The sequence below is a fragment of the Phodopus roborovskii genome, unplaced genomic scaffold, assembly GCF_943737965.1.
Source record: "Phodopus roborovskii unplaced genomic scaffold, PHOROB, whole genome shotgun sequence".
Taxonomy (NCBI): domain Eukaryota; kingdom Metazoa; phylum Chordata; class Mammalia; order Rodentia; family Cricetidae; genus Phodopus; species Phodopus roborovskii.
The window spans coordinates 59397-131485 of NW_026125291.1; the positions used below are offsets into that span (position 1 = coordinate 59397).

At 39.3% G+C, this 72089-nt stretch overlaps 2 protein-coding genes and 1 non-coding gene across 3 annotated transcripts; all 3 read right to left on the reverse strand.

The window, feature by feature from the left end:
• Positions 1 to 10166: 10166 nt before the first annotated feature.
• Positions 10167 to 10248, reverse strand: Trnas-gcu (transfer RNA serine (anticodon GCU)). The gene has a single exon. It is a non-coding gene; the product is annotated as a tRNA-Ser (tRNA).
• Positions 10249 to 24740: 14492 nt separating this feature from the next.
• LOC127234160 (zinc finger protein with KRAB and SCAN domains 8) lies at positions 24741 to 50926 on the reverse strand. The gene is made up of 8 exons (XM_051200965.1): positions 50640 to 50926; positions 46356 to 46854; positions 45045 to 45213; positions 42133 to 42224; positions 41707 to 41830; positions 39863 to 40821; positions 26768 to 26993; positions 24741 to 25704 (listed from the first exon to the last, which is right to left on the reverse strand). The coding sequence occupies exons 2-8, from the start codon at positions 46770 to 46772 to the stop codon at positions 24755 to 24757; spliced, it is 2937 nt and encodes a 978-aa protein (XP_051056922.1). The 5' UTR covers positions 46773 to 46854; positions 50640 to 50926; the 3' UTR covers positions 24741 to 24754.
• LOC127234168 (putative olfactory receptor 1F12P) lies at positions 50838 to 58162 on the reverse strand. Its single transcript, XM_051200977.1, has 4 exons — positions 57215 to 58162; positions 56527 to 56621; positions 52307 to 52435; positions 50838 to 50925 (listed from the first exon to the last, which is right to left on the reverse strand). The coding sequence occupies exons 1-4, from the start codon at positions 58133 to 58135 to the stop codon at positions 50838 to 50840; spliced, it is 1233 nt and encodes a 410-aa protein (XP_051056934.1). The 5' UTR covers positions 58136 to 58162.
• Positions 58163 to 72089: the final 13927 nt, after the last annotated feature.

Sequence of the window (72089 nt, forward strand, 5' to 3'; positions counted from 1 at the left end):
GAAGTGGTGGGAGGCAGGATCCAGGGTCAGGGTCCAGATGAGTTTCTCTCAGGTAGTTTGGCCTGGAGAGGGAGAGAAGGGAGCAGCAGAAAGAGGGCAGGACAGGGCCATCTATAGTCTCCAGATAAGCGAGTGTCCTGCTTCTTTTGTGGTTTCTAAGAGATACTAAATTTCCTACCATGTCCCACCTTTGCACTCTGCAAAGTCTACTTCCCAGCTGAAATTTTGTGTCAGCATTGTGACAACTAGGAAGACAAGCTTGACATCAGAAAGAATCAAAGACCCCTGGTCACTTACTTCCTGGACTTAAACATCCACACCTTTATGACCCTGGAGCCATAATCCTTTCCCAACAATCCTCCCTTGAGTGGAGGTACTAATAGCTTCACTAATGAGTTAATTCGGACAGAATCACTGAGAAGAGCATCCTAGAGAGCCCAGGAAGTGGCTTGGGTTCCCACAACATTTCCTGTGCTTCAGCCAGCCTGTGGATGCAGTTTATTTGCCCCGGGGCATTCATTGGGAATATTTATTGTGGGGTTAGGGTGAGGTGCAGAGGAGGACTCGACAAGGGCAAGCATTGTTGGAGATATCTGTGCAGCTGTGTCTCTGGGAACCAGGGCAGGAGAAGGGTCCATCTTTAGAGAATCCTTTTAGGGTTGGCGCAAAATGGCTAGAGCTGGGAGCAAGCGCATCCTTAAACTCTCGATCTGCAGAAGCGGGCACTGGGCTTCTGGTGGTGAAGGTGAAACAGGAAGAGGCTTCTCCTTTGGAAGAGGAGGCCAGTTGGCTTGGCAGCCCTGGGCGCGACCTCTCGGGACAGCATTTCCTTGCCTTCTGCTACCCAGAGGCGGCCAGCCCAGGCAGGCACTGAGCCAGCTCCGAGAGCTCTGCAGGTAGTGGCTGTGGCCAGATATGCACAGCAAGGAGTAGATCCTGGAGCTGCTGGTGCTGGAACAGTTCCTGACCATCCTGCCAGGGGAGCTGCAGGCCTGGGTGCGCGAGCAGTACCCCGATAGCTGGGAGGAGGTGGTGGCGCTGCTGGAGTACTTGGAGAGGCAGCTGGATGAGACACCTCCACAGGCAGAAGGAACGGGTTTAGGGTCTGAGACCTCAAGCAAGATCCAAGGGAAGCATTGCTTAGAGCCCGCGAAGTCTCAGTCTGAACTGGGAACCTGAGGCAACCAGCGAAGTGACCTGGATCCCTCAGAATAGTTAAAAACACAAAGGAAAGTACAAGGCTTGGGAAGAACTCAGTCTTAGTGAAATCGGGTAGAATGTGCTAAGCAGAGTGGTGGAAGGTTAGATATGGACTTCTTAACTCGTGTGCTGAGTAAGACCCAAGGACAGGTTTGAGCACAGCGGCAGTAGGCACAAACTATATGTGACATCTTCAGTTCTGTGTTGCTTATGCCACCTTGCTTTGGTGTTCTCATTGACAATGGAGAGAGATTCTACAGTTTTCTTAGAATCTAGAAAGGTTTTTTTTTTTTTTTTTTTTTTTTTTTTTCCTATCTAAATTCACGAACCCCTTGTTTGATCGTCTGGTAGGAAATGGGCTGGTTTTAACTTTCATCTTCTGGCCTTAAAAACAATACATCTGTGTATGTGTGTTGGGGGAGGGCAACTGTATACATATCAACAATGTGTCTCCATTATATTTGGCACCCACTCCCCCCTCCAATTTTCCCCAGCCAGCTTTTTCCCTTTCATACAACTACCAGTTTTGTAGCTTACTAAGTCCAGTTAGTGCCACTGGCTGGACTGCTGACTGATCATGTTGTCCCTGAGTTAATAACCATATTTTTTCAGCAGGTAGCATTTCGCAATACTCTTCTCCATCCCAGGTTTTTAATGCTCTTTTCTACCTATTTTCCACGAGGTTCCCGGAACCCTGGGAGGTAGGGATTGATGTAGAGGTCCTGTCAAGGATGAACATTCAATAGTCATGTATTCTCAGTTCTTTGACCAGTTATGAGTCTCCTCATGAGTCACTGCCCACTGTATAGGGAAGCATCTCTGGCTAAGGTTGAGGGCAGCACCAATATACACATATAAGCACATTTTGACCTGTTTTAGGAGATTGCCTCTCTGCAGCCTCCAGCATCTTTGTGTCAGAGGACACGTGATTAGAACCTTCTAACTAGTGATCAGGAGGCTAAGGTTCTGGACCTGGAGTTGCTGTCTTGTGCTCTGTTACAGTGAAAAGTCAGTTCAAGTCTTAGAACTTTATTCTCTGTAAAATGTAGGAAATTTTGAGCATCATTTTACTGTCAATGTTTACAAGGAAACTAAACTTTAATGAGGATGCACCACCTATTATGCTGTGTGTTAAGCTGGTTTTACATACATAATGCAACCAAATTTGTTAGTTTCTTAAGAATGCTGTTGGGTGGAAATGACTATGTTTATTTTTCAGACGAGGTGTTGATACTTTTATAGATTTCCCCATCAGCTGCATAATGGTAGAGAGACAGAGCAAGGGAGCAAAATAATGATTAACCCATAGGCTCTGCAGCTGATCTGCTTGAGCTCCCATTGTAGCATCACTGATTAGGTGCTGAATGACATGAACAAGTTGCTTAAACTGGGCCTCAGTTTCGAGTTACAAAATTCCAAACAATTCCCGTATTTCATGGAGGTGTGTTATACGTGAAGCAAACCATGAGAAGAGACAAGAATGAAAACCCAGTGCAGATTGATTTCATCAACCTGGATCAGACTTTGAGGAGTTTTACAACAGGCTGTTTATTTTCAATGTATTTAAGGCCAGTATAGTTTGGAAAAGTTTCCTGGTATAATAAAACCTCCATTATACAAGGAAGCATAATTACACTGAAACTCAACTCGGCATATGCCAATTCTTTCAAGACGATGGGTTCTAGAGATAGTCGTCTTGTTCTCAATTAAGGGCCTAAGGGTCTGGCCTGGTCTCAGTAATACAAATAACATAGAGATCATTTGGGATATTAGTCATTGTGGGAACTTGGGGGAACCTCTGGCTATAAGGGTCATTTAGATTGCTAGCCACCTTCAGTTTTGGTTGTAAGAGCTTGAGATGGTCTGGCCCAACAAATAACACTGATCACCAGGCAGTTAATTATTTCCAATTCTCAGATTTTTGGATGGAAGGACAGGTTTTTTTTTTTTCTTTCCCATTGGAAAGACAATCCTGTATGCTTAACATTCCTGGTTTCTCTGGAGATCTGTGGGTGCAAGGATCTTTATGCTATGCTCCCATAATTTCAAAGGGCTGTCTGTATTTAAATGAGTTAATATTTTGAAGATCTTAGAATCAGTGCCTGATAATAGAAAGTCATTACACCTTACTCAAAGTGTGATGGAAAAGTTTGATTGAATAAATAAAAGTAAATGAATGACTTTTAGGTCCCCACTGGTGAATGTAGTCCAGAATTTCTCTGCTGCAAAGTTGCATTGTTGATATTATCCCAGAACTCACAAAGTAGCCACTCCCAGCCAATGAAGTGTCTGCTCAAGCATGAGTCTCAGGAATCTTTGGAATGTTTGCCCTTACAAGCAAGAGGTGTGTGTGTGTATGTGTGTGTGTGTGTGTGTGTGTGTGTGTGTGTGTGTGTGTGTGTGTATGATGGGAGGGATCTCCATTACTCAGAGCAACAGCAAGATATCCAAGAGGAGTCTCAGTGGAGGTCTATTGATGATGATCATGTCTTCTTCTTCCTCCTCCTTCTTCTTTTCTTTTCTTTTGAGACAGGGTTTCCCTGTGTAGCTTAGGAGCTTATCCTGGAACCAGCGCTGGTAGATCAGACTGGTCTCAAACTCATAGAGACCCACCTGTCTCTGCCTCCTGAGTTCTGGGATTAAAGGCATGAGCCACCACCCCCCAGTGTGAATGGTGTTTTCAAAGGTGAGGAAATGAAAACAAAACTCAAGCAATGGCCTCAAATCTTAGCAAAGGTCAGGATCCCAGACTCTGTTGAAGCTCAATGCCATCCTAGAATTCCTACTGCTGACATCTATAGGAGAGGATGGGGTATTGGGGACAGGATTCTGAGAACCATTGAATAGAATGCATGTTTTCAGTCAGACCTGTTATTCCAAGCATGTGAGTTTACATGATTCTGAGTTTGTTTGACTTTGTTTGTTTGAAATTATGTAGTTCATTGTAGGCTGCAATGCACAGCATAGTCCAGGCTGGCTCAAATTCAAGCAAAACCTCCTGTTTTTGACACAAGGTACAGGCACCAGGGAAGAGGGAACCTCAATTGAAGGACTGTAAGAGTACGGTTTTTCTGCCTCCCGCTTGGTCTTGTCCTGCCACCAAGCCAGCCCCAAATAACACACTGAGACTCTGTATTTGATACAATGCTGTTGGCCCGGTTACTTGTTTCTTATCGGCTAGCTCTGTCTTAAGTATTAACCCATTTCTGCTGATCTATGTATTTCTCTTACCGGGGAGCTGGCGGCATACTGCTTTCTCCAGACTCTCCATCTTGGCTCCTCCTTACTACTTCCTATTTCCTCCTTGTCTCCTAGTCCCTCCTATCTTCCTTTCCTATTGGCCAACAGTGCTTTATTATTAACCAGTATGAGAAACATACAGAATGACCTCTCCCATCATCTCCTCTTTTCTGTCTAAATAAAAAGAAGGGTTTTAACCTTAACATAGCAAAATATATCACATAACAGTTATCAAATAAGAATCACAGTTAACACTATTTAGTCCATTAACATTTATCAAGATTTAAGAAACTATTTCATTATCTATTTTATTTTTGTGAGTCTAAATTTATATATGTAACTTATCTTTAATCCTGACTAAGGAAAACTATAACCATAACTATCTGTCTTCAACTCCATCAAAGACCACAGAAGGATAGTATATAAACTCTAGAAATGACAGAAACAACTCACTGTCTGGTTACCTGAAGTTCTTTTGTAATCTTCCATCTTCAGCCCATAGGCCATAATGTGTCTAGCTGACTCTTCAGCAAAGCAGGAAACTTTAAACTGTCTTTTTGTATTGGCAGTTTGACAGTCACTTTTCTCTGTGTCCTGCATACTGTCTCGCAGACTCTTCCATGAAGCAGGAACTCTGTAGCAATGTCCATCTTGAATCAGCAGTCACTTTTCTGTGGGTCCTGCATGTCCAGTTTATACAGCATAAAGTCAAACAGTCCAGACAAGAGCAGTATCTTGTCCAAATGGCTAGTCTTGCCATATTGGAAGTAAACTCCATAATGAGTTTCTTCAATGTCCATCTTCATCTTCCTTTCTGACGCAGGTGGTGTTGCCAGGAACAATTATGTCTCATTGTCAAGAAAAACCCTAAACCATTTTAAATGCCATATTCTGTAGGTCTTTGAAAGATTTGAAGAATATCTATCTATCTCAAATACATCTGCATATCTAGAAAACCTAACTCACCTAGCTATGTTTTGACTATTATAGGTAACTATCTAAAATCTGTACTAAATTATACATTACATTTTTAAATGAGCTATATAAACACAATACATAAACAAGAAGAGAAATATACATATACAACATTGACCTTAAATTGTATCAGTAAATGAAAATCCATTCCAAAACAAAGTATTCATATCTATACCATAATTCCCTTTTTACCTTTAAAAAGAATTGGCTATGATCATTAACCATTTATAACCAAGTCCATTTAAATGAAAACAAACATTTATAAACAATATTTGGGAATTTGGGCATCGTTCTTTCCAAACTACTTCCTGCTGACAGGGGGCGCTGTCATGGGGGATCCTGAGAAGATGTAGAAATCCTGGCTGTAGTCTGCAAGACTGCCTTGTCCAAGCTGTTTTGAATGTTGGATCACCAGCGACTCTGTTTTAGGGGGTCTGGCTTGCTCAAACCACATTAGTCTGGAAGGAATCCATAGCTTTTTATTTTCTGTGGAAACAAAAATAGAAATCCTTTTCCCCAGTAACTTGTCCTTGAACTTAAATTTTGGAGTCAAAGCATTTTCAAAATATATACATTGAATTAATTCAGCAGCATTTGTTTTAACAGTTGTTATTTCCTCAGCAGTCAAACAATACAAAGACAATATAATACCGTACAGTATACAAATTTTCTCCATCTGTGGCTTTTTATTATTCTGTTTCTTTTCTATTTTTTGAGACAGGGTTTTTCCTTGTAACTCTTATCTGTCCTGGAATTTACTCTGTAATACCAGGTTTACTTTGCAAATCACAGAGATCTGCTTGCCTCTGTCTCCTGAGTGCTGGGATTAAAGGCGTGTGCTACAACACCCAGTTCCTCTTTGTCTCTTTAAAACCATTTTTTTTTTCATGTCTACGTATATTTTAAAACACACTGTAAACCTTTAGAGGTTTTTCTTAATATGAATCTGTCTTTACTGTAAATCTTTATCTTCGTCTGGCCACAAGTCTTATCTGGTAAACAACAACATTGCTAAAATGAAAGTCATAGCTGTGTCAGCCGCGGTTATCAAAGATGGTGGCGGGTACTTTTACCGCCAGCACGGAAAGCTGTGCTCACCGCCTTGGTCTGCGCTGCCACCCAGAAAGCATGCTGCCAGCTTGGAGATGTGGCCACTGCCATTGCCATCTCTCATACACAGCAATAAATTGTTAGCAGAGTTTTTTTTTAAAAGCCCTGTGCTTTTTCCTCCTTGTCTCCTAGTCCCTCCTATCTTCCTTTCCTATTGGCCAACAGTGCTTTATTATTAACCAGTATGAGAAACATACAGAATGACCTCTCCCATCAAAGGACTGCCTCCACCAGGTTGTTATAGGCAAATCTGCAATGCATTTTCTTGATTAATGACTGATGGGGCCCAGCTCACTGTGGGTGGTAGCACCCAGATTGGCCTGGGCTGTATAAGAAAGCAATCTGTCTGAGCAAGCCATAAGGATTAAGCCATGGCTTCTGCATCGGTTCTTGCCTTCTTTTCCTGCCACAACATTCCTAGATGCTGGATTACAGTGTAGATTAAATAATTCACTTCTTCCCCAAGTTACTTTTGGTCTTGGTGTTTCCTCACAGCAATCAAAGCAAGCTAGAATCCTCACCATTAAATCTTGACTATTTAACCTGCTTGGTTTATACAGAGACTGTGGTTATCCAGTACGTCTATATATAAGTCAGCTACCATTATAATAAGAACTCGGAATCTTTCATCACTTCCCTTGTGATGGTTGCTCTGTTTTCATTTAGATGATCTATAGCAATGTTAGATTCCTCCTATAAAGGTTTCAAAATCAAGTATTGTCTGATCTCTTCTCTGAAAGTTTAAGTCTGCAAGTCTCCCAGGGAGAAAATGTGATAGCACCTTACAAATAAATAGATAGAAGATGCAGTGATACTCTCTTAGATATTGTACACACACAGCATGGTATATCCAAAATTATATATAGACACTGCTCTAGTTTGATCTCTGTTGCTGTGATAAACATCTTGGAATGGAAAGGTTTTATTTGACTTATACTTTTAGTCAGAACCCAACATTGAAGGAAGTCAGGGCAGGAGCTGGAATCACAACCCACAGAAGAATGCTACTTACTGGTTCCCTAGTTTGGCCCTTCTTAAAACCCAGGCCCACTTGCATAGAATTGATATGCCCACAGTAGGCTGGATCATCCTGTAGCAACTGACAGTCAAGAAAATACTGCCAGGCATGTCCAAGTGCTGTAGAAATCTATTACAGTCACTATATCTAGGGCAAACATTAGAATGCATAGTTGTTTTCTAGCACTTTGACCCTGAAGAAATCATTGTGGAAAACCGTGGTTGTTTTCTGTGATTTATAGAATTGTTTTTCAGAGGGAGCCTTACAGCCTTTGCACAACTGGCCACAAGACACTCCTGGCACACCTGAAGCTCTTGGATTATTGGTACTGCAAATGTTACACAATAAAGACTAAAGTGGGGATGTGTGTATGTGATGTTTTTTTCTTCAGAAAAACATATAGATTAGATCAGGGACTTTGGTTTGAAGAACTTGTTTGCCCCCAAATAAACTTTGTGTAACAGTTAAATAAATATGCCTTTGAATGGCTGTTGGACATTTAGTCTACCAGAGGTTGGACCTTCCTGCTGCCACTTAGATCTAAAAAATTAATCTTGCAACACAGAACAGCTGACACCCAAGACCAATTTGATGCAGGAAATCCTTGAATGATATTTCCTCAGATAACTCTGGGTCAACTTGACAGATGAATCTAATTAGAAGGAGAGATATAGTTACCATTCTTTGAAAATAGCAAACCCAAACCAAAAAAAAAAAAAAAAAAAAAAGAAACAAAACAAAAATAATAAATGCTTTGGAACTTAATTTCCTATCATTTGCACACTTTATTTTAAGAAAAATACAGGAAGTCTAGTAACAGTATCTGGTATGAAGGATGAGAATTTTTGCTGTGTAGATGTTTCTATTTTCTGAATTGTGTGAATGCAGTCCTGATCTGATGGGAGATGTAATTCTGTAAACATGTTTCTCTTATTGGTTAATGAATAAAGCACTGCTGGCCAATAGGAAAGGAAGATAGGCAGGACTAGGAGACAAGAAGGTTTCAGTGAGAGGTAGGAGATTCAACATGTAGGACCAAGAGAACAGAAGTCCTGATCCTTTCTCTGGTAAGATAAGACCACATGGCAATACTTATATTGATAGAAATGGTTAATATTAATATTTAAGACAGAGCTAGCCAATGATAAATGCTAGTAATAGACCAACAGCTTTATATCTAATACAGTGTCTCTCTGTGTTATTTGGGGCTGGCAGGGATATGGGACAAGGTGGTCAGGAAACCTACTCATAACACTGGCCCAAAATAGAAGTAATAAAATAAAAATGTGAGGAAATATGTTATTTGTTTTCTCTTTTGAAGACCAGCTAAGAGTAAGTCATAAGTAGAAACTGTGCAGTGCTGATATTCTTTGATTTTTTTTTCCTCAGGAAGAAGTCTTCAGTATCAATAGGGACTGTTATATAGAATGAGCTTTTCTGTTTGTGAGATTTCTAAGAGAAGCACACATGTTCTTGTCAAAGGCAGGGCCTGTGTACAATGATGGTAGCTTTAAATGTCAGTAAAGTGCCAGGTTTGATGACTTGAGTCTCTTCCCAGATACTCAGGGTTGAGGAAAATCCCGTAAGCCAGGAGTTCAAAGCTAGCCTGTGCAACATTGTGAGACTCTATGAAAAAAGAAATAAGTAGAAAATTACTATAAAACAGAATTATCAAAAGGTGTAGCGATAAGATTGGCCTGATTTTTGTATACATTCTCCCATAGTTTCTGTTCTCATTTGTGTTTGAGACTGAGTCTTTATGTTTCCAAGGCTGACATGTAAGTCACTAGATAGCCTCAGTCTGGCCTTGAACTTGTGGCAATCTTCCTGGTCTTGGATCCTTTGCATTAAGGGTTTTTGCCAACATGCACAACTGAGACACACATCTTCCTGAGTGTAACTCTACATATGATTTTCAGCTTGTTTAGGTTGTTATGCAATGTTTTTCTATGATCTTCAATTTATTTGATTTTTTTCTTAGTGGGAAATGAAAATTTGGTGGAGCTGTGAGACATAAATCAAGTAAATCACCTGGCAAAACTGATAACAGCAGGCATAAAGAGCAAGTGTGGTAACATAGAATGGAAAGATTGGAGGGAATTACTTAACTGGGTGATGAACAAATGTAAGGAGTATGGTTTTTCACCTGCTGCCTGGTCTGGTCCTGCAGTCGCTTCAGCCCCAAATAAACACACAGAGACTCTGTATTCGATACAATGCTGTTGGCCCAGTTACTTGTTTCTTATCGGCTAGCTCTGTCTTAAGTATTAACCCATTTCTGCTGATCTATATATTTCTCCTACTGGGGAGCCGGCCGGCATACTGCTTTCTCCATCTTGGCTCCCCCTCCTGACTTCTCCTTACTACTTCCTCTTTCCTCCTTGTCTCCTAGTCCCGCCTATCTTGCTTTCCTATTGGCCAACAGTGCTTTATTCATGAACCAGTATGAGAAACAAATATACATAATGACATCTCCCATCAAACAAAGAATAAACTTATCAAAAAAGAATATACATTATCTAAGAATACCTCTAAAATTCAAAACAAATTTAAACCCCAAAATAAAAATAAAACCCTCAACATTTGGCAGTTAGGACTGATACAAAACCATAGGACAGTCCATCGATGAGGATGGGATTCGAACCCATGCGTGCAGAGCACAATGGATTAGCAGTCCATCGCCTTAACCACTCGGCCACCTCATCCTGTTAAGAAATTGCTCTTTATAATTTCTTCTCCCGTGAAGGATTCCCAGAAACCTTCCTTTTGTATGATGATTTTAATAGCCTTTCCCTAGCCAAATATCCAAAATTGTCTGAGTCAGATGTCATAAAAGAAGATTTCAAAACCACAACAGAAAGAGAAGTGAGCTTAGTTGGCACACACTTGATAGGTTGAACCTGTGCCTGGCACACAGGACTGCACAGGCAAGGCAGTGGTTTTGGCTTGGCTCCATACAGTCCTGGCTGCAGTTTGCAATCAAGGGAAGGACTGTTGAAGCCTTTCATACGGATCTTCACCCAGTTCCCTGTTCCTGGGTTTTTACTAATTTAGACCTTTGCTTCCTTTTTATTTGTTTCTCCCCACTGTTACATCTCCCCACTCTATGTTCCCTGGAATTGGCATTGATCACCTTATGGTGTGAACTTTGTTTGAAAAAAGTGGTGAGCCGAAAGCTGTCTTGGCTTTGGTAAAGGCAGTGAAAGGCAATGTTGTATCTAAGGCAAGAGTGGTCCAACTGGGAACTTGATGCAGTTAGCTAAAGAACCTCCAGGTGCAGGGTAGAGAATATATTTGTGTTCATCATCTTGGTCGTTGGTTATTTCATTGTCCAAGTAAGCAAGAAAACAAAACAACAGCAAAATACTAAAACAAAACTCCACCCTCTCTGTTGAATTATTGAAGCAATCTAAAGTAAATCCAAAATCTAATCTCTACAATAAAGGTGAACAGATATTTTCTTTTTTTTTATGCATATAGAGTATTTTTTATTTAATTTTATATAACAAAGTCCAATTAAATGAAAACAAACATTTATACACAATATTTGGGAATTTGGGCGTCGTTCTTTCCAAACTACTTCCTGCTGGTAAGGGGCGCTGTCTTGGGGGGATTCGAAGAAGATTCAGATATCCTAGCTGTAGTCTGTAGGGCTGTTTTGTCCAGCTGTTTGGAATGTAGGATCAGCTTGTACTCTGTTTCAGGCGGTCTGGTGTGATCAAACCACATTAGTCTGGAAGGAATCCACATCTTTTCATTTTCTGTGGAAACAAAAATAGAAATACTTTTCCCCCAGTAACTTGTTCTTCAACTTAAATTTTGGAGTCAAAGCGTTTTTTTTTTTTTTTTTTTTTTTTTTTTATTATTATTTTACATGTCGATCCCAGTTCCCTCTCCCTCCCTCCCTCCCTCCCCCCAAGCCCTCCTTCCCTCCTTCCCTCCCTTTTGCCCTCTCTACCCTCTCCCATGCACTCTAAACACCCTCCCTCCCAACCCCCCCACCACAATACAATATGTAGGGGAATGCCATCCAGTTGGGGTCATGTAGATCTGACAGGTCATGTGAAGTAGGGACTAGGGCTTCTCTCCTATCTCTAGAATAAGGCAGTTATCCCTCCATGGGGGATATGTTTGCAAAGTCCTTTTGTGCACCAGGGATACATCCTGGCTCCACTGTCTGAGGTCTCTTAGGCTGCTCAGACCTTCTGGCTGAGACCCATATTCAGGGGGTCCGAGTCAGACCCCTGTTGGCTTCCCAGCTATCAGTCTAGTGGCCCTTAGCTCCTCCTTGTTCAGGTAAGCTGTCTCTATGTACTTCTACCGCATGGTCTTGTCCTCTCCATCTGCTTCTGGGTTCTAGTTTGACTCAGTGTTTATGTATGGGTGTTTGCTCCTGTTTTCAACAGGCATTAGTTGAGGACTCCATGGAGAAGTTAGTTGTTGATCTCACTCTCCGGGAAGGGCATTTATGATAGCCTTTCCACGGAAGCTGAGATTGTTAGTTGGGAGCAGTCTTGTAGTTCTATAGAACTTTCTTTGTGTTCAACTTTATCTTCAAACCAATATTGGCTCCCTCTTTTATGTTCTCTCTCTCTGTCTCTTGAACAGATATTTTCAACTAGTTAAGCCTTTTCAGTTAATAATGTTTTCTGAAGAAAAAAAGAAATACAGTCTAGGTGTGGTGTCTCACATTTATAACCTGAATGATTGGGAAGCTGAGGCAGGAAGATTGCCATGACTGTGAGGCTAGTCTGCTACATGTGAATTATTATCTTAAAAAGTCATGAAATTAGTGGGGCAGTGGTGCTGCATGCTTTTAATCCTAGCACTCAGGAGGCAGAGACAGGCAGATCTCTGGGATTGAGGCCAGCCTGGTCTACAGAGCTGAGTAACAGGACAGTTACAGATGTTACTCAGAGAAATCCTGTCTCCAACTCCCCCAAAAGTCATAAAATTGTGATAAATATTATATGTGTTATCAGCAAAAGTTCTTAGAAATTTGGTATTGGGGTTGTTGTTTATTGCCTAAACAGATATAAAATACTAATCAATTACTTGCAATTACATCTACTAAGAAGAGAAAATCTAATAGAGAAAAGCTTCCCCTGTCACTAAATGTTTAGTCCTCTTTTAAAAGTATTATTTGTTCTTCCCTGGTCAGACCACAAGATCTGTCATATTTATGCCTCAACTCCCACCTTCACTAAGTGAAACAACAAAACTGATCCACGAAGTCGTAGAAGCAGGTCAAGAACTCATGTGCTAACCGCAGTCCACTAGCAAGGTGGGGTCAGCAATGCATCCACACACTGGCTAACCCTCCTGAGACAGAGGTATCAGCTGGTGGTGTTACCGAGGGTAGGGGGGCAGGAGAACAGACAAGAGCAATTCCACATGAACATCTGTATCTTCTAGAAGGCCCTGAAACTTAGTACTTGCCACAGTCCACAATTCCTTTAACTTTACCTTGGAAAGAAATCAGAGGGCAGGGCAGGTCCTCATAATTCCAGATCAGAAGTTTAAGGCCTGATGGTAATACCTCCTTAGCTTTGGACTGTGCTGAGCTCCCTTCTTCAATTCGGGGAATCCCAGAGCCATCACTATGAGTTACCACCTCTTGTTTTCTGCTTGCCCAGGATCTCAGCAACTGCAGCTTTTAACAAGAGCAGTCTGTGTCTGCTCAGCCCTCATTCTCACTGAATCTTGGGTCTCGATAAACACTAAAATATCAGATACTATAATTTGAAATGCACCCCCTGCCAAAGTTCAAGGAGGACATAAGCAGGTTAGAATGGTTTAAAGCTTGGTGAAATCCTTAATGATCAGTGAAATCCTCAGTTTTCCTAAAATTAGGAGACAATCTTGAAATAGCTCGGTCTTTAACCCTAGGAATACTAGCAAGGTGGAGGAGGCAGGCTTTGGGTGGGACTGCCTCAAAAATACTTCAAATAAATGAGGAAAATAAAATAAAAGAGAAAGGCCCAGAAGGTACTCTTAGAACATTGTTGTATCCTAAACCCCAAACTAGAATAGAACTTAGGGACACCAGTGCATGATGGAGTGACTTTCTCAGGGTATTGCCCTGGGCTTGTGTCCCCAAGGCCTTATCTAGGTCTATGCCCCTCCAAGTCAGCAGCCAGAAGTGGGTCTTTCTCACGCGAAGTCTTCAAGTATGGAGGTGGGGACATGTCTAGACTGTTCTCATCAGGAAGGATAGCTAACCAACAACAAGGAATTTAGGCATGGGTGGCTGCGGGAGTGTCATCCTGGCTCCTCCGATGTAGGATTTTCTCCAGTTACTGATTTATGTGAGATGCCAGGAGAGCACCTGGATGCTCTCTAATTCTTCTCCAAGGTAAAGTTAAAGGAATTGAGAATTGTGGTGAGTACCATGTTTTAGGGCCTTCCGGAGATGGCAGATGTTTATGTCAAATTGCTCTGTGTTAGGGTCCTGAAGAAGTTCCACAAAAGATCACCATTCACATTTACAATCAGCAAGAACATTTATTATTCTAGCATGCTTGGGCCGTCTATCCCACACAAAGGCAAGATGAGGAAGACCCCAAGATGAGCTTACAGGCTCCTTTTAAGCATAGTCAGGTAGGTTCTAGGGCGATTAGGTCATTTTAGATATGATTGCCTCAAGGAAGTGGCAATCATATTAGTACATTCTAATTGGCTAGAGATAGTTAGGAGTTGGTCAGGGCTAGTTTTCTGTTTTGGGGCAGGCATGAACAAGTCCTAGAGTCCTGTCCTTGAGCTGTTGTGGAGGCTGGCCAACCTACCTAGTATGTACTATGAAGGTCGGCTCAGTGGCCCGGGCTTGGTGTGTCTAATTTCCCTTGTCTCTGTTGTCAGGGACATAAGTGATTTTTTTTAAAATTTATTTTATATAACCAAATCCATTTAAATGAAAACAAACATTTATAGACAATATTTGGGAATTTGGGTGTTGTTCTTTCCAAACTACTTCCTGCTGGTAAGGGGCGCTGTCATGGGGGATTCGAAGAAGATTCAGAAATCCTGGCTCTAGTCTGTAAGGCTGCTTTGTCCAGCTGTTTTGAATGTAGGATCACCTCGTACTCTGTTTCAGGTGGTCTGGCTTGATCAAACCACATTAGTCTGGAAGGAATCCACATCTTTTCATTTTCTGTGGAAACAAAAATAGAAATCCTTTTCCCCAGTAACTTGTCCTTGAATTTAAATTTTGGAGTCAAAACATTTTTTTTAAATTTAATTTATTATTTTACATGTCGATCCCAGTTCCCTCTCCCTCCCTCCTTCTTTCCCTCCCTTTTACCCTCTCTGCCCTTCATATGCACTCTAACCTGATGGGAGATGCCATTATGTATATATGTTTCTCATACTTGTTAATAATAAAGCACTGTTGGCCAATAGGAAAGGAAGATAGGAGGGACTAGGATACAAGGAGGAAATAGGAAGGAGTAAGGAGGAGTCAAGATGGAGAGTCTGGAGAAAGCAGTAAGCGGCAGCTGGCTCCAGGTAAGAAGACCATGTGGAAATACATAGATTGACACAAATGGGTTAATACTTAAGACAGAGCTAGCCAATAAGAAAATAGTAACCAGGCCAACAGATTATATCGAATACAGAGTCTCTGTGTGTTATTTGGGGCTGGCGCGGCTGCTGGACAAGAGTGACGGCTGGTGGAAAAACCGAACTCCTTACACTATCCACCCTCCCCTCCCATCCTCCCACCCCAATTCCATATGTAGGGGAATGCCTTCCAGTTGGGGTCATGTAGATCTGACAGGTCATGTGAAGTAGGGATTAGGGCTTCTCTCCTGTCTCTAGATTAAGGCAGTTATCCCTCCATGGGGGATGTGTTCGCAAAGTCCTTTTGTGCACCAGGGATATATCCTGGCTCCACTGTCTGAGGTCCCTTAGACTGCTCAGTCCTTCTGGATGAGACCCATATTCAGGGAGGCCTGAGTCAGTCCCATGCTGGCTTCCCAGCTATCAGTCTGTTGACCTGTTAGCTCCTCCTTGTTCAGGTAAGCTGTCTCTATGTGTTTCTGCAGCCTGGTCTTGTCATCTCCATCTGCATCTGGGTTCTACTTCAATTCAGTGTTTATGTATGGGTGTTTGCTCCTGTTTCCAACAGGCATTAGTTGAGGGCTCCATGGATAAGTTAGTTGTTGATCTCACTCTCTGGGAAGGGCATTTATGGTAGCCTTTCCACGGAAGCTCAAATTGTTAGTTGGCAGCAGTCTTGTAGTTCTATAGACCTTTCTTTGTGTTCAATTTTATCTTCAAACCAATATTGGCTCCCTTTTTTATGTTCTCCCTCCCTCCCTCACTGTCTCTCTCTGTCTCTGTCTCTGTCTCTGTCTCTCTCTCTCTCTCTCTCTCTCTCTCTCTCTCTCTCTCTCTCTCTCTCTCTCCTGTCTTCTATTCCTAACCAGGCTCAATCTTCCTGGTCACACATGTTTTCCTTTCCTTCCCCTCTTTTTCTCCTACTTCTCTCTCCATTCGCTGCCCCCTCACTTCCTCTGAGTTCGGGGAACTTGTCTTTATATGAATCTCTTATAATACACCTTGTATCCTAGTTCCTCTGGTGGTGTGAATTATAGGCTGGTGATCCTTTGATCTAGACCTAAAATCCATATATGAGTGAGTACATACTGTGTTCCTCTTTTTGTGACTGTGTTACCTCATTCAGGATGGTTTCTTCAAGTGCCATCCACTTGCCTGCAAATTTCAAGATACCACTATTTTTTCTACAGAGTAGTATTCCATTGTGTAGATGTGCCACATCTTCATTAACCATTCTTCAATTGAGGGGCATCTAGGTTGCTTCCAGGTTCTTGCTATTACAAATAGTGCTGCTATGAACATAGTTGAACAGATGTCTTTGTTGCATGGATATGAATCCTTTGGGTATAAGAGGGGGATTGCCGGGTCCTGTGGTAAACTAATTCCCATTTTCCTGAGGAACCGCCATACTGATCTCCAAAATGGCTGTATGAGTTTGCACTCCCACTAGCAGTGGAGGAGTGTTCCCCTTTCTCCACATCCTCTCCAACATGAGTCATCATTGGTGTTTCTAATTTTAGCCATTCTGGCAGGAGTAAGATGGTATCTCAAAGTTGTTTTGATTTGCATTTCCCTGATTGCTAAGGATGTGGAACATTTTCTTAAGTGTCTTTCAGCTTTTTTGATTTCCTCTATTGAGAATTCTTTCTTCAGTTCTGTACCCCATTTTTTTTAAATAGGGTTATTTGGTGTTTTGTTGACTAGTTTCTTGAGTTCTTTGTATATTTTGGAGATCAGCCCTTTGTCAGATATAGGATTGGTGAAAATCTTTTCCCAGTCTGTGGGCTGCCGTTTGGTCTTGTCCACTGTGTCCTTTGCCTTACAGAAGCTTCTAAGTTTGAAGAGGTCCCATTTATTAATTGTTTCTCTCAGTGTCTGTGCCCCTGGAGTTATGTTCAGGAAGCGGTCTCCTATACCAATTTGTTCAAGGATACCTCCTACTTTCTCTTCTAGGACATAAGTGATTAATTGCCTTTTGTTTGTGGCTTTCAGAAACTGCTTGTTCCGTCTCAGGAAACTGAAACTGAGGCCTGATCGCTGAGAGAAGACCAAGAAGCCTGTTATGGGGTCTGCTGGGTGCTCTCATTTGTTCTCCAAGAACTGAGTAGTGATAACTCTGATGGAAATCTAAGATATGCTCTCTTACCCAGAAAAGCAAATTATCTGGTTACAGGACGAAGCTTCCAGGATGCCAGTCTGTGCTTGGTCCTTCCAGCTGGTCAACCTCACCGTCAGCCTCCATGGTCAGCAGGCTTTGCTCACCCAGTGCAAGGAACGACGTTCTTAGATTAGTGAACCAATGCTCACGAGTTATTTTGAATATGCTTGTTTTGAACTTATTTTGTACAAGAAGTTATAAACCTTTTAAAAGTCTCCTCCTGTAACATCACTTTTAGGAGAATAAAAACACTCATATGTTCACAGAAAAGGAATATTTTTTAGACTTGTTTATTTGTCGTTGATGAGAATCTTTAGTATCAACCACAAGGTTTTGCTATTTGTAGGTCAGGCTGTTGCCCACTCCCCACACTTCACTACTGTGGTCCCAAGTGATAACAGCTCAGGCTGGTCTAAAATTTGTACTCCTCCTGCCTTAGCCTCTGGGGGTTCTGGGATCACAGGGTTTACCTTGCTGTGATGCTCTTTGTGAACATTTGTTTGTTAACCTAGTGCTGAAAGCTGGAAACAGCATTTCCACTGTGGCAAAAATCTCCCAAAAGAAATTCCATCAAAAATGCCTCATTATTTTGCTTAGTGCTTGGAGGCATTTCCCAGAGGAAAATGTCTTTATATGAATGAACTTTGAGAGAAATACTCTTACTGTCATCAATCCATGTTCCCTACTGGTCTTCTCCATTTCTATTTAAAATGTTTTTGGAGGACTCACATCTAAGATTTTGAGAGTTTGAATGACAGTTGTTCTTTTAGGTAGACATTGGCTATGCTTTCCCAAGTCTGGTAAGACTTTTTTTTGCCCCCATTATTCTTGGCTGGCCTTGGCCTTGGTGAGGTAATTATTTAGTGGGGGATGGTCATGAATTTCTAATCCTCCTGCCTCTACCATGTAAGCCAAGGGATCATAGTTGTCTATCACCACATCTAGCTGGTTGTAGATATTTCAGTGGTTACTTTCTCAAAATTATGTTCAAGTGTAGTGATATGCCGAGGTTCAGCCGCAGCCTGAGTTCAGGTCCTGAGATGGGAAGGGACACAAAGAAATGATGTATCTGACCCCAAGATGAGTTTCACACAAGTGGCCACTTCAAACAGCTCCAGCCATCTTTATACATCAAAAACAAGCATGTTTTTCCATACTAACAAAAAAGTTTAACCTACCATCCAATGTTAACCTCTGCAAAAACAATTATGTCAAATATTCTTTTTCCAACTTTTACATTAAAATATCTTTAAACCCAAAACAACACTTATCATTTTGCTAGCTTGGCCAAATATTGAGCCAGGTACATCCTGTCTTTACAAAACTAACAGGTAATAAACATAGGCACAAATTTTCAAGAACAACAATCTTGTCCAAAACATATTTACAAAAATAGGGGTGATCTGCTTCTGATCCTTTCAGCGCTGAATCAGAACAGCTTCTGGGCACTGAAGTGATAACTGGCATCCCCAGAAAAGAAGCCTGAGAAGCATCAGCTCCCAAAGAATTTTAGAAGATATTTGAGGGAAAAAAATGGGGTTTCCAGGAATGATAACATCTGTTCTATGCATGATTGACAAATGACAATAAAACCTCCAAGAGAATCATCAATAAGAGAGAAGAGAGTATGAAGGCTGGTTGGTCCCAGAATTACTCTGTGCTGTCTAGAAGTTCACTAGTCCTTGCTGAGTGAGGCTGTCTCTATGGGCTTTTGCCTCATCTGGAGAACCATCAGACAAGTACTCATACACTGGTCCAAAACTAGGCCATATGGCTCCTAACAGTGATGAAATGCTCTTTAGTGTTTCTAATCACATGTAGAGTATGATGTGCCTCACAGAGAAAATGTGTTACATAATCTCTGTTCATACACAAGTTATGGCACTGGTGTCCATAAATCCAATGTTAATGAAGTGTCACAGCTATCCAAAGGAAGTTTATTGATCTGTATAAGGCTTAGAAAATGCTAAAGTAACTTCTATAGTATATGATAAATTTATGAAAATGTGGTTAATGAGATAGGTTCATCTATGGGTTCACGAGACGAGAACTAATTCCTTACTGCCTCACAGTGGGCAGCACCATTTTGAGGTTATAGACTTTACTGGGAAATGTATGGTTGTATTAACCAGGGTCAGAAAAAATTTCAGGTTCTTGGCTACTGTAGCATGAATAATAAAAACCCAGAGACAGGTATTGGGGCTCAAGCTGAAGATCAGAAGAGCAAAGCAGCCAAGCTACTAGAGAGTTCTTTCCTTTACCAAAAAGTCCAAAGAGGGGTGATCCTGTCCTCACAGTGATTGCAGACTGCAATACTCTTTACCAAATCCTCAGACTGTACTGAGACTGCCTTATATTTCTGTCTAGTGCCGGGATTAAAGGCATGTCATCCCAAGTGCTGAGACCAAAGGTGTGACCTCTGTTTCTCTTTTTAGACTGACTGACTCTCATGTAGCCCAGGGTGGCCTTGAACTCACAGATATTTATCTTCCTCTGTGTCTTGAGTGCTGGGATTAAAGGTGTCTGCCACCACTGCCTATCCTCTATGGTTAACTAGTGGCTTAGGTGTGTAGCAAACTAGGGGCTTAGCTCTTAACTAGGTGTGTGGTTAATTAGTGGCTTAGCTTTGCATTCTCATCTTCAAGGAAAGTTTATTTATTAGATCATAAACAAAATATCACCACAAGCTACTGTTGGCTGGTTCACACAATACAATGTAGAAAAAATTAAGTTTGCAGGTCAGGCAAGTTTTATGGATCAGGAAGCTCTGGGGGCATTTTCAGGATACTGGCTCAGGGAACTTTTGTGTGGAAAAGCTAATAACAATACTGATATGCCCAGTTTGTTTTACAGGGATATTGGCAAATAAACATATGATACAAATTTCATTCTGATTGGTGAGAATATGACTAAGTGTCACAGGAATGGAACTCTATTATTTTCTCTAGGAGCTTGATATTTATTAACTCTATACAGCAACTCTACAGAATACACCCACAGTGAGTAATTAAAACCATCCATATCTGATCAAAACAAGATCCACTAGAAGGACACAGGACCTGAGGAGAAACAACCTGAAATATTATTTATTTGCAGCTTAAGGAACTGGAAACCTTCAGAAATGATTAAGTTAAGTGGCCAACATATACTTGGAATCTTTACGTCTCCAACATTTAGGAGGTTATGTATGCAATAAGGCTAATGTCATCATAGGTAATTAAAGAGTACTTATTGCTAATATAACATCATACCTCCCAGAGGTAATTGATATCACATTTTATTATGGTAATAGGAGGCACTCTAATGTAATGAAGAACAAAACTATAAATATTGGAAAACAAAAATACTACTATCATTAATTTCCAACAGACTATCTACAAATAGATTATTACAATGCTATCAATGTTCATGGGTTCAAAGACTCATCTAGAATTAGTGATTTCTCCAAATTAATACATGAACATGGATAGCCTTTCATTTCTGTAAGGTAATGTTTTCTTAATGTTTTTAAATACTGTTTTATTGTTTCCTTTGCCAGACATCTTTGTTTTGGTGCCAGACAGCTTTGTCTTGGGGTTACTATTGCTATGATGAAACAACATGACCAAAAGCAAGTTGGGGAAGAAACAATTTTATTTGGCTTATGCTTTTATATCACTGCTTCTCACTGAAGGAGTCAGGACATGAATTTTAAACAGGGCAGGATGCTGGAGGCAGGAGCTGATGCACAGACCATGGCAGAGTGTCACTTATTTATTGGCTTGTTCTTCTTGGCTTACTCAGTCTGCTTTCTTATAGAACTATCAGCCCAGGGATGGCACCACCCACAATGGGCTTGGCCTTTCCACATCAATCACTAATTAAGAAACTGCTGTAAGGCTTACCTACAGCCCAATCTTATGGAAGCACTTTCTTCTTTTTTTTTTTATAGCTAAAATTATTTTTATCACTATGTATTCACAGAATTCAACCAATGGTTATACATTGCAAAGTGATGTTTAATGATTAAGAGAAGTTTTGTTTTGTAAAGGCAAATATTTTGATCTCATAATTTTTAAGAATCATTGAATAGTTGATTCCTTTTCAGTCTCATAAAAAATAAATTACTGCAATTACTTACCTTCAGAATGAAACCATGGCATGTTGTCTATGTACCCTTCAAGTACTTTCTTATTTTTTAAATTTAAATGATTTTATTACTGTTGTTATTTTTTTACATGTCAACTGCAGTTTTCCCTTCTTCCTCTCGTGCCAGGCCCCCCCTCCCTCCCACCTCCCCTCTGCCTCTCCCATCCACTCCTTCTCTTTCCATTCAGAAAAGGGCAGGAGACATGCTCTTAATTGAGGTTCCCTCCTCTTATATGACTATAGTTTGTGTAAACTTGACACAAAACTATTCAACATTGTCTTCAATATCTGTTGGATTTATTCTTAGGCAGTTTGTTTTTTCTACTGTTAGTTAAATCATTTTTAAAATTGGCTTTGTGTTGACGCAGATTTTACTTTTATAAGTAGCATTGTGAACCAATCCCAACAACAGCTCAATTTAGGGATGAGTACACTGATAGTTGGTTTCAACTTTATATGCAAATGCAAAGGCTCAGGAATGGTTGGCTGAGTCATTTGAACTAGGAGAGAAGCTACAAATCACTCTGAAAAGCCGGTGTCTTTCTTTAAACTTTGTTTTTAAATGCTGCTTTCCCTGTTCCCAAATAGATATAAGCTCCTTGAAAGTAGGGTCTTCCACCCCCCCCCCACTTGTTTTTATGTTCCTAACACCTGATACAAAGTCCAGTGCACAATAAATTAGCACTAACATCTCTGAACTCACAGTAACTGTGTATAAACCCTGCACTAAAATTTGCAGTAAAAGCATTCTCTTTCCAGAATGTCTGTTTCTTTAAAGGCTTTAGAACACTCACCACCCATTGCTTAGTTTTTACAGGTGAGCTGGTTTGCAAAGGGCATGACATCACTCCAGTGTTGACCTAGAAAGATATTCTAAGCCCAAATGACTCCATTCTATCCTAATTGCATGCCAAGTAGCAAGGTCAGAAAGGGCAAACACTATAAATTAATAATCATACCTCAGAAACAGGGTGATGACACATCCAGGAAAATTCATTCTTCAATGGCCAAAGGCAGGAAGATAAAAGAATTCCCATGTTCAAACATGCACAGAAGTTTGTGGTGTTTTGCTCAGGCTCTTGACTGCTACCCGTGTGTACTTTGTAGTCTGACATTCCCCATGATGTGAGAGTCTACCTTTTACATTTCAGCTCCATCTGGGTTTGTAGTAGTGGTAGAACATTTGCCTGACATACATGAGGCCCAATACCTAGCTCTACAAAACAAACACCCCACAAATAAGCTTCAGAACCATGAGCCTCTCTCTTGCTTCCAACTTTCTTACCTAGCTTAAGGTTACCTGGGTAGAATGGCAAGTGCTACCATACACCAGAGACTTTACAAGATTTTTTGTTTTGTTTTGTTTTTCTACTGGGCTTAAAATTTGAGTCTAGCATGACTTCCTCAAGTGCTAAGAGACTTCTGGTAAGCTGTGCATTCCTTTGCAACATTGAGCCCTCCTTTGAAAATGAACATGATTTTACTATATCAGAATATTTTCTCCTCTCTGTTCAGAATGTGAACCAAAGCAACCTGCAATTAAAAACAATTATTTTTATTGACATGTGTATATGCAACATAACTATAGGTGACTGTGGGAACCAGAAGCTGGAGTTCCAGGCAGTTGTGAGAAGCCCAAGGTAGTTGCTGAGAACCAAACTTTTCTGCAAGTATAGTACACTGAGCTGTCTTTACAGAACAGCTGTCCACAGCCTGTAGCTTAGAGTAATTGGAATTTATTTTTCAATCTCATATACATTATTTCAGGGGTGAGAGGAATTTCAGTTTTGTTAAGCAGGTACAAAAACTCCTCATGTACACATATAGGGTTTATGGATTAAGGTGAGGAAGGTAGGCTGCCGCCTGATAGAGCTCTGCTGGGGTTCCCACATGTAATATTTTCCACATTTGGCTAATTTTTAATATGACCTCTCGTAGTTGGTACTGGGTATGACACATCAGCTACATCAATCTGTGGGTTATCCTAAAACCAAATGCTAATACCAGTCTAGCAAGCATTGCCCAAATTTGCCCCTACTCTCACATCTACCTTACATATACATAGAGAAACAATAATTACATTGCAAGGGTCAGAAGGCAGATCTTCCTCTTAAGATTTTTTTTTCTAAGACAAGGTTTCTTTATGTAGCCTTGGCTGTCCTAGAACTTGCTCTGTAGACCAGGCTGGCCTCAAAGTGAGAGATCTACCTGTCTCTGCCTCTCAAGTGCTGGGATTAAAGGCTTGCACCATCACCTCTCTGTTTAAGAAACTCTTTGGGAGGTGGTTTTCATTTTGTTTTGGTCAGGAATCTCAGGCAAGTTAGGAGTTTATTTGGTCAGGAAGCCACAAGGACTAAGGTGTTTTTTTTTTTTTTTTTTTTTTTTTTTTTGGACTAAGAATGACCTACTGGGATTCCTATTCAAAGATAGCAACTCACATGTAACTAAATACTGATCATTATTCCTGAAAGCACAGTGGCCATCAAAAGAAAACTAAAATCAGTAGGACTCCCTAGGCTTAGTGGGGGACAAATGGTTCTTCTCCAATCAACCACACTGTTTTCAATTCAAACTTTAATGCTTGATCAGTAAGAATGGTAATACCAAACAAAAGCTTACACACAAACATTTGAAATTTTTAAATTTTGTATATGAATGTATGTGCCCTCATGCTATTGCATTCATGAATGTCAGAAGAAAACTTGCAGGAGTCAGTTCTCTCCTTCCACCATGTAGGTTCTAGAATCAGACTAAGGTCATCAGTTTGGTACTAAGCTCCTTAATTTGCGACCTATTTCCCTAGCCCAAGGTAAATGCTTAAACTCTTTCCTTTCATTATACTAACAATTATGGAGTATGACTTGTGAGTATGATATACGAGTGTGGGCATGGCCAGCCAGTTTGGTTGCCATGAGAACTTTTGGGAGGTGTTTCTGGCCCTCCACCTTATCTGAAGGTTTCTTCTTTCTGTAGTTGTGCTGTGTATTCCAGGTACTGGAACTTCTGCATGGAGCAACTCTCCTGCCGTTGCCTCCATTCTCAACACAGGGAAGCTGGTACAACAGATGCTGGTTATACCTGACATCTGGCTTTCTTAATGTGGGTTCTGAAGATCTGAACTTAAGTGCTTTTACTGAATCATCTCCCTGTCTCCTGGAATATGATTTACATAAAAACAACAACAACACAAAAAAAACTAAAACCTTATGAGTTGTGAAAATGAGTTCTAAAGAGAGAGGAAAGTGACTTCCAGAGGCTTGGGCACAATGATGGACTTTTCTTCAGTATTTCAGGGGAGGACATATTGATGTATTGCTTTTGTTATAACTCCTGATGCAAAGGCTTCTAGAATACCTTCAGCACAGACATCATTGCTGACATTTTCTTTTGGCATGTACTTTCTGATGTTTGGTAAGATTTGAGCATCTTCGGAAAGCTTTCCCACACTCCTCACACTCATAGGGTTTTTCTCCAGTGTGGATTCTCTGGTGATGAACAAGAGTTTGAATCTGACTGAATGCTTTTCCACATTCTCCACACTCATATGGTTTTTCTCCAGAGTGAATCCTCTGGTGATTAGTAAGGGCTGAGTTCACATTGAAGGCTTTGCCACACTCCTTACACTTATATGGCTTCTCTCCTGTATGGATTCTCTGGTGTTTGATGAGGGCTGAGCTCACACTGAAAGTTTTCCCACACTCATCACATTCAAATGGCTTCTCACCTGTGTGTAATCGCTGATGTTTGGTGAGGTCTGAGCGCACACTGAATGCTTTCCCACACTCATCACACTCAAATGGCTTCTCACCTGTGTGTACTCTCTGATGTTTGGTGAGGTCTGAGCGCACACTGAATGCTTTCCCACATTCTCTGCAGTCATACGGCTTCTCTCCGTTGTGAACTCTCTGGTGAATAACCAGGTGTCCTCTCACACTAAAGCCTTTCTTACACTTGTCACAGATGTAGGGTTTCTCTCCAGTGTGGACTCTTTCATGCACAGTGAGGGTTGACCGTGCACCGAAGGCTTTTCCACAATGATCACACTCATAGGGTTTTTCTCCAGTGTGAATTCTCTGATGTCGAACAAGAACTGAGTTCTGGGTAAATATCTTTCCACATTCATTGCATTTATGCCGTCTCCTCTCTGTGCACCGGCCTTTATAATTTTCTAACTGGTCCTGATACTGAGGGACTTTTTCATTCACAGGAATCTGTAAAGAATCCTTAGTACGCATGTTAGAGACCTTTGGATCTGGGCCCATTCTTACAAACTCTTCTTTCAAAGTTAATGTCTTGCTTACAACACTGGTCTTGATTCCTGAAATAAGAAACATTTGTTTTGTTTTTTTTTTTCTTCAAAATACTTTACGAAGTGTAGGTAAGGCACTGTGTGATACAGACTTAAATAGAACTCGTTCAAACATCTGTTCAGTAATCCAAGGACACACCAACTAAATACAAGCCAGGTCACAGATGCAATGTTTTCATTCCCTGCATCAAGATAGCCACACCACAGAACTACCAGAATGAATAGTTGATGTGAACAGCTATTTATATCTGTCTTCTTTAAAGGCATCTAAAACAATCCAGAGTACACGTGAACATAAAACTAATGTATATGGGTTTGGGACACAGCTCAGTGGTGCAGCTCTTGCTTAATGGGCACATGCCTTGGGTTTGAACTACGGCATTGGAAAAAAAATAATGTATAGTTTGTACTTTACAAAACACTTAAATCACATTAAAATAAATTTAAGACAAAATAGATGTTGAAGAGATTAGCAAATGGGATAGACAAAGGAGAGCAGAACAAAGATGAAAGTCAGTTTAAATTTGGAAAAAAAGATAGGACAACATCACGAACAGAAATGTGTACCACCTGGCAGTCCCATCATTTCAGCTATAGGGGGTTTCTGGGAGACCCTTGGTTCATTTTAACATGATGGTCCATTGTAACACTACCCTTGTAGTGGCTGCTGACGCTATGAAAACCAGTATCTTAGCAAAAAGGGTTGTGTTGTCCCACATGAAAACTGTTACAGTGTAAAACGCTTTATTAGTTTACTATTCCATCTTTACAATTCAAATCATGCAAAGAATGTGGACTGCTACCAGTCTCATCCCTTGAAAGCCAACCTAATTTGGCCTCCAAACTCTAGTTATAATAATTGTCCTCCTGTCTTTTTCCATGTTACAGATAGTCTCTACAGTGGCAATATGCATCTCTGCCAGTATACATCTTCAAACGATACCATGAAAAACGACAGTTCAGTAAAACAATAACATTAAATTTCCATTGAGTCACATTTTACAAAAATGAACACAAACCAACCAGAGGAGGACCCCAGAAGAGAGACAAAATCAGGCTTCTATGCGCTCACCCCTCCGGAAATTCAGTGTTGAGCACAACCAGCCTGTCGCTCCACAGACTGCTTGCAGTTCTGAGGTCCAGGCGGCACAGGACTGCGGCTCGACCCAGAGCCAGCCTCGCCCCGACCTCGCCAAGGTGGGGCGCCAGCTTTGTTTGTGCCGAGGAGGGGAAATGGAGAGGTGAGGGGCTCCCGTGAGAACAGGGCCAGAGGAGCAAAGCAAAAACGCATTTGTCCTCTGTAATACCCAGAAGCTAACCAGGGGCAAACAAATTCACTAGGAGACTGACTGAGAAGAACAGCTGCCAGGCTAGAGAGGCCCCGCTCGGCCCACTTGCACCCAAATGGTTGGTGCTCTCTAGGACGCCGGAGGTTTTCTTCTCTGTGGTCAGTAAACTTGGACCAGGAGGTAATGATTGCACAGAACGTCTTTGAGAACATTTTGTTTCTTTAATCACGCAGAGAAGACAATAAAATACTCTTCTAAAGTATAAGAAAACTAGAAGTAAATGTTCAGATATAATTTTGAACCTGAATTTTGTCTCCCAGGTTGGTCACGTCTAGGGCATAGGACTCAGTAAAAAAAATTCAGAATTAGTTTGCAGTGGCTGAGGATGTAGATAGACCAGGGATGGAGTGTTTGCCTAGCTAGTACCAGGCCTTGGATTTCACCCTTAGCATAGAACAACAATTTGTAAATTTAAATAGTATTCCTCCCAAACTGCCAACTCTTTTGAAGTAGACTTTAACATTCACAGAGAAAATAAAACTAGGAACACAGAAAAAAAAGGGGGGGGCTATCTTAAAAGCTGAAAAGCATATATAAAGCCATTAGCATCGATAGTGTCAAGGCAAACAAATAGTCCAGAAATGGATGTGATGAAAACTAAAAAATAAGAAAAACAATGATCTTCAATAAGCTTATAAGAATAAATGGAAAGACATCAAACTGGATCCCTACTCCATAAACAGTAAGCATTCTCAATAAGTCAAGGCCATTAATGTAAAAAATAAAACCATAAAATTATCAGAGGATAATGTGAGAGACACCTTTTATAATTTCAGAGCAGAAAGGCTACTGTACATTACGAAGCCAATCCAGAGGACCTGATTGAAAGGATGAAGTTCCTGAAGAACCAAAGTTACTGACTGATGTCTCACAATCAGGCTGGATTCCTTTCAGTTCCAGCTTCATTCTGAGCAGACTCTACCAAGCACTCAGGACATACGTGCTGACTAGATGAAATGATAGGGTTTCTTTTGTATTTTAAGTCTTAGGCTGGGGAAGTCATTTGGTTTCACAATAATTGCTAGAGTTTAATGGTTTGATCAACAGCATGAAAGAAAACACCTTCAAAAACAAAAGTCAGAAAATGATTCCAGGACTTGAGGAAGACTTCAGAATGTCAAAGACTAGCACTTATAACTCCCATGTAAGGAAACATTGTAACTGACATCTCAGCATACTTTACTAGAGAAAACTGGAAAGGTAGTGTATTTGTAAGCTTTTGTTGTTGTGATAAAACACCATGTCCAAAGGTCCTGGTTAGTGGGGTTTTTTTTTTTTTTGTTTGTTTATTTTTCAACTTGGCACAAGCTAGGGTTATTAGAGAAGAGGGAACCATAGTGAGAAAATGCCTCCATAAGACTGGAATGTTGGCAAGTCCTTGGGGACATTTTCTTACTTAGTGATAGATGCAGGAGGGCTCAGCCCACTGAGGAGGTGGTTTGGGTTGTATAAAAAAAAGCAGGAAGGGCAAGACATGAGGGGCAAGGCAGAAAGCAGCACCACTCTGTAGTTTCTGCATCAGCCTCCAGGTTCCTATTTTGAGTCCCTGCTATGTCTCATGGCATGGGCTTAAATCATGAGCCCTCAGTGATGGAGTATGACCTGAGAATTTTAAGCTGAAATAGACCCTTTCACCACAAGGTTGCTTTTTGTCATTGTGTTTTATTGCAGCAATAGTAGTTTAACACACCGAGGCAACCTTAGGAGGAAGGATTTATTTGGGCTTACAGTTACAGAGGATTAAGAGTCTGCCATGGGAGGGATGAATGGCAACAAGCAGCAGGCTGAAGCAAGATGCTGAAAGCTAATATCTTGAACCACAAACAGGAAACAGAGAGCAAACTAGCAATGGTGTGATTCTTCAAACTCTCAAAGCTTGCCTCTGGTGACATACTTCCTTCAGTAAGGCTACACCTCTTACACCAACTTAAACAGTGTCACCAAGTATTAAAATGTCTAGGACTATGGGAGATAACTCATGCAAACCACTCTGATAGTTTTTCTCTTAGCTTTGAGAGCTGACATTTCTTGACAGGTGATCTTCTAAGAGTGTGTAAGATCAGGAACTTAGAAGAAGTAAGCATGGATTTATGAAGGGATCAGTGTAGAAACCAATAAATCAGAAAGCAGGACAGGTCATCCCAGGGACATAAGGAGAGCAAGAAATAATCACAAGGAATATATGAATATACTTCTATTATCAAATATATTCATGTATTCCTCTGATTTCCCATTTGTGGTTAAGGAAATAGAGTCACAGAGAGATTTACTGACTTAGTCAAAATCATAGGCAATTGTGGGAGGCTTCTCCAATGAGTCAGCTAGGATACCCAAGTAGGGGCGAAAGGATTGAGAAAAGATAAAAAGAAACAGACAGAAACACAGGGTAGATTCAGGAGGACTACCAGTGCATGTTTTTTTTATCACACCAGACAGCCCTGAGTTTAATTAATAACCTGCTTATATACAGACTAGAGGCAAAGCAGAACAAAGAGCAGCATGGTAAATTAACCACCTTCCTGCACTGTCCTTGAATTGAGGAGCAGCCAGGCTTTCTATCTATCACGTGCATCCTGCTAGCAGCAAGCAGCCTCCCTATCTCTATGTGCCTTTCAGCTGGCATCAGAAGCTTGTTATTGAGATAATATGCTCTTTCCCATGGTCTTAATCAGAACTTTCTCACAGCTCTCAAGGAGAGCAAGCTTGAACTCTATTGTTTTATGAGTCAGAATGTACTCCAGATGAAAACTGAGTCGCTTTGTGGGCTCCCACAGGTAATTTGGAGTTACATTCCAAAATATTGGGTGGGGGGAGATGATGAGACATGGATAGGAGTGTCAAGAGAATTCCTATGACATCACCAATTGTTTCAATTTGTTTTTAAATAGGGTCCCACTTCGTAGCCCTGGCTGAACTCAGAGACTTCTGCCTACTCTTCCTCCCCAGTGCTGAGATGAATGCATGTGTGCACAATGCCCAGCCATGACACAAGTTTTAAGACAGTAAGTACACATTCCTTCCTGGCTACTGTATTGGTTCATCTAACTCCTCAAGGTTCATACAGTTTGCCCCTCTCCCACTTCCTCCCCCCACTTCTCCAGTCATTTTTCTTCCTTTCTCATTACTGGTCCTCTTCAGGCTGTTGAAGTGTTTACAGTGTTGGCCCCAAGTTATATTATTAATAGAATCATTGGGTCCACTGAAAGCAGTCTTTCTGTAACATGCTGCCACATAGTGTCTTAACACTGGAGAGCAATTCACTGACTCCTTTGGGGGGGGATCTTCAAGACTTTTGTAGGGAAAAAGCATTATTTTATTAAAATAATACAGACTGCCAAAATTGCTACCCTAACTACAAGGTATCATAGGAGGAAAATGCACAATGTCAAATACAGGGCAAGTATGCTAAGGACAATGAGTAATATTCTGGAGGAGCAGGTGGGAACTGGCACCTCCTTACCATGCCTTTGCTGCCAATGCTGCTGCAGAAGGTGGAGAAGCATCAATAGGTTTGCATCAGATCCTGAAAGATGGACCTGGTGTGGATGGAGGCAACTGCTATAGTAAATGGTGAGCTATTACTAAAAAGCTGAAATAAACAAGTCTATTCATTCAAAAGGGAACAGCATGGACACTGTAAGCATAGGTGGAAGAAGCAAGTATCTCCTGGATTTAGAGCACCTGAAATTATTTCCCCATTATTTGCACCCACTCTACCCCTGCCTTGCCCTGCTGTGCACTTTGGTTTGGAGAAGCAACTTATGGATAGTTCGATGGAGCACACTTGCAGTGAAGACACACTGATGATGGTAAGAAAAATTAGGACTGCGTTCCTAAGAGGGAAGCAACTCCATCTCATGGCAGCAGTGGATATTGAGGAATCTCTTTTCCTTAGAAGGGTGCATTTGGGTGCAGTTTCCATATCTCTTGCTGTCTGGGGATCCTGCTTGTGGCCTATTCATCTGAGGTGACATATAGCGAACTCCCTCCAAATTCTATTGGGAAGCATCTAGTCTTTGTGTGAGGCTGCAATCTCAGTTCTTCTTGGGAGGGACCAGGTGCCTCAAAAGCTGGGGCAAGACCTGACTTTGCCCTGGATTAGTTCAGAGTATGGACACATGAGCTCTGGTCTTAGGAGTGATCTTGTGTGCTCCTTTAAAATCTAGAGACCATACACAAGTAAAATGTTTGGCTTACTGCAAAGATTCTCAGGCCACTTTTTAAAGGAATTTGCTTAAGCCAGGAATGGTGGTGCATGCCTTTCATCAGAGTACTTGGGAGGCAGAGGCAGGTGGATCTCTGAGAGGTCAAGACCAGCCTGATCTATACAGAGAATTCCAGAACAGCCAGGGTTGTTAAACAGAGAAATCTGTCTTAAAAAAAAAAATTAGCTTAAGACATTATTACAGCCAATATGCTGGTTTGGACATACAAGCTGGTAAAAAGAATAATTTTTAAAGTGAAATACTTAGGTGGAGTCTTCATCCCTTGGTAGAGTATGGTTTAAAACATACAGTATACTTACTGGATGATTTAGTGCAAGCCAGTTAGCTTCTCTGGCCCTTCAATGTCAGAACGGGTTGACAAACTAATTGATACAGCACCCTTCTTTAGACTTTGACTACTTCAACACAACAGAGAAATACCACTTTTTGGTGAGTTAAAAAGCAGCTGATTTGCAAACCCTGGAGTTGATCCTTTCTTACTTACTTAAGGATGTACCACTGAACTGCAAATCGAGACTGTAGTGTTTTCAAATGCAGGTTTAGGGAATCACATTTCCTTAGATATGTCTTCTAAGTAGGATTGATATAATAGAGTATATAAAACTTTAGGACTGAGTTCTGCTTGAAAACAGAACATCCTAGTTCACAGTTGTCCTGGGCAAATAATAATTCGGTCTAGTGGCCACCAAAGAGTATGTTTGTTGCCATGTTGTTCCCAAAGCTATAGTTTTGATAGACTGCAGTCTTCTTTCTTATTTTATCTTTGATGATACAGTATAGTAATGGGCCAACATGTGCAACTTTTACCTGCCACGTAGCAGATGCTGGTGGCAGATCTGATGTTGAAAACAATCCTAAAACATCATAACAGGTACAAGGGTATGTATACAAATGTATGTGTATATATATATTTAAGTGCTCATCACTAAGGGCCTTGTGCTTGCAAGGCAAGTGATCTACTACTGAGCTATACCTTCAGCCTCGAAACTTGTGTTCTGTAGAAACATAAGATAAGTCAACAAAAATTAACTGCATGCTTAAAAATAGCTAGTATGGAGAATTCTGAAACACAACACATAAAAATAGCTAGTATGGAGAATTCTGAAACACAACACACACACACACACACACACACACACACACACACACACAAACAATACAAAGTGTAGTGATAGATACACCAGTCATCCTAATTTGACCATTAGGCATTGCACATATTCCAATGGTATTACCCTGTAAGTTACTATGTGTCAATTAAAGAGCAAGCACTAAAATTTTTTAACCAAAATTTTAATGATACGGTGAACCCCAAATGTTAAGGATTCCTTATCACACCACACAACACACACACACACACCCCTACGATTCTGTTATGAAGGGTAGTTTCAAGTATGCTTAGTAACATCTTTGGAGTCTATTCACTAGATGCCAAAAGCATCCCAGCTGCTCACCAATTATTGTATAATACCAAATGTCTCAAAACATGTTTAACTTCCTAGCTACGATGCAAACAGCAGATGCAACACCTATTTTCCAGCTCCTTTAAAGCTGTACTTTTATCAGAATAGCTTTTTGTGTCCGTATTTATTTTCTTTTCTCTTTGATTTTGTAAACAACATCTTAGGTAGTCTATGTTGGTATGGAACTCCTTATGTAGCAAGTTTAGACCCTGAACTTATGGTCTTCTTGCCTTTACTTCCTAAGTTCTGGGATTCTAGACTAGTGGCACACATGGGTTGCTTCCTTTATTTCTTTCTTTCCTTTTTAACTCATCAATAACTTTGGAAAGAAAACAGCTTAAAATGTCATTTTCCTCCCACATAGATCCTCCTAGAATTTAAGGCTTTACTCCTCGATACAGGCAAATCTTGATGTACTAATGGTATTTTATGGAGACAGTTTCTTTTTTGCTTTCTTTTGTCTTTGATATTTTAAGACAGGGTTTCTCTGTGTAGCCCTGACCACCTTAGAACTAACTCTGTAGTACAGGCTGGCCTTCAACTCAGAGACTGTCCTGCCTCTGCCTCCTGAGTGCTGGGATTAAAGGTGTGCACCACCACTGCCAAACCCTTTTGTACTTTTTGAGTGCACTAAATAGGAAACATCATTGAAAACCCTTAAAAGTTTCAATATCACAAAAAAAGCCACACAATAGTTCAACAAGCATTTATTAAACACCTACTGTGTGCTCAGTATTGTACTAGGCACTAAGAGGGCACAGTGATACAAATGTTACATTTATTATCCCTGCCCTCAAGGAGCTTACAATTTAGTTTTGGAAATAAGTACAAATGTGAAACTACTATACAGACTTCTATAAAACAAATTACAGAGCAAGGTATTAGTAAGTGCGTGGATCACAGTACAAACTGGAAAGTTAACTGCTCAGGAAGCACAGAATAAGGGAAGATCTTGATGTGAGGTGAACTTATCAAGAGGTACTCACTCAAAAGACATAAAGGAGTGAACAGTAGTTATGGCCAGAGAGTAACCTAAGGACAAAACCAAAACAAAACAAAAACCCACACATGAGAAAGGCACAGAGGCAAAGGCTTATAAGACAACAGTAGAAAGCTGTAGGAGGTTCGTATATGATATATCAAGGTGAATATTCAAGGGTGATGAAAGTTGAGGCAGATTTAAGAATGGAGAGCAAAGTCATGGGACACTACCACTCTGGTGAGAATTATTTGCTGGAGCAGAGTAAAAACGAGATACCATGAAAGTGGAGTTTGAGGATCATTTTTAAAGTGTTACATAAATTGGATATTCTGAAAGGGATGATAGTAACCTGAGCCTATATGATGTAGATCTGTGGAAGATTATAAGGGTATGGTAGAAATATAAAAAGACTAGGCAACAATAAAAACAAGCTCCCAAAGAATAAAGATCAACAAGATTCTAGACTTGGAGAATTGAGGACAGAAAAAGATGAAATGATAACTTCAAGGATGGAATAAGAAATATGAATGGCAATGATTCTATTTATGGTACAGAAGTTAAACAATGATGTCTACTTTAAAAGAAAATATAAACTGAAGGAGAACGGTGAATTTTGGTTGAGTAAGTAGCTGAGGAAAATTCCCCAAGCAGTGAGATGATATACAGATGAAGTCATTCATATAAATGAAATAACAAAACAGATAAACAGGAAAAGAGAAAAAAAAGTGAGTAAAAGAAGGATATGGGGGATTATTTTTAGTATAGAGGAGAAAAAAGCCTAATAAAGAAAAGCCAATTATTGTAGAAAAATGACCTAAAAAGATCCCATAAGACAAAGAAAGAAGAGAATTCTTGAAGTATGGTGTATTAGTCAAGGTTCTCTAGAGAACAGAGCTTATAGAACAAATCTATATATATGTAGAGAATGGGAATTTATTAGTTTGGCTTACAGACTGTCGTCCACTAGTCCAGCAATGGCTGTCTACCAATGGGAAGTCCAAGAATCCAGCAACTGCTTATTCCACCAGGTTGGATGTCTCAGCTGGTCTTCATTACATGCCAAAATCCTGAAGTAGGATCTAATCCAGTGAAGAAATGGACTTGCCAGCAAGATCAAGGAAGCAAGAATAAAAGCTTCCTTCCTTCATATCCTTACCTAGGCTGCCATCAGAAGGTATGGCCCAGATTAAAGATGGATCTTCCCACCTCAAAAGATCCAGATTAAAAGTGGGTCTTTCCACTTAAAATGGTTTAAGAACAAATCCCTCACAGGTATACCTAGAAGTTTAGTTTTAGTTAATTCCAGATGTAGTCAAGTTGACAACCAAGAATAGCTCCCACAAATCATCCCTTGGCAACTTGACATACAATCATATCTCCTTACACTATGCTTAATTTCCAAGTGAAAATAACCAGGTGATATTACACCAACATGATATAACTATCACACGTATAACTGTAAATGCATTATATATTTAACCAGGTCATAATTACATGTAACATAATATTACTATCTCTTGTACAACCACAAGCCCATTATAAATTTTAGAATGGATGGCAATGTCCCTTGGATGACATTCCATTAGTATCTCAAAACTTAAATAAGATAACTACAAATATTCTCTTAGTTGATGTTATATTACATGATAAAGAAACTGAGGAAAGAAACACATTCTTAACAAAATATGACAGAAACAGTCATGTCAATTATAGTCCTTGTTACTGCAACTGGTTACGTGACCATAGCTGGTATTTATAACTACCTTCCTCTACTACACATCCTGTATTTCTTCAAAGTAGAAAAAGGCAATATTTAAAAGCAGGTGGGAGTACATATCCTACTGAAGGTAGAGAGACTATTCTCTCAGCTGACATAAACCCTTCAGAATCTGAGGGTCCTCCCACACATCTCCACCCCAATTTAGGATCTGAATCTTTGGTAATTAATGCTCTTATTTGAAGCACTGATGCCCTCTGGGGATGGGATTTGATTTTTTTTAAATCCAGACATGCTGGGAGCAACCAACCGCCATCATCATTTTCCTTACTTTTCTACAAATTGTCAAAAGTTTTACATAGTCACCAAATTTCTTGCCTTCTACAACTGGTGAATCAGCATAACCAAATGCATTTATCTCCTTAAGTTTGTGAAACAGTTCACACCACGGGCTTTCAATACACCCTGAGTTTCTTAGAAGAGGCTTCAGTAGGTGTTAGCAAATGGGAAAGCCTATTCCAGATACTTAAAACATTTCATCCTTATGTTTCTATTACTCTAGAACCACTTCTGGTATGACAATATGTGTTAGTCAGGGTTTTCTAGAGGAACAGAACTTATAAAATGAAAAAAATATATAAAGGGGATTTATTAGAATGGCTTACAGGCTGTGGTCCAGCAAGTCCAACAAAGGCTGTCTACCAACAAAAGACCCAAGAATCCAGTAATACTCAAAAATGTCAATCACAAATAGCCATCACATATGGGAAAATTCAACATTATGAAATATATCAGATTAAGAAGGACAACAATAATAAAAGGCCTTAGTTGATACACTGGCCATTCTACATACATTTTAGTAGAATGTTGACTATGACAGCCAGCAAGGAAATATTTTAAGAGATAAAGCAGAAATGGGTTAAATGAATAACAAATTTGAAAAATTGAGAAAAACACAAGACATACAGAATGGTGACTGGAAATGGCCAAGAAGCTTGAAGGTTTACTCACTGCAGATGAACTTACTACTGCCACCCTAACTGCCCATCTGCCCAGCCTGGAATCTACTCATTTCTCTTCCCCTTGTGCAGTCTACATAGAAATGCATTTGAATCACTAAGTTTTTTCTTCTTTACCCTCTTAGTTACTCCTTTAAGCACATTTTATTGAAAAAATTTATCTTTCTTGTACAAAAAATCAAGACTATCAACATCTAAAGATGCGCTCATCTCAAACAGATTTTAAATCAATTTTCTAGTAATTGCAATGGGTCCACATTACTGTGCACTATTTTACCTAGTATCTCTTATGACTAGTGGTATATGTTTGTTTTCACTTGGCAGGCCAGAGTTTAGTCAGTGTTGGTAACATAGCAGTGTGGTCGTCACAGGCTCTAGTGCCAGGCTATAGTTAGAATCTTGTCATTTGCTGGCTATGTGATGTTGGTTAGTTTTCTGTTTCTATCACCTATAAATGGGGCACGTAGTGAAATTAGCTTTTAAGTAGAATAAATGTTTAAGTTAGGGTTTAGCTCACAGCAACTGCTCAAAACAAAACAAAACAAAACAAAAGCTGTAATTCTGTAGACGTAGAAGTAAGAGCAAAGTTATAGTGGTTCACGTTGGAATCAATTACCACATTCTTGAATACCTATTCAGCTTCATGAAGAAACTCTTTGAAACCTCAGAGGTTTCTTCAGTGGTATGCTAATGGCAAGTGAGTTAGGGAAGAACTACTTTACCATGCCAGATCCTAAAATGAGCATCTGAGGATGGTACAAGAAAGTACTGGTGAACAATTCATTTCAGATTGAAGGAAAACATTGACTCTATAGGATAAAAGTCTAATGAATGATACTGATAGTTAAGAGCTCTAACTAATGTAACACAGATTGATTAATGCTTGGTGAATCAAGACTAAAAAAGACTTCTATGTACTTCTGCAAAGATTCCACAGCTTTTTCTATTATATGTTATAATACTCGGCCTTTTCTATACATGTGCTAAATCAGTTTTCGTAACTCACTTAAATTTTTTATTGTTTTTAATTATGTGTATATGTCTATGTATACCTGTGTGCAGATGCCTGTGGTGGTCAGCTATGTTGGATCCCCGTGGAGCTGGAGTTCCAGGAAGTTAGAAGCTAGAAGCCACTCAACATGGGTGTTGGAACTGAACTCAATGGTTCTCTGAAAGAACAATCTACAATCTAACTCTCCAGTCCTAGTCACGTCTCCAGTCCTAGTTACCTTTTTCTTTTTTTTTCCTCTTTCTTTCTTTCTTCCCCCCCCCCTTTTTTTTTTTTTTTGAGACTGGTCTCACTATATTCAAGGCTGGCTTTGAACTTGCTATACAGACTAGGCTGGCCATTGAGTGCTATGATTAAACATGTGCATCACCAATAATAGCTCCAATAATTCATTTTTAAAGAACAACCCTTTTTCATATTCACACCAGTGTAACATTAATCTTCCCAATCATATTATTTTCTTTTCTTTGGACTTCTTTCAGAAGTTCTTAGGTAGGAGACTGAAGTAATCTGGTTCATATTGTTGTGGATATAAATGCTAAAAAGGCAGGTGCTCCACAAAATTGTATGACAAGAGTGGGCATGCATAAGTACACACACGCAGACATCCAGCTTCTCTGACATGTACTCATCCTATGCAACTTTTGAATACAAGGTAGCACTGACCTACACAGAAATCCTGTTATCTAGAGAAGGAAAGGCACACTTCAAGCAATTGGGGATGGAGAGATGGCTCAGTGGTTTAGCATGTTAGAGCAGAGTTAGGGATGGTAATCTATATTTAACAGGGAAGGAAGCAAACAGAAAGGAGGATAAGAAAATAAATAATAATGAAAAGAACTGGTCTGAGAGAGTTAATCAAAGAAACTAAGATGATCCTTTTTAGGACAGTCACAATGTAAAATTGTTTTCTTGGAGATTGCATCATAATCTACTTATGTGTCTTCTGAGTAAGATTAATGGAATCATTTTAAGTGTGAAGATTAATGCTGCGAAGCAAAAGTTTTTCAACTCCAAGGCCACTGTCTAATCAAATGGCCAAACATAAAATATAATAATAGTAGATGGTTTTCTTGCTCTTTATTAGGTGAGAATTCTAAGAACGTTCCTCATATCTGGAGGTCTAGTAACACTGCTAGAATAAAGAATAATTACTCATCTGAAAGAACACTATATTTTTGATGTACACGATCTGGTGTGTTATTTTAAAACCAATCTTATTACTTTACACAATATCCTGTTATGCTAAAAACCTTAGAGGTAAAATATAGGGCCTGGTGAAAATGAGTGTAATAACGTATCTTTGTTGTTAGATGACTGATGGCGTGTACCAGAATTCAGAATGAGGAATCAGAGGTCAGGTTATTTGACAAATTAGCACTGTGGATACTGAAGATATGCAAACGGAAGGAAACAGATGGAAGGAGCTGCAGAGGCCATCTGAGAAGGTCAGTCCAGACTGACCATGTACTCAGGGAGTTTGAGAGCAGTATTGTTAACGGGCCAAAAAGGATGATATTCTTTGTAAGGACTTGTAATTTTTTTTTTTTTTCCCATAGCACCTTTGTCTATGTGGTTGGTGCCAAAGCTTTTCAAACAGTGAAAATACTTTTCAAACCAGTGTACAGTGGGAAGGTGAAACAGAGTCAGAAATCACCTTGAGGTACAAATGTCTATGCTCAAGAATAGCCAGCTGAATCTCCACTCACCTTTTCTTTGCACCACTCCCACCATTATCACTAATGCATCCACTCCTTTGTTGACACAGATACCGAGACTGGGGGAGGTGAAGGATGTGTACAGATGCTGAGGGACTCAATGGAGTCAATAAAGGTGCTAAATGAAGAGAAATACTACAGTGCTGTTAACAATATAGCATTGAGTTTGTAGAAGAATATGGATTTCTATCCTTTAAGAGTATTAGAATAATATGTTAAATGTCTAACAATTTCCTTCTAACTAGTGTATCAGAAGTTTAAATACAAATCTTACATTGAGGTTGCCTTGGATTCAAGCAGCATTTTAGATTAACATTTAGAGGAGTACCTTCAGAAAGGGACCATAGGAAATGGGAAGAAGCTTAGAGAAGTGACCCTTCTCAACCTTACAACTACTCTTGGGAAAGACAAAATATAGTGTTTTAAGTCACAACAAGCAATTTGCTGTTATTTTAAAGTTCTGAAGAATATATTAAGCTGCTGGGGCTGTTTCACTACATGCCTTCAAAGACAGTCAAGCTGATCAATTAGTATCAGGGATTGGGCTCAAACTACTGAAGTGCTATTCTTAGCTTTGTCATCACTACAGATTTTGCCTTTCATTAGACTTTTCCATTAGACTTTTCCACTACAACAGGGTTCCTCTACTGCTGAATAATGCTCAAATGACAAACAAAGCTTTTCCTAAACTCCTGCGGTTTCAGGCTTCTCTCCAGTGTGGATTCTCTGATGTCGAATGAGGCTCGATCTCTGAATGAAGGCTTTCCCACACTCATTGCATTGATAGGGCTTCTCCCCTGTATGTATTCTTAGATGCTGAATAAGACCAGTGTTCCCATTGAAAGCTTTCCCACATTCTTTACACTTATATGGTCTTTCCCCAGTATGGATTCTCTGATGTTCAATAAGGCCTGATTTCTGACTGAAGGCCCTTCCACATTCATTGCATTTGTAGGGTTTCTCCCCAGTGTGGCTTCTTTGATGGCCAATAAGATGTGAACTGCGCCTGAAGGTTTTCCCACACTCATCACACTCATAGGGTTTCTCCCCAGTGTGAATTCTCTGATGTCCAATGAGGTGTGAACTATGACTAAAAGCTTTTCCACATTCATTACATTCATACGGTCTCTCTCCACTGTGGATTCTCTGGTGCAAAATAAGGCCTGCACTCTGACTAAAGGCTTTCCCACACTGATTACACTGATAGGGCTTCTCCCCAGTGTGGATTCTCTGGTGCAGGATTAGACCTGTGTTCTGACTGAAGGCCTTACCACATTCCTTGCAATGATAGCGCTTTACTTTGTTGTGGATATCCTGATGGGAAAGAAGGGCTGACCTGTAACTGAAGGCTTTACTACACACATTACACTGATATGGTTTCTCTCCAGTATGTATTCTCCAGTGTCGAACAAGGCCAGAGTTCTGAGCAAAGCTTTTCCCACATTCATCACATTTATGCCGTCTCTCTTGTGTGGGAGTTCCCTGCTGCCTCTCTAATCTGCCCAGAAGGTCTCGGGTTTCTCCATGTGCAAGACCCACAATAACATCCCCGTTGCACTTAGCAGCTGTTTGTCCATGTGGCTGGATTCCAGAAGATATTACCTGTTTTGAAAATAATTCCTTGTTCTCACTCCTGGTCTCACCATCTGAAATAAACATGTAGTAAACAATCATTCTCAAAGTCACTTTCTATTTTCTATACTAGAAGAAAGGGGGAAATGAAGTTCTCATGGAAACTGTAAGCGAATACAAGATCCTCTACCCAAAATAGGGAGAGATACATATGCAGGTTGATCAAGCAGAAGTACCAAATGCCAACTTGGAAAGAGGTGCCAGGAAAAAGCAGTTTCCTGATAGATGAGTAAAATTGGAAAGGGATTAATTGAGAAGTGTAAGCTGGGAAGTAGGAAGAGAGAAAGAATTACAAGACCTACTGAGTGGATAGACTATGCCAAGCAGTCCTGAAAGGGGTGTAAGTATATAACTGGCTCATATGACAGAAACACTCTAATATGATGGCCCACGAGGAACTGGAAGAAAAGTGTGATGTCAGGGAGTACTACAGAGATGTCAATTTCTAAGTGGCAAATAGAACAGTACACACTATACAGATACAAACTCTAAGGAATTCTGAGTTGGAGAACAAAATGTTTCATTTCAGACCTCAGGAATCTTAATCTAATATTTGTTTTTTGAATTCTGAGTTTCATTTTTTAAGGAATTATTTAAAAAATTGTAAAGCAAATGTATGTCTATGTGTGTCACATGTGTAAAGTGTCTGCAAAGGCCAGAAAAAGGCATCATAGTCCCTACAGTTGGAGTTACTGGTGGTTATAAGGTACCTGATGTGGATGCTGGGAAATGAACTCCAGTCCTCCAGAAAAGCAGGAAGCACTCTTAACCACTGAGCCATCTCTTCAGCCCTGAGTCTTGAGTTTAAGTTCAACTAAATCCTCTAGAAATCTTATAAAGCTACCAGAAACACAACAAAGAGAAAATTCTTAAATTATAATAACTACAGCTCTCCTTACCCAGGGAGAACATGTTTCTGTATTTCTCAGGCCTGTTATTTCTATTCAGATCCTTCTGTGATGGATCAAGAAGCCACTCCTCTCGAATAAGAGACACAGCCATGTCTTCAATCTTTTCCAAAGTCTGAAACAAAAGAAGACCCTCATTTGGGGCCTAGAAAGGTTCCATAGCTCAAAACTACTGTTTAAGTAACTACAATGTCAGAAGAGGTGAAGAAGCAGGAATGGGCTATGCAAAGGGATGTGAAGAGCTGGGCAGAAGAGGAAAGTGCAATAGATTTATTGGGGAAAACCAAAGATTGGTTTGTTATTAAGCAAAAAGGATTCTGAGAACGTTCTTAAACAGATACTACTACAGACAGATACGGGCATCTTCCACAATATTGTCAGAGACATGGGCTTTTAGTGAGAATGAGCACAACTCACCTGGAACCCTGCAGTGAGAAGTCTAGCTGTCACCTCCTGATCTCCAGAACTTCCTTTCTGGGAAGGAGTAGGACTCTGAGTAGTAGACATGGCTGAGAGGAGAAAGGAGCTATGAATGGACTAGTCTTATTTTATGGTTGTGGGAGCCAGTATTCACTTATCCAAAATTACTTTTATTTCAGCATATACATGCCATGAATTTTGCACATAAAGTGCTGACATCTTGGACTCTAGCCCATGTCTATGGATGCCCATAGAGCATCTGTACTTTAATGTACCTGAACTTACATAGTCAAATAAAACTGATTTCCTAACAGGAGCTGATTTCTAATTTCTTCTCTACCAAAGTCCTATCTTTGTGTTTGTATGTAGCATTCCTTTAGATCCTGAAGTCCGAGAAAACTGAATATGAGAACTGACCAATTTGTTACCTTTCTGCTATCTACTATGACTGCCAGTGTCTGTTTTTCATGGGTAGTGAGCATCTTCTCACCAAAAACAACTTCATAGTTAAGCAACATGTCTTGGACAACAAGATTTAGGACTTCAGACAAGAATTATATAGTTAACTAAATAAAGTGTTTCTATGCTACTTATTTAGAAACAATAAAAATTCTTAGGCTTTTGACTAAGATCAAGTGCAGGAATATTAAAAATTCACTTATATGTTGTGGGATGGCAAATGCCGGTAGCCACAGCCCTTATGGTATAGGCAGGAGGGCCACCAAAAACTTGAGGCCAGGCTCATCTACCTAGTGAGTTCTAGGCCAGGCAAGACTACACAAAGAACTGGTTTCATAATGTAAAGAATATTCACTTATAGCAAACAAAGCATTATAAATCCTATAAATGGGAAAAAATCCTAAAACAATAAAGACAAATAAGCTAGAATATGCTGTTTTGTAAAAAATAAGGTAATTCTCAAAAAGTGATAGGAAAATACCAAAAAAAACCCACAAAACAAACAAACAAAAACAAAAACCAAACAACAAAGAAAAACAGATTTAAGGGGCGTCATCTAGCCAAATATGATCTAAGCACAGTTAACACAATGTTTCTGGAACAAAGAATTTATGTTTGTGGGTAAATAATAGCAACAAAATGGAAGGGTTGAGGACATAGCTCAATTCGAAGAGTGCTTGCCTTGGATGAATAAGGCCCTGAGTTAGTATTTAGCACTGCCTAAAACAACACACACACACACACACACATACACACACATACACACTCACAGGGCTAGAATAATGGCTCAGTGGTAAAGTGCTTGCTGTGGAAGTAAGAGGACATAAGTTCAGAGTCCCATCACCTACATAAAAGTCCTATGTCTCGAGCCCCAGTGTTGGGGGTTGGAAAAGAACAGAGACAGGTAGATACTTAGGGTTGGTAGGTCAGGTAGTCTAGCTGAAACATGGTAGACCTACGTGTTCAAGGAAAGATTCCATCTCACAAAAAAATAAAGTAGAGGGGCCAGAGAGAGCTTGAGGGGTAAAAGTACTTTCCATATAAGCCTAATGGCTCAAGTTCAATTCCTGGAACCTATGGTGGATAGACAACAGCAACTCTTGAAGAAAGTTGTTCTCTGACCTCCAGGTGTATGTCTGAGTACACACACTAGTAAAAATAATACAAGTAAGGTAGGGAGAAACAGAAGACACCCAACATGTCTCCACATGAGCATCCAGGGGTAAGCTAGAAGGGAAAAAAGTAATGTTTTCTCTTAAGATTAACAATGTAACAGCATAGAAGTAATGGCCAAGAAATTGCTGGTTTAGTAATAATCTCTGACTCAGTTAAGAAGCATCAACAAAGGGAAAAAAAATTAAACCTCCTGTTTTAGTAACACGTATGATAAAGATATTTACACACCTCCATGGGAATTTCCTCCTAGATTACTTAATTATAAAGGGAAGAATAGTAACTTTACAGTGATTAGTCTAGCAAGATTAGTCTTAAGTCATCAACGATAACATCACAATAGGTCAATTTCTGGAGTGTTCTTGCCAAATATATACAAGTTGAACCTAAATATGAGAAACTATCAAACAAACCTAATCTATAACCATTCTAATTCTAATCTATGTACTTCAAAACTGTTAAAGTCATGAAAAGAAAGACTAAGAAATAATGCCCAAAGTGCCAAATTAAAGGAGATTGAAGAGATTTATGACTAAATGCATGATCGTCATAGGGTGGGCTCTGGACCAGAAAAACAAAACAAAACAGACAACTAGCAAAACATGAGTATGAGCTATGGATTGGATCAGTACCACACCAGCACCACAATTTCTAACTATGTCATCTTACTGTGGTTATTGGAAATGTTCTCATTAAAAGAAAGACATGCTGTTATGACATTAGAAATATATAAAAAAGATGTCTGCTGTAAATGTACTGGAGTAACAAAGTTCTCTGTTTATAAGTTTACCATTAGAACTGATTGTCTACTGTCTTCTGGGCATGATATGGCCATTGTTCCCCTGAACCCTCAGCTGCTTGGCTGGATGCATAAGACCCATTAACTTTTGCCACACAGTGAGGAAGGATCACAAGCTCCCTCCCCCCAATACCATGTAGGGGAATTAAGTAGTGCTAAGAGCTTTTTTCAGTAGTGTAGCTGCTGCTAAGCTACTCATGTTCCTATTTAAAAAAAAAAAAAAAAAAAAAAAAATCCTTTATCCTATCCCTAATTAAACTCATTGGTTCACAAGTTAGTCTTCAATAAAGTTGTTTCTTTGTTGTTTCCTTCGTGCCCAACCTGGGGTGAACAGATGTTTATCTCTACAGGAAAAGTTCATAGACTACTTCTATGAACATTTAAAAGCAGAAGATTGGGTCTACTCAAACACAGATGCTAGTTCCTGAATGAGACAGGTACTCCAAATGTAAGTCTCTTTTCTTTCTACTTTCCTTACCCTTATAAGTGAAATCTGGTCTTTCTCCTCTGTCCTGTGGCTTCTGGGGCACTGGAGATTTATGTTTGATTGCCATTGGTTGGAGTTGAGTGCTTTGAGGTTCTGGTGCAGCTTCTGAAGAAATGACTTCTTCCCAGAGTACTCTGTGCCCATGTGTACGAGCTGAGACCTAGAAACAATGGGACAACTGATTTACAAAGAATTCCACTGGAGAGATGAAGTAGTAATAGAGTCAATTGGCCTTTGATGGGTTTTTGTATTTGGGAAAGCATGCAGTATAATCTCATTTACTTTCTAGGGCAACAAGAAACACTACATTAGCAAGAGAAGGGACTTTTTTTCTACTCAGTACTAAAGAAAGGACTTCTGTTGATGTTTCTCTACTACATCAAACACCGATATCTGTGCTACAACTCTAGGACAGAAAATAACAAGAGAATGAATAATGAAGAAAACTAAAACAGGGCCATACAATACCAGAACACTCTTTTGACAAGGAACTAGGAAGCCTATAACCTGGTAAGCAGGCATCTTTTAACTATTCAGGCAAGGCAAGAAGACAAAGAGAACAGTTTAGCAAGTTGGGCTTTAATTGTTTTGTCACAGCACCTTCCCCTACCACACACAGCAATGCACCTAGCACCTAGGACTCACACTTGCATTACATTTCTCTCCCCTTAATAACCATGAAACCAAGACAGCTTGTACCCAGTCATATCTGAGTAAAGAAGGTAGGGGGCCAAGGTTGATGTTGGGTGCATGAGCAAAGAACCATGCTTATTATGCCTGCTAGCAAACTATTTTTTTTTTTCTCTCAAACTTCATAAAAAGAAGCTCCAAATAACTGGGGCCCTTGAATACTCTCACTCAAGCGACCTGTCATTATTGAATGTCTTTCTTGCTTTGTACTATTGTTCTACCACTGAATAAAGTTTCCTTGCTACTTGTACAATTTGCATGGGTTCTTTATTTGAATTCCTTATATAAGAGGTCAAAAATGTGAAACATCTGACCTAAACCCTGACCACTAGTATACTCCATGGGTACTACAGAAGAAAAATAATGTAAGTTCCTTGTATATCATGGTTCCATTTAGCAAGCAAGGGCAATAATACATACAACTGTAGGGATCTTAGGATAAAAAATGGATTCTATCATTTACAAAACTACAAGTGCAACACATAGCACATGAAATAATTTTCATCCACATTTAACAGAAACCAATACACAGAATTTATTCCTCAAAGTGAAGCCAATGTCTTCTTACCCAGCTTCTAGGAATTCACAGTCACGGCATGCACAGTTACTTACTGGCTGTCCTAGGATATTAATCTGCCTTTCCAAGTCCTCCAACAGGGTCACCACCTCCTCTCCATTTTCTAATTGGTGTTCTTTAACCAGAGTCTGCAGCTCCCCTGGCAGGATGGTCAGGAACTGCTCCAGCACCAGCAGCTCCAGGATCTGTTCCTTGCTGTTCAAGTCTGGCCGTAGCCACTGATGGCAAAGTGCACGGAGCTGTATCAGAGCTTCCCGGGGTCCTAATGTCTCCTGGTAGCATAACTGCCTGAAGCGCAGGCGGAACAGTTCTTGGCCAGGTATATTATTTTCATGCACACTAGATTCCTCATCCCAACCATGATCCTCCTCTATCTTGACAATGACAAGATCCTCTTCAGGAGCCTGATCTGGTGGAGATGGGGCTGAAGGCTTTCTTGATTCTGCAGCCATTTAGGGCCAGAAAAGCTTAAAAGGCCCTTTCCTTTACCTTCTATACCTTCTTAAAAGTCTTCAGTGGACCTCCAGGGCACTTCTTCCAGAACAGAAAATGATAAATATGTTAAGGTATGGCAAAAGTTTTAGTAACTTACCCAGATACCTCAATAAGGTCTCCTAAACAATTTTCCATGACAAACACACCCAGGGTACAAATCCTTCCTTTTGGCTTCTTGTTTAGGATTGTGGAGGATAGAGATTCAACCTAACTGAAATTCTGTACTTAATACCAGGCAATTCTCAGTATCACTCACTAAACTACTCGTAGCACCTTGTACACCTCCCACTCTCAACTTTTTTTTTTTTTTTTTTTTTTGTATCTCAGATCTCAACCTTGTTCTTATTAACAGATGAGGTAAGTTTCTCTACCCTCTACTTCAAGAACCTTTTAACTCTTTCTCTTTATTACCTAAGACTCAGCATCCTACTATCGCTCCCTATCTTCTCCTTCCCTACACCTGCCTGGTTTCAGGGCTAACTCTTGGACTCCACCTCTTAAAAATCTATTTGAAACACTGGATCTGCAAAGAACCAGGATATCATATTAACATCTACAATGGCCAAATCTAAACTCACATACCAATGACCTTCCAGAATGTTACAGAAATAAAATATAGTAGTGTTTGAGTTTGACATCTTTCACTTAGCACAAGACACCTGATATTAATTAATCAATGTTGTGTCTGTTTATTCTTACATAAATGAGAATTTATCTATTCCCCACCAGTTGTTTCCTATGATTATGTGCACACATATTCTTCTTGTATGCAGTTTTAATTCACTGGGGTAACTTATTTTCTTAGTAATATCGTTGAACACATGTATATTTTGATGAAGTGTCTATTTAAAAATTTTGGCTCACCTTGCTTTTTTTGTTAGTCTCATTCTATAACCAAAGAGCAGCAAACCTGTGATTTTCCCACCTCAACTTCCTAAGTGCTGGGACTTGATTTATGTATTTATTTAACTTGTTTCGACTATAGACAGGGTTTTATCGTAGCCTAGTCTAGCCTGGAACCTAATGTGTAGCCCAAACTGATCTTTAAGTTGTGATCCTCTTGCCTCTATCTCTCAAATATTAGGATTACACGCATGTGTCATCATGCTTTACCCAGTACTATTTTGTAATTGAGGTTTTATATTGTTTGTAAGATTTGAGAACTCCTTACATATTCTGGATACAAGAGATATGTGATCTAGAAATATTGACTCCCTTCTATTTTTAAAATAATGGCCTTTGAAGAAATTTATACTTTTTTTGGAGCACAAGTTATCAAAGTTCTTAAGAATTGTACTTTTGAGCTGGGCATTGGTGGCAGAGGCAGGCGGATCTCTGAGAGTTCGAAGCCAGCCTGGTTTACAGAGCTTGTTCCAGGACAGGCTCCAAAGAAATGCCTGCTTAACCTCAAATCACAAAGATTTTCTTCTAAAGGTTTATAGTTTTAGGTTTTACTTTTAAGTTCTATGGTTGCTGGGAGCCTTGTGACTTCTTTGGGGGACAAGGCCTGAGAATAGCATGAACAATTTCTCCTTTTGGCAAGGCTTGGTAGAATTTAACCCATTTTTGGCAAGGCCAATGGATAGTTTGCTGTATAATTCTGGGAATGACCTCAGGAGCATATGTGCTACTTGCTCTCCTCGCTTTCCTTACACTAATCATATTGCTGGCTACTCCAGTTCCACTTTCTTAAAGGCATAAATGAAATGGCTATTCCATTAGGAAAACTTTCCCCTAATGACTCTCCTCTTGGTAAGCCAAAGGAGATGTTAAAAATATACAGTGGATCTGTTTCAGTTTCCAAAGCCTTTGATGTTTCAGGTGTGACCAAGAACAGGATGTTGCCTTTCCAATGCACTGGCCTGAGTCAGACAAGTTCTTGACAATATTACAAATTTGCTTAATTGTCCTGAGAGAAAGATTCTAACTACAAGAGTCTAAGAGTAATGTAAATGAATAGATGATATCAAGAGTTAATGGGAAAAGTTTAAGAACAGGGAATGAAGCAGACTCACAGAAACCCACAATGCCCTCATTTCTATAACTGTACCAATACTGTAGGAGACAACACTGTAGGAAGCTGAGAGGAAGGGGACATGAGAACAAGAGATAAGCAATGTCAACTACTAAGAGTAAGCTTTTAAGTTATGTAGTTTATAGGATGATCTGTGATAGAGTAATAGAGAATGAAGAATGAAGTGATTCAGCCTTGGTTGATAAGTTGATTGTGAGAGTTTAGACTTGATTAGAGGCAAACATTAACCCTAGAAGCTAAAATTCCCTTTCACTTTGCATGATGATGTAACTGCAAATGCTGCCAACTGGGTACACTGTCCTACCTGTAGGTGTGTCTAGTTAGAAAAATTCCTTTGTTGCTTGTTACACTGCCTATGCTTTTAACATTAGAGCTATGAACTAAGTAGATAATGGTTACCAGGGGGAACACTGGGGGATGGAAGAAGAATGAGACAAGGAAACAAATCTGCAATTATAATAATTATTATTGGAAACTTAAGGAAGCAAATATGATTGTAAAACTATTCATGCAAACTATTGAAATTGTACAAATAAAAAAGCTTACATTACTGGGGGCCACTTGTTTGAAATGGAGATTTCTTCCTTTACCAATAAGCTTTTTTCCCCCTCAATATTAAAGCCAGAGCTGAGTAAAAAATTAGACCTCTTATCCTCCTCTATAATAATTTTGTGCATACAAACTGCAATGTTGGTAAGCACCTATAGACAAAAACTGACCCTTCCATATTATCCTTAAAGAACAACCTGTCAGGTTTATCAACTTGAGAATGTAAAAGGCAACAATCTTATGCTTCTTCTGGATCTAAAATGTTCAAGTCTTCACAACAAAGAAAGGACAACTTAACAAATAATACTGGCTTTTTAATAGGTGTAGGAGAAGTACTTTCCCATCAGATTAGGTTGAACTTGAGAAACATCTTGTTACTGAGTGCAAACCAGGAAAGACAATCTCCAGGCTTTAGATATCAAGGAAAAGTAAAAGAAACAAACACTATGCTTTGTAGTTATCTCAGATTGCATCCACTGAATATTTATCTTTTGGAGATTTCTAAAGTTATTTTAATAGAGGTTTAAGCATGGGAGTTAAGAGAAATGGCACTTAGGAGAGGGCCAGAAACAAGTGTGGGCATGAGCTCCTCAAAGGCCGCTGCTTTGATGAATGCTTTTAAGGTTCACCATATTCTTATATCTAACCACAAGAGGAACTCAAAACGTCTCCTTCACTAAAATAGTGACTGTTGCATAACTACACTTCATTGAATTTGTCAAACACAAAGTATGTTGTCAAGTGGTGGTCAACATCTTACAAGTCTGACAAAGATTACAAAGACTTTTTTAGAAATGAGAAGTTTCAAGCATCTCGTTCAGTTAGCTTTAATAAATTAAGTAAGCAGAGTATTCTGAATTCGGTTTAATTTTGTTACCCCGGAATTACTGTATTTCTTTCTTTTACACACAACTGCCCAGTTATCACATCAACCATTTGCTGAGCAGGAAAAAAAAAAGTAACAAAATAAATAAACGGTTTCCATGAGAAACAGAAGCTTTAAAAGAAAGCGGTATCTTTAAAAAATGAATTTTGAGAACGAAAGGCAGAAAATTGCTGAGTTGATACACGGGCCGGCTTTGCAGGGAAGAGCGTCTGCACTGCAGCACACGGCTGGCGACTGGCGATGAAAGGAGGGTGGACCCCGTAGGAAGTTGGGGCCGGTGTCGGCCTGCTCAGCGGGCGCAGGCCCTCTGCCGACCCGCTCCCCGCGCGCCCCTGCTCGGCCGAGCGCACTCACCGAGAGCTCCGCACGCTGCCCGAGGGCGGAAGGCGGCACAGCGCGGACCGGGAAGAGCGCGAGGAGACGCGACGGACACCGAACCCAGGCGGGACCCCTCCAGCCGTTAACTTCTAAACCCTCGGAGCCGCAGAACCGGCCAGCACGCATCTTGCCCCCACAGCCACTTCCGGAAGCTCTCTAGGAAGCCCGGAGGTCTTACAGCTCTATGGTCGGTCCGCGAAGGGCTGGAGCGCCGCGCCTCCTGGCTGTCAGAAGCTCCAGGTGGATGGCTTTGCTGTTGGGACTGTGGACATCCCGACGAGTATCAATACCTTTATGTCACCCAAGCTTTTGCCTGGCCAGTCTCGGGCTTTAACTGGCAAAGGTAAGGATTGGGTGGCTGATCGCAGATCTTGGCTGGGCTCAGGAGGGCGCTTACTATGCCTAACGAATTTCTCTTTACTCCTCTCAGATCACCTGTGCTTAGATTCCTGTTAATGCTCATGAATTACTCCCAACATTCATTTCAAATTAAAGAATATAAGCCTTTACAGTACCTGAAAAGAGTAGTACATCTTACATTATAGAGTTCACAGTGACCACTGCTTTCCCCTTGACTGATACTCTTACCATTGGAAACGACAAAAGTTCCACAAAATTACCACACCCCGTCTTAAGGTCTAAAGAGGATATTTAGGCTATTAATAATGGTGGGAAACAATCAACAGTGATTTACTTTTTACTTTCAAAATTGACTTTTTATCTATTTTAAGTTGTCAAAACAGAGCTGGTGGGTCTCAGATATCATCTGGGGGAAATGAAGCAGAAGAAATTTTAGTGTTTTGCCCAGTGTCATGTATTGAATGGCCAAGCGAAAACCTAGAACAGATGGTAGAACTCAAGGCCAACCAGGAATCCGCAAGCTTGGGACACAAATGAACAATGAAAAGGCTTGTCTTTCTTTCCTTCTTTCCTTCCTTCCTTCCTTCCTTCCTTCCTTCCTTCCTCCCTTTCTTTTTTCTCCCTCCATTTTAAAGACAAAGTCTATTTGTAACCCTAGCTGGCCTCAAATTCAGGGAAAATCTCTTGCTTTACCTTCCTAAGTGTTGGGATTATAAACATAAGACAACACACTAGGTTAAAAGTTTTTTGAAGTAACAGTTGATACTTCTTTCAAAACTGAACTATATTAAAAGGGAATATTTTACTTATATTCTTTGGTTAGAATTTTTAAAAGATGACAAATTTTGCCCACATTAAGAATACTCATGGACTCTAAGGTACACTTTGATCAGTAATTAGGCCTGAGCATTAAGGAACTTTTGGTAATAGAACTTATTTACTATATGAATTCTCTAATGTTCAAGAGCTGAATTTACACACAGGTCTACCACACTTACTGCACCCATATGGTTTTCAGTTGTGTGGATTCTTTGATGTTGAATAATAGCTGGGTGCTCACAGAGATCTTTTCCACACTCCCTACATCTACAGGGCTTTGCTCCAGTGTATACTCTAGAATGTTCAACAAGATGTGATAATTGAATGAAGGCCCCCCCCCCCACATTTATTACATTAGTAGGGCTGCTCCCCAGTGTAACTTCTTCTCTGAGCTACTACTGAAAGTTCTGTCACATTCACCACATTTTTATTGTCTTCTTTCCCTCTGTCGTCATTTTGATCACCTTCCATTTTCAACAGCATCTTTGGATTCAGGGTGCTGAGAGCTATCTTTGCTAAGTCTGTTGATAACCCCAAGAAATTCTATATCTGTGGGCATATCTTCCTTCTGTAATGACTCTTCATTCTCAGAACTGGTTTTATCACCAGTAATAAAGAGTACACAAAAAGATACTATTCTAGGGTTGAGAAATAAAAAGTCTATGGAAGAAATAATGTATAAATATGAAATAATAAAAACAAAATATATTATCACATATTTGGTACTATTTTGGTTTTAGTAATATTCTAGCATACTGTCTCAATATTGAAAACAAATACCAAAAAGTTTGAAAGGGAAATAGAAGAAGAATAATTTATTTGAGAATTTGTTGAGAGGAAAAGGTTAAATATGGATCAAGGGATTATCTAGCAATACTGCATTGTGGGAAACGGAGAGAATGTAAATATGCCAAGTATATAGAGGGGCAGCAAGGCCAGAGGAAAATGAGACAGAGAGACTGCTGGACAGAGGACAATGGGGGACAGAAAGATCAAAGGATAATGAAACCAACTGTAGAAGAGAGGATAAAGATATAGAGTATCTTCAATGCTTTCCAGGATTGATCAATGTATTGATTTTATAATTGACAATACTAAGAATGCCACTTTGCATATAGTACAAAATAGAATAAGTATGGTTGGGGCCATTTCAGAAATTGTTGGGAATTCTGTCTTAATCACAAATAAAAATCCATTTAATGATTTTGTTTTTCTTTATAACACAGTTCCATTGTAGTTCAGGTTGGCTTCAAAGTATGTATTTGAAGATGGCCATGAACTCTTTATATCCTCCTGCCTCTACTCCTGAAATGTTGGGATTACAGGTGTGCCTCATCATGCCTGACCCACATAACAGTTTTTAAAAACATGACTCAAGTCAACAACTGAAACAGAAAGTTAAAAAATCAAACATTCTAACTTGATACAACCAAAGATATACAATACCATTGATTTGATACATGCTGAGGAACAATGGCAGGCAAATGTAAAAACATACTTTGTTTTCCATAATTAAATTATTTTTCTATGAAAACTTTGTATGTGTAGTAGAAATTCTGAGATCTATAAGATGCAATAGCATTATTTTTGAGATGAGGTGCAGTGTTTATTGTCATTGCATGGTTTGATGACATGCACAGTGCTCATGTTGTGTGTTCAGAAGCACATCTGCAGGGACATCATGTATTACACACAGGCAAATGCCAGAAATGTTTTGGATTTATTAGTTTACTGAGAGATCCACCCAGCCTCACTGTGACGCTGCGCACAAATGAGCATGGTCACAGGTGCATAGGTAGGCGTGTGGTATTTGGTCTGGGGTCTGGACAGGCTTGCTCTCTCTTGCTCCAGATCCAGTCAAGGAGGGCAGCCAGGTGTGGGTCCTCGGAGCAGGGACTTGGTGGCGGTCATCTGCATCGTGTGTAAGTGATTTCTCCCCAAATAAAATTATATTAATCTATATTTGACCCAGTCCTGTGAATCTTGTACTTTGCACCAGTTATTTATTTCACATTACCTGTTTGACTTTGAATTCTCACTTGTTACATGTTCACAAGTCTTTGGGTTATAACACTGAATCTTTTTGAATACAGACACTTGTACTTTTGTGGGGATTTTGATTTTTGAGACAGTGTGATACTCTGTGTTGTCCACACTGGCCCGCAACTCTTGATCTCTCTGCCTTATCTATTAGTATTCTACAATTGCACGTTTGGTTCACCATGCTCACCCCGTTTGTACTTTTATTAGTGCTAAGTCACTCATCATGAAATCCACTAGAAATATTCTTGTTTGCATGTACTTGTCAACTCAGAGTTACATATTTTTTTTTCTTTGACAACCCAGTAGTTGAAAAAAAAGTCCTAATTATGTCTTCTTCCCTTTTCAACTTTCTGCTACAAATATTATTCAATGCCTTCTATGCCAGATACTATTCTGAAAAGTAGAACTAGTTTTGAGCAGAACAATGTGTGCTTACTTTCATGGAATTTATAGTGTGTCTGTGTGTACTGGACATTATTTTATTACTGCACTTCTACCATAAGGAAGTATTACTGGGTCTAATCTTGTGATAGTCTCAGTATGGATTATCATAGTGTCTCTAATTTCAAGGTGGTAAACAGACATGCCATACCCAAAGGACAGAGTTCCTTAACCTTTTTGACACTCTTGCTAATTTCATGACTAAATTTCAATTCTATTTTAAAGGTGGATCACACATGTTGCATACTCTAAAGGCTTTCTCTGACTACCTTCTCCCCATTATATAACTTATTAGTATGTTTATTTTCTGCCTTTGGCACAGCTATTTCTATGAAAGCACTAATTGTATCTACTTTCCTCACTATTGCTACTCCTTACACAAAGTGATACACAAAATGATATATTATTTACTGAATGATGAGTGATTTAATATTTCTAGGAAATCCAGTGTCAACACTAATCACAATCCTTTTGCTGTTGAGAGTCCCAGAGTCACCCATAAATTGCGTTTCCCTGGGTTAAGGCTGGAGATATATTACATGCTTAGGTAGATATGGAGGCAGTGTTGTCTTAGAAAACCCTCCCAGAACATTAACCCAGGCTGAATCCCAAAACTGTAGGCTTATCTGGGCACCTGACTAACCAACAGTGCACATGGTCCCCAGGGAATTTTCCATAATGTACAGGACCCAGTTGCATGGTATAAAAATACCTGCAGTGGAAACAGGATAGAAGCTTATCCATGGAGAGAAAGCTAAATTGCAAACTTCAGTAGGCCGCCATAAAGTCCTTATTCTATTTCTGCTAGTTGTTTGTAAGCTCTTGATTTAATGATGTTACTTTTGCTTGTTCTTTAAATCATGGCACTCCCATCGTTTCTGCTGTATGTTGCAAACTCCTGATTTGAAAGTCATTTACTATTTTCTACTTGCTATTCATCCTTTTACTTTTGCTTGCTGTATCATTAATAAACTCATTCAATTGAAATTGCAAGACTGACTATCATAGATCATTGTATGTACATATAGAACATCTGGTTCTATGAATCTACTTGTAATATATGCAGAAACATTTCTTCAAGTAGGACTACTGGGTGGAGCATATAAGTACCAAACCTGTGTCTTATAGAATGTCTGTCTAATTTGTGATCTAATTGTTCAGGTTTAAGCAATAGTATTTAATACTCTCTTTAATGGTTGGCTTGAAAGATTTATTATTATTTTTAATTAAATAGGTATGCTAAATTATTATGATTACTAATGAAACTAGATATTTAAAAATATTTCTGGCTAGTGGGATGTGATGTGCATGTCTTTAGTCTCAGTACTGAGGAGACAGAGGTAGGCAGACCTCTGCGAGTTTGAGGCCAACATGATTTACATAGTTAGTTCCAGGTCAGCCAGGGCTATGTAGTAAGAGCCTGTCTCAAAATATTTATTTCCATTCTATATATTTCCATTACTATGGCATAATTGTTTGTATCTTTTGTTCATTTTTCTATTGGCTTCTTTAAACTTTTAACAATGAATAGTGTCAATATCTATTTCATTAATTCTTGTAACACAGGGTCTCATGTAACCTAAGTTGTTCACAGACTCACTCTGTAGCTCAGATGCTCCTGCCTCAGCCTCTCTAGTACTGAGATTACAGATAATAGTCACCATATATATAGACCAGGTTGGTCTTGAACTCACAGAGACCCTCCTGCCCCTGCCTCCTAAGTGCTGGGCTCCATGAGACCCTGGCCCTAGTTTTGCATTTTTATACAAGAGAATGATGTGTGCAACATCATCCAAAAATATATGGCACCCTAATATATAAAGCATATATAAAATGAAAATATATTTAAAAAGTATATATTTACATAAAATATATATTTATAAAGTACAAATATATAAATTAAATATAAAGCAACCTAAGGACTATCCAATCACCATTTTCACCAATCTCTTAGGTGGACTAAGATACAGGTTAGTTTATTCAACAACATTATTTTTAAATGCCATGTTCCTGCCTACACCTCTTGCCTACATGCTTAGAATATTCTTATCATTCCTATATAAAGTTGGCTACCATGAGTGCACATTATAGATATTATGTTTGTTGCTTTCATAGGTTTCTAACTCTTTCTGCCAATGTATAATATTTCCTTTTTGCCTTCTTGATGATTCAGATTAAGTGCTGTCTCTTGCAACTTCACCTGATTTCTTTGACCTCACCGATCTCTTCATCCTTTGACTTCATATTGTCCTTCCAGTATGAGCCTTTCATAACAGTGTCTTTATTTTTTAATGCCTTTTTATGCAGGACAATTTGGTTACAGAATGGAAAGGAGCCATTCTGTACCCCCTGTGGCATATACCCCTATTAATTTAGACTGTTCTCGTCCTTCCTTCCTTCCTTTTCTCCCTCCCTCCCTCCCTCCCTCCCTCCCTTTCTTCCTTCCTATTTTTTTTTTCTTTTGAGACAAGATATCATTATATAGCTTGATCTGGAACTCGATATATAGACAAGGCTGGCTTCATACCCTTAATGATCCTTCTGCCTCTGTCTCCTGAAATCTGGGATTACATGCGTGTACCACCACACCTGACAATTTAGGCTGTTTTAATGATACAGTCAAATGTTAATTTCATATTTTATTGTGACTTTTCAGGGCTTTAAGATCTACATATTTGTCTGTAGCAATAAAATATTATGGTGTTCAAATGGATAAGATCTGTGGTTATGTCAGTTTTAGAATTGTGTAGCAAATTGGGGTTGATGACAAGTTTCATTAAGTATTTAATGATAGCTTTTAAAGGACAATAAAAATAATGATGTCACCAGGCTTTCCTGCCCATTGAACTCCTCTTAGAGCAGTGTAAATCACTAGAAAAGCATCTTGCCTGGCCAAGAGTCTTTATAAAAGTCCCCTTCAGCTCACTGTTTCTTAAGCTGTAAATGAAAGGATTCAATACAGGGGCTACAACCATGAAAATCACTGAAGCCGCTGAATCTTTTTCATTTGAATGGTTGGATGAAGGGCTCATATAGATTCCTGCGATAGCACCATAGAAAAGAATAACCAAGGCAAGGTGAGATCCACAGGTTGAGAATGCCTTGAGTTTTCCTTGAATAGAATTAATTTTCATCACAGCAGAGACAATGCGACCATAGGATGCTAAGATACACACTGATGGTACCACAAAGATCAGTCCCACCACAAACAGAACCATCAATTGATTGAGACTGGTATCAGAACAGGAGAGAGGGAGGAGAGAATTGATGTCACAGAAGAAATGGTGGATGATGTTTTTAGAGCAGAAATGCAATTGGGCCATCAAGAGGGTATGCAAGAGAGGATTCAAAGTGGCAATGAGCCAAGACAAAGCTACCAGAGAGGTGCAGAGGCGTGGGGTCATAATTGTTGTATAGTGCAAAGGATGGCAGATGGCTACATAACGGTCATATGCCATCACAGTGAGAAGAAAATTGTCCATGTTAGCAAACATCATACAGAAATACATCTGAGCCAGGCATCCAGGGTAGGAGATGGATTGCGACTTGGTTTGGATGTTCAGTAGCATCTTGGGCACTGTAGCTGAAGGAAGGCAGAGGTCTACCAAGGACAAATTGGCAAGGAAAAAATACATAGGTGTGTGGAGATGATTGTTTGAGCCAATGGCTAGCAAGATCAGTAGATTTCCAAATAGTCCTGTTAAGTAGAGACAAAGGAAGAGTGCAAAGAGGAGCCCTTGCTGCCCTGGCCAACTCGAGAAGCCCAGAAGGAGAAACTCAGAGATGCTAGTTTGGTTTTCCATTTCCATGTGATGTACCCGTATGAAGAACTGTAGAGAGAATAAAGTTTCATTTGCTAAAACATGACTTCCCTTGGTATTTTTTTCTTTAAATATATACCCAGTCTTAGTGACCTTTACCAAATGGTCTTCTTTTTAGGCTGTTTTGTCTTTCCTCTGATGCTCTCTGCCAAACTTAAGTGAACAATGAGTGTGCCTTTCCACTTCATCTGTTGCCTTTATGCCTATCTTCTTTTGCTTTAAGCTCACATCATTAGAGATCTCTATAGGGCCTTCATCTTTACTGTTCAGTAGGCAGAGAGGTTCTTTCACTGCTAAATTTTTATTAGTGTGTATGAATTATACAAAGTAAGATGATTTATTATGACATTTCTATTCAAACCTGGTTTTCTTATACTCACTACATTACCCTATCTTCTCTTCCCCTCCACCCTCTGGAAATATCAAATTGTTCTCTTTTATACAACTATTTCTTCCCCCTAGACTCCTCTTATATATTCAGCATTGTGTGTGGATGCTTGACTCTCTTCTATGTTCAAACATATCCATAGGTCTGACATGATTAATAGCTCCTTGCCCAACACTGATATATGAGTGAGATTCTCTTCCCCAGACATTTGTCCATCACCATGACAACCAGTCAGATACCTCTCATTTAGACTATGTAAGCTGATGTTTAAAGTAGCCCATCTCCTTTTGATTCAAAATAAAAATAAATTCATTTTCCCAACAAATGTATTAAGTTAAGCCTCCAAACATTTTGCTTGAACTACAAACAAAAAAATTCAAGTAAGTCTAATACATGGCTATACAATGGGTATAAAGCTAAAGGAGAACATGGGTGTAAAAGTTTACTTTAAATTCTTTTATGTTTTAACTGTAACTGCAAATAAGGGGCTCATGGACACCAAATATCATCATAGTATTTCGTCAGTTACTGCATTTCTGGGAGTTGTAGAAAACAACATAGTAATGCAAGAGTTCTTCAATAAAGTCAATGGTATTAAGGTAACACTTCTATAGGGAGATGAACTACTATCAGAACAGATGAACTTTGAAAGAGCAGAGAGATTCTATAACATGGGCTTGTTTAGTCAGTGTTGAAATCAGATTCCACCACCTGTGGGCTCCAGTCACCTCTTGGTTCCATGCACCTGTGGGCCCCATCACCCGTGGGCTGCATTGTCCAATTTGATACTCATTGTCTCTGCCCTGTATGATTGCAATCTAGTTTCCTCAACTTTCCTACCTATAATCCTCCATCTGTGAGTACCACTTTAATCCCTCCTGGAGGATTATCTTTCAATATAAAAGGTTAATCCATTTTTTCTTCTTAAACTATTCTGATTTTTTACAATTAAATTTTCCGTTAGTATATAAAGGGATGGGTTTCTTTGTGACATTTCATACATACATTATTCTACTTTGTTCTTAGTCACCTTCTCACTGTCTTGCTCCATTCCTTCTCTTTCTTGCTTGCTGGTCTCATAAATAATGTTGCCTTTGCTTTTATGACATTACTTTCTCTTGCCCCCTCCCTTTAAACACTCTCTTCCTCACATAGTCCACTTTCTGCTTGGAAGAAAACATGCAGTATTTATTTGTGTTTCTGAGTCTCTCTTAATTTGTTTAACATGACAGCCACCAGCTCATCTATTTTCCTATGAACATGGTATATTTGTTTTTCAAGATCCACTGTCTTATATAGGAAAGACACCCAAGAACTGACAGACAGGATCAAATGCAAACAAAACAAAACAAAACAAAAATCCCTTCTGATATTTTTCAACTCAATTCAAATTCCAAATCCTGTTTCACGGCCCACAGTGTCAGAGCCATTCTTTACCTCTTGATTCTTATTTCTTCATATGATCATCTTTTGTTTTACTTTTAGAATTTTCTGACACACACTGAAATTGAACCTCTCTATGGATTTTTCTATTTTGGAAGGCTCCAACTACCCTATCTAAAACTTTTCTAAATTATGATGCTGTCTTTATATAACTCTATTATCTGGAGTATTCTTGTCTCTCTATTTCTTTTTATTTGAATCTTCTCCTGTAAGTGGTAAAGTTCATATGCACAGAAAAATTTAAACTACTACATACATAGAATAGTGTCTGACATAGATCTTCAGTATGTATTTGTTCAATAAATGAATGACTCTTACTGAAGACTCAGGAACATTTTCTGCTATTGTTAGATAGAAGTATGCTCCCCCAGTATACAATTATGGTATATACTTTTCTTGCTAACCATGTATATACAGTTGTTTTCAATATGATGGACCTGAAACTTATTCATCTTTCTAGAAACCTCAGTTTTATAAGTAATTTATATTTGTTTATCATCAGGCTAAGCTTTTTTTTTTAAATGGGTTGACTGTATGAGACTCCTTTGTTGAATTATGGATTGATATTCCAGCCCACTGGCTTGTGTCTGAGGCAGAGGGTTGAAGAGTCTATTTGTGAAAACTAATGAAAATGAAGGGACTCTCCTAGATCACTTTTAATTGGCTGAATCATAAGGTGAGAATCTGAATGCAAGCACACTGGTGCTTTGAAAGCCAGAGAAACACATGTCAAGTGAGAATTCTCAGAAATGGTTAGAACCTTTTTTCCATAATCCAAGGACTTACTGTAGTAAAACACCAACTTACCCTTTCTAATTGCTCTTGTTCTAGATCTAAAAGATAGCTATGATATCAGAATTCATAGGTTTGATAGTACTATATCACTTGGCAGTTTATTCTACATAGCACTTAAAATTTGTTGAATAGATGTTCTCTAGTGTATTGAAGAGTATAAGGGATATATTTTCACAATAGTCTATAAAGAGACCACAGATGAGGAGAAAGGCAAGCTATGCACTTTGCAGGAAGCAGAATTTAATTTATTGTAGGGTTCTTCTTGTGCCTTCCTTCATTTCCACGTCACATTGTCCCAATAGAATGGCTGCTTTTTACCTCTTAGCATGATTTCATTCATGATCCCAGGAAGTTTTCTTATGAGCTGCTTGCCCTCTTTTTCCCTGTTCTAATCCAGTCTGTTCTTGCTGCTGTCCTACCAGGACCTGCATCTGCAAATTCAATGACAGTGGCCTCATTCCTTCCATACCCATGGCTGGCAGGCAGCCTTGTGGTTTTTAGAGTCCACAGCACCAGCCCCTTTCTCCATTTGGGATATCAGCTCTGTTTGGGATGCCAGTCTTAATATTCCTTGCCTTAAGAGTAACTACTTCTAGCATGTGAATGCTTTAGTTAGTTAAAAGAGTTTCAAGAGAACACAACTTTTGTCTTCTGTTCTATACAAGTCTCTACTCTATTGCCCAGGAGACTTTGTGGCAGGCAGGGACTGGTCAGGTGAAATAGGTTTAATTCTTAGATAGAGGAAGTATGAATATTTAGTATTTGAGCTATGGCCACTTTATGCTGTGTGGACTGCATAATACAGGACACCTGCTTGCAGAGAGTAAAGAAAAAACAGATTTACAAAAAAGATGAGAAAGTTACAGTATACTCATCATCCATGCCTTATGCCTTAATCTTTCTGCATGCCTTTGACCTTCTTGCCATACTAAATTAGATTCTAATTACAGTTAATTCTGAAGACACATGTGCCTTCATTATGATTATGTTTTAGGCTAAAAGCATACTCGTTGTTGTTTATTTAGAAGTTTTAACAACAGCTAATCTTTTTCTAGTACTTACCCCCCCCCTTATCTTTATCCATGCCTATTATTAGTGGTTATCTTAAGCTCTTACTATGATTCTAAATATCAAAGAAGTTGCTTACAGAGAATGCAAAAAGGTAACACCCTGCAAGAAGCAAAGGGGCTTGTCAATAATTTATGGTACACATGAACTGTGCTATAGATACTTCTGCTGCCATCATATATTGCCATGTTAAGACTAAAGGGTGATACCATGATCACAGTTCTTTAAAGGCACCACCCTGTTCACTTTCCTTAAGACAGTGATTTTTCTACTAGAAGTATAAAACAATGAAGAGAGCACAAAGTCAACTGAATAAATTCTACAGTTATTCAGGTAATCATAAATTCTTCACAATGATGTAAAACACAATAGTCACTACTATCCAGCACTTTGTGGCACACCACACATTTTTATCATTTGCTAATAACCAGAGCAACCTTATAATTTTATGTCTTCATTTTGTGTTATTATCACATGTGTATCATGTTATTAGGCAGGCATTGTGTTTTAGTAGAGTCAGGACCTGAAACAAGATTTTTTCCCCTTCCTTCCTTTGTTCCTTCCTTCGTTCCTTCCTTCCTTCTTCCCTTCCTTTCTTCTTTTCTTCCCTCCTCCTTCCCCTTCTTTTTGTGGTTTTTGGGACTGACCTCATGGCCTCACACATGTTAAGCAAGCTCACTGACATTAAGCTACTAGTCTTAAAGTCTGTGACATAAAACTTCTTGATTTGAAATCTAGTTCATTTTTCATCATGCCTCTACTGAGTCATGGGTTTCATATCTTCAGAGGTAGGCATCCACTATTTGGTTAATGTGTTCTAGAGGTGATTATTACTTATCTACTATAGCTCAGGTGGGGGCCTGACCTGCAATCTGGACTTGTCTAAGAAATGATGTATTTTCTTCCTTTTTTTTTTTCCAGATCTGCTCACTTTCCCTGTTCACTTCCCACACTCACTTCCAATACTCACCAGGTGCTTTTATGATTTCCTTCAGTGAATTAACTTTTAAGTCTTACTTGGAGATAATGAAAAAATACAAAATGGAGACCGTTGTCCTTTCTTTAGAATACACACAGTTGGGGAAAGGGACAATTTTTAAGCAGATTACAAATGGTGCAGCTATATGAGAGTGACCAAAGACTTCTCCCTATTAAAGCTGACAGTTTCTTTGAGCCCTGTGGGGGCTCCAATCTTGACAAGGTCCCTGAACTCCAGCAATAATTACTTCATCTCCTTTGTGGTTTTCCCAATTGTAACTATAGGGACAATACTATGGAAGAAGATTCCTCAGGGAGACTAAGAGAAAACATCTAGAGATTGTGTGCTTCCAAGAGGTTTGTAGCATATTTCCCTTCCTACTCTCAGCACACAGACAACAAACATCACAACTGCTTAAGGAATTTCTTCTTTAGTAGGGTTGACCAATTCCCTAAATGTAGGTTCTATGTTCCCTGATTGAAGCTTTTTGTTAGCAATATCTTCCTCCAGCTTATAAATGCCTGGTCTTTCAATGGTACCTAACATTCAAGGATCAATTTTGTGACAAAGGAGATAAGACAATGAGTTTGTGGCGAGGATTCATGCATTTTTATCATATATCCTATTCCCTAGTACTGGCACTAATGTAACAGTAGAATGAGCCTTTGAAGGCTCAGTGCATAGGTTTTCCTAGGATAATAGCAAGGGTTTTGGAAATGTTCTGTTCTAGGATACTGTATACACACAAGAAAGAGGGCCGGCTTGCATGGTACATCCCTACTGTTGCTATTCTTATGATGCATAGCTCTAGGTGTCAAAAGGTCTGCATCAGCAAGTGGTTTTCTGTATAACAAATTTCTGCAAAACTAAATGGCTTAATAATACTAATTTATATATTGTACAATTAGGTGTTTCAGAAATTTGAGCTATACCAAACTGAGTAGTTCTGGCATTACTTAGATCAATACAAGGTCAACTTGGGATGACTGGCCCATGTCTGCTTGTTATCGTTCCACATCTTTTAGTAGGATAGCTTGGGATGTTCATATGATGAACGAGGAGAGAGGGAAGGAGATAAAGAGACACAGAGATACACACAGAGAAAGAGAGAGAGAAAGAGAGCGATAGAGTGAGAGAAATTTGAGAAAGAAAGCCAATATCCCTTGCAAAGTTCCCCCAGTTACCTAAATTTCTCCCAGTAGACCTTGCTTTTTAGAAGTTGTAGAACTTCCCATTAGTGTCATAGCTAGTGGCTAAGCTTTTAATACACAGGTCTTTGGAGAATATTTATCTAAACCTTAGGAATCAACAATGCATTTTTTTTTTTTTTAAAGATGAGATCTCATGTAGCCCAGGCCGGTCCTGAATTCACTATGTAACTGGGGATGACTTTGAATTCCTGATCCTCTTGCTTCCACCTTCTGAGTAATGGAATCATGGTTCTATGCTTTGTTGATTCCCATGGGAGGCCTTACCCTTTCTGAATGGAGATGGAGGAGGGGTGGATGAGGGAGGGGTATAAGAGAAGTGGGGGGGGGAAGGAATGGGAGGAGAGGAGAGAGGGGAAACTGTGGTTGGTATATAAAATTTTAAAAAGATGAATAAAAAAATAGAAGTCAAAATGAGGGTGGAAAACAAATTTAATAACAAAGGCCAGAGCAGTGAGAATAAAACATTAGAAAATATGGTATTCCTCCCAATTCTGATATATATGCTAATGATATAAATAAACCCCAATATTATAAATGTGCTAATGAAAATATAGAGGATGTTAGGGTGGATCAAAACTAAAACCCAACTAATATCTATGAATATCCCACACTGTTTATGAATACATGCATAGAAACATATCATTCTAATGACTATATTAATTTAGATACAGAAGAGTACAATAAATTACTAATGATAATGAGGGGTGTGGTAAAATGATACAAGGGTTAAATACCCAAAAATCCCAAACAATCCTTGGAATGAACACACCTAAAACAAAGTTTTACAATACATAATGCAAGCATTGTTTAAACTGTAAGATGAAATCAGTGAATCCACTATTATAGTCAGATAATTCAGTCTTTTTATCACTGATGGCTAAACACCTGTATTAAGGTCTTCCAAATGAATAGAATGAACAGAATAAATATAATTATGAGAAGGGATTTATTAAATTGATTCATAGGATTAGAGTCTGTCAAGTCCTACAATGACTACCTGAAAGAGAAGGGTGAGAACAGGTAGCTTCTGAGAGTGACCAATGATGCAATCCCAACTTGAAGATCTAGAAGCACTTTAGAGATTTGCTAGTGCAAGTCTGCATTTGGAGGCTGAAGATGCTGGAAGACATGCCACAAGTGAAGGGCCAAATGTACTTGAGTATGAGGTCTTCCTTTCAGTGATTTACCCAGGCCCCTAGCCTACTGGGCAGTGCTGTCCACATCTGAATGGATCTTTACTAACTGATACATCAGTCTTCTCTGAAAGTATCCTGGTAGACACACCCTGAAGTTTACCCATTTTCTAAGTGTCTCTTGATGTAGTCAAGCTGACAAGACTAATTACAGTATCAATATCATGGTAGACTGCTCTTGAAGAGAGAAGATAAGTTAGGACATAGCTGAATTCAACAGCACTCTCAATTATTGTATCACGGAGTGCTATAGACTACTAAAAAATGTGAGAGTATGCATTTTATTCAAGTTTATATGGAGATAGTTCATATTCTCAACTATAAACACACTTTCATAAATTAAAGGCATGGAAATAGTATAATGTGAACTCTGAGATCACAGACAATCAAATGAAAACTAGAACCTAATAAGAGAAAGATAACTGAAAGAGCCCCACGTGGTTGTATATTAAGTTGGAGCTATATTTACAGTTGTGAGAGCTTCTTGATATGGATGCTGGGAACTGAATCCTGGTCCTCTGGAAGAGCAGCAAAAGTTCATTACTGCTGAGTGATCTCACTAGCTCTAAACTATACTTCCTAATAACACCCATCTAAAGAAGAAATGTGAAGGGGAAGTTGAAATATAATTGAGCTGAGTGAAGAGATAATTTATCAAAGTTCCTGGGGTGCTATGAAAGCAGGCCTTACAGGGAAAATTATAGCATGGGACGCATCATTGGAAAAGAAAAAAGACCTAGAATCAATAGTGTGAAGTTTTATATTAGGCAACTAGAAAATGAAGAGTAACTGAAAATCAAAGTCAGTACAAAAAAGTAAAACCAAAACCAAACCAAAACAAATAAAATTAAACAACAACAGCAAGAACAACAAATATAATTTAAAGCAGAAGTAAGTGAAATTGAAACCAGAAAATACATTAGTGGATATCATCAATAAAACTGTTCTCAATGTTTTTAAATAATGAAGATACCTTTCTTTCATAAAAAAGAAAAAGAAGAAAAAAAAAAAAAAAGAGTAAGGAAGGAAGGAAGGAAGAAAGAAAGAAAGGAAAATACAGAAAAAAAGAAAAGAAAAGAAACAGAGAGGTCAAGAGCAAAGCCTCCTGCTATGGTTTGATTGATGCTACCCAGAAAGATATTGTACCAATAAATGTAGCCTTATTTGGAGACTAGATCTTTGCAGATGTAACCAACTGAGTGCATGTTTGATTTAAAAGGTCAGGTTTTCAATGTGATTGGTCCTTCGAGAATATAGAGACACAAAGCTAGGTAGGTGGGCAGAATGTCACATGAGAATAGAAAAACTAGAATGTTGTATTTATCTTCTAAGGAATGCCAAAGATTACTGACAGCACTAAGAGCCAAAAGAAAGGCATGGAAGTAGACAGGCACAGCAGCTCATAGCAGGAGGTAGAGATAGAAGGATCAGTTCAAGGTTTTAGTGAAGGCAGCTACAACCAAAAAAGGAGCACAAATTCCTTGTGCAACATGGTGCTTTTGTCTGGTGTTAATTAGAATAATGAACTAATAGGAGTCCGTGGCTTTCTTGGCCTTTCTCCTACTTTCCACTCCAATGGAGAAGGGACGAGCAATGGCTCTTAGGAGAACTCTCAGGTTTTGAGGTCGTTTTTGCTTACCTGCTTCAATTGTGTTGGATTGTTGAGGTCTTGGTGTTGTTGGATAGCTGGGCTCTATGATACTTTATTTCTCTTTCTGTTATTGAATATGTTCTTACCCTGATGTTTAGACATCCGAATTTGGGGTGATTATAGGTCTAGGTGTAGATTCCTGTATTCGGCTTTGTTGGATGGGTGACTTGTTCCTTGGTTTCTCTTTGCCTTCTGGTCTTCTGGCTTAAGTGGTCAAGGGGACTAGTGAGTCTTCAGGTCCAGTACTGTGCCCCTCTGTGATTTTTGGTCCATGGGGTCCCTAGTTTCAGACTGGCCTCTGGTAAAGCCAAAGTCCTCTTCCAAAGTTATAGAGCAGTATATGGAGCTCAGAGGAGGGGATCCAGTCTGGGATTCCTAGATCTGGCCTGGCCTCTAGTGAAACAAAAGTTGGAGTCTCTAGATCTGGCCTGAACTCTTGTAAAGTGAAAGTCTTCTGAAGTTGTAGACCAGTATATGAAGTTGTGTGTGTGTGTGTGTGTGTGTGTGTGTGTGTGTGTGTGTGTGCGCCCCTCCTCTGTGAGGTCTAATGTGGCATCCCAGGGCAGAGGTACAGTCTGGGGTTGTTGGGGCAGGTTTTAAGGACTATTATCAGGTGGTAAGCAGTGTCTTACCTGAGATCCCTCGATCTGGCCTAACCTCTGGTAAAGCTAAAGTCTGCTTCAAAGGGAAGTGGTACAGTCGGTGGCCATTGGGCAGGTTTTAAGGAGTGGGAGTTTTAACTGGTGGTGTCTTATTTGGGGTCCTTAGGACCACTCTGGCCTCCAGTAATGCTGCCAGGGTTGTGGGCCCTAGTGTGGAGCCCAGGAGGAGGGATGGGCCTCTCTCTCTCTCTGAAATTTTTATAGTGATACATCAGCAAAACTTCTCTGTCCTCTACTTTAACCATGGCATTATGAAATCCTACAGTAGTAAGGATGAATCTCAGTCTTCAATTGTCTTTGTCTCTAAAATCTCACACAATTCATATTCAGTTTACATTAAGAAAACTAGAACTTGACTTGGGCTTTGGATTCCAAGAAAACTTTTTTCACATTTATGTATGTAATCCTTCCTTCCTTCCTTCCTCCCTTCCTTCCTTCCTTCCGACACACACATACACACACCCAGAGAGAGAGAAAGAGAGAGAGAGAGAGAATCCATGTACCCATGTGCTGGCACATGTGTGGAAGTCAGAAAACTTGTGGAGATTATTGATTATTTTTCCCACTATGTGGATTCTAGGGCTCAAACTCAGGTTGTCAGTATTGGCCACAGACACCTTTACCTGCTGAGCTATCTTGCTGGCCCCTGAAAGACAGCTCTAAACTGCTCATGCTGTAGTTCCTACACATGTAAATTTTCTATCTTTCCCTTCCCATTATAAGTTTGTCTACCTCCAAAGTTGGAGAAAGAATTTCAATCCTGTTCACTGTTAATTGTAAAAGAAAGTGTGGGATCCTCACATGGTCTATTGAACATCCTTTCAAGGTGTGTGTGTTTTTTCTCAGGAGAACAATGTTCCCAAAGCACAGCTGGAATTTTCATGTCCGTTGTGTGGTTATCTTGAAAAGTTTTTGCAGACAGAAATATATTTAAATTTCTATAGCGTCCATTCAGTCCTCCTATACCAATACCACTATAAACTTCCTTAACATTTCATCTTTGCCTTTCTGTCTCCTCCTCTCTTCCTCTGCCTCTTCCTTCTCTTCCTCCTTTGTTTTCCGGCAGAGTTTCATGTAGCTAAGGCTGGTCTTGAACTCATGATGAGACTAATTCACATTTTATCAAGTGTCTTTGTGTATGTTTGTGAGCAAATGTGTGCTCACTTGTGAGGAACTCAGAGGGTGAACTTGGAATGTCTTCTTCAGTTGTTTCTATACTTCACTCATTCAAAGTTTCTTCCTTAACCTGGAACTCATCATTTTGGCAAGTCTGGCTGGTCAGTAAGACCTTGGGATTCTTCATCTCCATCCTACAGAGCTGAAATCATAGGAGTGTCTATCATGCTAATGTGAAACTTTTATACATGGTGCTGGGTTTCCCAGTAAGCACAGTATCCACTGGGCCATCTTCCCAATTCCAGATGTTTTAATAGGAGAAACCTGTAATAAAGAGACAAGAAAGACCCTTTTCCCTAGAGAGACTTTGTTCTCTAAACACAATAAAACTGCAGTTTTCATTCTGTCTAAGGAAAGATTTTACTCTATACCTGAACTTTTCATGTAGTTCTAGAACACAACAAAAATCCATATTCAGTGGCCATTTTTAAGGACTCTATGTTTTCAATTTGTTAATCTAAACTTAAATGATACTGTGCTTATTTCTACTTTCATGGCAAGGATTATCTGTTTGGGTAGATTATCAGCATTCAACTCAAGTTCAGGTTGCTTTCTGCCATTTAAGTTTTTACAATCTAAAGGTATTAATGGGAAACAAGCAGCAGCAAACAACCCATAGATTTTCAATTTGGTGCTATTATGAGTAGTAATGACATCTCTGTCTTATGCTGTCCTGCTTGGCACGAGAAGCAACCATTATTTAGCATATACACACTCTGTGTTTTACCAATCATTGGTCACTTAGTAGCTCCACTGATTATGGGATGTACTGCCATAATATTATAGTACTTGTCCTCAAGGCACCCCTATTTTATTTATAATTGCTTTAAAGTTCAAGAGTATTCAAACAGACAAAGTGAAAAAGAGACTTGATAAAGACAAGTTACAAAGATATTCCCTAAGTGATAGCTATGGTCTCTTTTTTCTCTCCTGAGTAAACTGGAGGCAGTGGGGGGGTGTACAGGGAGGAGATGGGAGGGTGGGATGAGAACATGAGGGAACAGGATGGTCCAGTTGGGGGAGGGACAAGAGGAAGAGAGCAATGAAAGAGAAATATGGAGAGAGGAAGCCATTATGGGGTTAGGGAGAAATCTGGTGCTAGGGAAATTTTTGGGAATCTACAAGGATGAACCCAGCTAAGACTCCTAGCAATAGTGGACAGGGTGCCTTAACTGGCTTTCTTCTGTAATCAGATTGATTACTACCCTAATTGTCATCATAGAGCTATGGCCTTAATAAGAAAAAAAAGAAAGTATGCTGAGGTTCTGCAATATAAATCAATCTTCGGGGCTGAAGAGATGGCTCAGTTGTTAAGTACTGGCTGTTCTTCCCAGGTTCAATTCCCAACACCCATATATCACCTCACAACTGTAATTCCAGTTCTAGAGGATCTGACATCATCATACAGACATACATGTAGGCAAAGCACCAATGCATATAAAAATAAATAAATCTTAAAAAAAGAAATCAGTCTTCTGCAGGTAAAACTGTGAAGAAGAAAATTGGCATTGGTTCTGGAATTATGGTTACACCCTAGACTGCAAAATATGCAAACACAGTATGTGATAAGTACTGAGTTGAGACAGAAAAAACAGATTTGTGGGTAGAATGCAAGACAGAGGAAATGTCCAGTTTACAGCAATGCAGTGCTCCAAAATACCATTGTAAGGATACAGCAAAGTATCCTCAAATTATGTCTCTTACTTACTCCCTAAGAATAAGAAATGACAACACAGAATCAAGAATATGTTTGGACTGAAAAATACAGAAGTTACCAGAGAGACCATTTCAGAGGATGAAGAAATCAATTGAGAAAGGGCACCACCCACACAATCTTCAGCCATCATACAACTGGACAGTTTTGGGAAAGATGATTAATAGACCACGAAAGTGCAAAGGAAACACAAGAACAGAGAGGGACAGGTTTGCTTGTATTGTGTGTCTGTGTTGCACATATGATGATGTCACTTACTTCAGGACACACATACAGAGCATAGATTCTTAGAAATAAAATCTCTGGCCATGTATAGTGGCAACCTTTAATTCTATCACTCAGGGTTCAGAGCAAGTGTAATCTCTGTGGGTTTGAAACCATCCTGGTCTATATATCAAATTCCAGCACATCCAGAGCTGCATAGTGAAACCCTGTCTCAAAAACAAACGAAGAAACAAATAAACAAACAACCACCCCAACAACAAAAACCAAAGAAGGAAATAAAAACTCTGTGTTGTGCCAACATAAGCAGACAAAGTAGATAGCAGCATCTTGTTATGGAAAAGCTTCATCCCAGGAGTGAAAAAAAATTAGTGGAGGTGAGAGGTTTGAAATTTAAGGTCCTACAAATATCAGGACTCATTGAAAGCATCAGTGTTTATCCAAAACATAGTATCATTGTTTCAGACTTGGTAATATCTATAATTTGACATTCGCCAAGGGTCTTATAATGTACCTTCATAAATTAAAAAAAAAACTGTTGTGTGAAAAATTTCTATCATAAAACAATATATTTTCAATGAGACTAGTTGTTATGGATGTAAAGAAAAGCCCAATAAATTGTCATTAAAATAAGCCAGCCTTTTGTACTATACACTAAAAACAATCAGAAGCCATTAGAAGTTACAATTACAGAGACAAAATCACTACAGAATTCAACATTGGCTAATTGATTTTAGTTCATACAAAGAAATCTTTCTTCCATTAGTTCACTGATGTAATAATAACAAACCTTTAGACTTGCTGTTTTCAAAGTAAGAAATATTCAAGAAAATGTTTATGAACACACCGAGTTTTCCAGATAATTTGATTGCGCTTTTTGCTTTATTTTTATAAATCTGTTTCAGTATATACTACTGTTTATATACATAACATGTTTAAATACCTTAAAATTATAAACATTGGTTACTTCAAATATTTTTAGGTTTTATTAAATTTTGATTTTGTGAAAATATTCATTCATACCAGACATACAAACACATGTACTAAATATTGTTTTAAGATATTATATAGTTAATTTATGGCAATTAAAATAGTAAAAACTTAATTTAAAATGATAACATTTCACTTTAAATTTTGATTCAAGATTTATTCACTGATTGCATTTTTTTGAAGATAGGATCTAACTCTTACTATGTATCCCTGACTGGCTTGCTACTCAAAAGGCAAAGCCTGGCTTTGAACCTAGGGATCCTCCTGACTCAGACTCCCTTGTTCTGGGATGACAAACATGTGCCATTACACATGGTAGATCGCATTTGTGAAAACAATAATCCACATGATTATACAGAAATTATAAGTACTTATAATTTGTTTGCTCCATATAGCAGTCTAATATATACTATATCCAATTTATGTTATCTTATTTATTATATTCTTTCT

Bases quoted from the DNA above. Each gene is read 5' to 3' on its own strand.
- LOC127234160 (XM_051200965.1), bottom strand. From the start codon at position 46,772: ATGGCTGCAGAATCAAGAAAGCCTTCAGCCCCATCTCCACCAGATCAG. The intron at 45,214-46,355 runs GTAAGTAACTGT...CATTGTTTCTAG, and splicing joins TTAATATCCTAGGACAGCCA to GTCTCAGCTCGTACACATGG. The intron at 40,822-41,706 runs GTAAGGAGAGCT...TGTTTATTTCAG, and splicing joins CAGAAACATGTTCTCCCTGG to ATGGTGAGACCAGGAGTGAG.
- LOC127234168 (XM_051200977.1), bottom strand. From the start codon at position 58,135: ATGGAAATGGAAAACCAAACTAGCATCTCTGAGTTTCTCCTTCTGGGC. The intron at 52,436-56,526 runs GTGAAGTTGCAA...TGATAAAACCAG, and splicing joins GGTGAGGTCAAAGAAATCAG to TTCTGAGAATGAAGAGTCAT. The intron at 50,926-52,306 runs GTGATCAAAATG...GGATGTCCACAG, and splicing joins GATGCTGTTGAAAATGGAAG to TCCCAACAGCAAAGCCATCC.